General features: G+C 40.5%; 2 protein-coding genes across 2 annotated transcripts; one reads left to right on the plus strand and one right to left on the minus strand.

Annotated features, from left to right (window-relative positions):
• Nucleotides 1-20,301: 20,301 nt before the first annotated feature.
• LOC147614834 (uncharacterized) lies at nt 20,302-27,798 on the plus strand. The gene is made up of 5 exons (XM_086779984.1): nt 20,302-20,456; nt 20,549-20,697; nt 20,929-21,020; nt 21,124-21,227; nt 26,829-27,798. The coding sequence occupies exons 1-5, from the start codon at nt 20,302-20,304 to the stop codon at nt 27,796-27,798; spliced, it is 1,470 nt and encodes a 489-aa protein (XP_086636110.1).
• An 8,083-nt stretch (nt 27,799-35,881) lies between these two features.
• LOC147614835 (uncharacterized) lies at nt 35,882-38,099 on the minus strand. The gene is made up of 2 exons (XM_086779985.1): nt 37,312-38,099; nt 35,882-35,936 (listed from the first exon to the last, which is right to left on the minus strand). Exons 1-2 carry the CDS (start codon nt 38,097-38,099, stop codon nt 35,882-35,884), a joined length of 843 nt encoding a protein of 280 aa, XP_086636111.1.
• Between the last annotated feature and the right edge of the window lie 33,990 nt (nt 38,100-72,089).

Below are 72,089 nucleotides of genomic sequence, written 5' to 3' on the forward strand. Positions count from 1 at the left end.
CCGGCTAGGGGGCTTGGGAACTCTTTTCCCTGGTACCGGGGACAACCTAACCAAATTCTTAATTGGATCCCATCACTACAGTGTCTAACCCATGGGACTAGATGGGGTTAGGCTAGACTGATGGACCCCTAAATTGAGACTCAATTCTATTCTGATTCGATAGATGAAGTAAATCTCGGACAAAAATTGTTCTATGGAAAAGAATCAACAGCTGTGCCTCTCAATGAGGAAAAAGCGTTGGTCTCTATGATCCAAGTATAATCTTTTCCTTGATCTGACTATGGGATTTACGGGTTCGGTCAGATCAGTTCAATTAGCTAAGGCTTTTGACTACGTTAGAGAAAAGTTATCCTGGAGGAATCGCCCATGCTTTCCGGGGGCAAGGGAAGTTTTTTCGGGTTCGGTTTTGGAAGAACAGATGGATTAGTCTCTTGTTCGGATATCCATGGGCAAGGCCCCGAGTGTGGGACCCTGCCCCACGCAAGAAGTTCTACTTCCGCTGCTAGCACCCCTGAATTCATTGCGCGGTGGGGATAGGGCCCTCACAGCTGGTATCAGAGTGAATTGGCTAATGAGGATCAACCGAGAAGCCAAAAATGTCAAAAATTTATGAAGAAACAGTAAAAGGTTGTAATTGTGTGATAAAATTCATACAAATTGATACTCAAACTGAAATTCGTAAATTGGTATTTAGGTCTTCACGTGGAAGTACCGCAATTGTATGGAATCCCTGACTTGCTTGAGGCCTAGACATGATGGTATTTACCTTATAGTTCCAAGGACCGTGACTACCCGTATATACTGAGGGTATAATTGCAGCTCTTTACTGGCAGTATATACGAGTAAATCTAAGACTTGAAATTATAAGCATTAATACTATCCAGATGATGAATTCAAATGTGGTTGATATGATTTTAAATTGTAACATACCCATCTTCACTAATAAAGAAATGTTCATGTAATAGATAAATTTATGAGTTTTTATGGTATAAAAATCAATGATTTTATTATTTGAGTCATTTCTACTTAGAATCTTTAAATTCTAAGCCTAAATTTGGAATTTGCGCACGATTTTACCCTAGTAAAGGATTTTACAGCATCCAAAACGGACACCGGATCAAGCTTATACGCAAATTTCAGTCATTTTAGTTAAAAAGCGGTGACCTTTAAACCTTAATAAATGGACGACCGAGCATCCGATTGATGAACGGTCTGAACCCCAACGACCAGGAGAACCTCTCGGACAAAAAAAAAATTTTTCACCCCCCGGGGTGGTCCGGCACGCAAATCAAGGCGAGCGCCCCAAATTTAGGGACTGCACCCCAAAATTTGGGCCGTACACACTCACTAGGGCACTCGTACGATGGCCGCACAAGAACCAAAGGACGGCCACCCACCACTGTGTGGTCCACACGTACCCCTACGTGGACACCCATGCTACCCCAGACCAGATAAGGTACATGCGTACCATTCCTTTCCCTGACAACTGACACCATACCTTTGCCCTAGACCCATGTAGGCCACTGATCCATAGCCTTTGATGGTACACCATCCTTTCGTCCTTGCTTTGCGCAGTGCCCGTACCCGTACCCCTCAGCTATATAAACCCCCGACCGGGGTGCTCCATAGGCTACACGCATTCCTGCGCAGCGTATGCGCTGTCCGTACCGCCGTCCATCCCTGTGTAGTGTACTTGCTGCAGTACAGCCGCCCCTCTCAAACCCCCTCATTTGTCTCTTTTCAGATAAGCCAATTTTCCTCCATCCCCCTCTTGCTAGGAGGCAGTGTCCTTAACTCTTCTCCCCCCCGTGTGAATAGACTTACAGCAGCCCTCAACCCTTCTCCCCCTTTAGCAAAACGTTTTTGTCTTAAGGACATCTCACAATTCCCCCCCCCCATTTGTGTAGACTTTAATAAGAGGTTTTAAAGGGTTCGTGCGCTATAGTCTTTTGCTTATACGGTGAGCAAACGATCTCCGAATTGAGATCTGACTGAAGCATTTTGATCGCGGCGGCAGCGAGCTTTACAAGTCGACGTCCAAGATGGCCCCATCTCAAAAACGTCAGAATATTACCCCGAGAGGAGCACGCAACAAGGAGATTAGGGAAGATGCCCCCGATGCGCCAACCCTCCCTTTTCAATCTCCTCAAGGAAATGGTGGCCAGGTTAGCTCGGTTATAATTTAAAAAAGAGTTCTTTTCTAAATTATAGGAAGAGGAAGATGCCTACTCGAAGTTTCTAGTTTTCCAATGCATCTTCGAGACTGCTAGTCACTCCTGAAATTTTGAGTTCCGTGACACCATGTTGCAGATACTAGAGAAGATGTCCCTCCCTCATTTCTCTCGTATTGAAAGAGGATGGGGTAGAGATTTCTGGAGTCATGGGCTGAGATATTTCTTCATCCGAGCAGATCGAATTGGGAACCTCACCACCGACCTAAAGCGGATTCGTTGGATTGAAAAGTTTAAGATGATCCACTTATTTTGGTTCTTAGGGATACCGCCTTACTTTGGTGGCGACGACGACATGTTGGATAAACAGTTACAATGTGGGAGAAATTTGAGCTTGTGATCTGTAAGCAGTTTATACCTGCTAATGCAGACTTTTAAGCACGATCTTGACTACGTCATTTGACTGAAATTGGATCATTGGGCTCTTATATCTCATGGTTCACTAATGTGATACTGGAGGTAGATTCTTTGTCCCTAGCGGCGGCGGCAGACAAGCTTTATGCCTTCATTGAAGGTTTAAACCCCATTTTTCGTACCGATGTGCAAAAGTATAACCTTGTCGACCTTGCTACCGCTATTCATTATACGGAGCGTATTCAAGATCTGTATCTGAATTCATGGTTCACGTATGGCTCGTGAAGGTTATCAACAATCCTCATAAGTTAACTTTCAATTGTGACCCAACTTCCCTTGGCAACATTCGCAACAACCTCGCTACCCTCCACTTCCCAATGCGCTTTACACTGATACCCAGGAGAAGAAGCTCCTGTTCAAGCAAATGCAACCTCCCTCCTTTAAAGGAGAAGGTTCAAAGGTTGAGAAGGATGCCGAAGTCTGGATTGAGGCGATGGACAATTATTTCTCTGCTGCCGGTACTGGAGTAGCAAATCAGTCTATGCTTGCACGGTTTCGCCTCATTGGAGATGCTAAACTCTGGTGGAAACAGTGGTGCCGTGACAAGTCACCGAACATTCTCAAACGTGGGAAGACATCAAGCAAGCAATGAAGGAAAGATATCTTCCCCCATCCCATGAATCCATAAAGATGAATGAGTTTTTTAGTCTTAGGCAGTGCAGCTTAACTCTTGAGGACTACTATTCCAAATTTATCACTCTTCGGAAGTATGCCCCAGCTATGACTACTTCCTAGCAAGTGGCTCGTTTCTGGCAAGGGTTAAATGAACCCTTAGACTCCCGCCTTGAAGCAATGAGCCCAAGCACATTACAGGATGCTCTCATATGAGCAAAGCCCCTTGTGAAAGAAATGAAGACTGACAAACCTAAGCATCAAAAGAGATCTTACCGTGAGGTAAATCCTAAAGATCAACCCTACAAGAAACCCCAAGAGAATTTTCCCTACTACAATAGAGGGCAATAAGGCAACTCTTTTGTCCCCTGCTCGTATGCTACTTCTTCCAGAGAAGGCCCTCTGCGTTTTGAGTGCAATGAGCCAGGACACTTTAGAGCCAACTGTCCCAAGATGGCAACATTATTTCCCCAAGGTAGCAGAGGAAATCAAGGCTGTGGAACCCCTATCAACCAAGGTGCAAGAGGCGGTGGGCGTAGCAGAGGCCGCGGAGGAGTAGTTGCTAGGACCGCCTGTATTATAAGTGAAGAGCCGACCTTGGAAATGGCTGAAGAAGAGCGTGCCACCGTCCATGCGGCAGTAGAACACCAAGGTCCGAATAAACAATTTGGTGTAATCCAAACCCCAGCCACTCACCATGGTAAGCCATTTCAGCTTTTGATTGATTGTGGCAGTACCCATTCATTTCTTTCTCCTAGGTGTTTGCAAAAATTAAAATTGAGTCAAAAAACAGCTAGGAGAATGACTGTAGAGTTAGCCAGTGGAAAAGTAGTATCTCGCCACTCTATAGGAAACCTTGATTTTGAGCTGGGTAATGAGCAAACTCATGGCTACTTTAGAGTCTTGCCATTAGGAATTTATGATGGAATCCTTGGGATGGATTGGTTAATTGCAAACAAAGCTAGCATTCATTGTAACCAGGGGAGTATCACTTTTGAAAATGAGCATGGCCAAGTAATATCTATTCAGGGGATAACAGGAAAACCTAAATCTAGGGTAGTCAAGGCAAAACATCTTCTCAAGGGAACACGTAAGGGTCAGCAAGTTTTCTTAGTCAAGCTCAACAAAGCCATTGAACCTAGTATGGAGATAGAACTCTCTTGGCTGCAAGAATTCTCTGACATCTTCCCTGACGAGCTTATAGGGCTACCGCCTCCTCGAGAAGTCGATCATGAAATCGAGGTGATCCCTGGAGCTCAACCCGTCTCAAAAATTCCCTATAAAATGTCCCTTCCTGAAGCCATTGAACTTAAAGAGCAACTTTCCCAACTCATTGAGCAAGGATTCGTACACCCCAGTAGCTCTCCTTGGGGGGCACCTGTTCTTTTCCAAAAAAAGAAGGACGGAACTCTCCGCCTCTGCATAGATTATCGAGGACTAAATCAAGTCACTGTCAAGAGAATAAGTATCCTATCCCTCGCATCGACGAACTTCTTGACAAGCTTCATGGGGCCAAAGTCTTCTCAAAAATAGATTTGACTGGTTACTATCAGATCAAAGTCAAGGAAGCAGATATACCCAAGACAGCCTTCAATACTCATTATGGCCACTATGAGTTTGCTGTAGTGTCATTCGGGTTAACCAATGCTCCTGAAACCTTCAACCGCCTAATGCAAGATATATTCCATCCTTACTTGGATGAATTTGTGCTTGTTTTCTTTGATGATATCTTAATCTACTCCAAATCAATGGAAGAGCATGAGGAGCATGTGCGTAGAGTTCTGCAATTGTTGCGCAAACACAAACTCTATGCCAAGAAGAGCAAATGTACCTTCTTTACTCATCAAATTGAGTATCTTGGAGTTATCATCTCCAAAGATGGCATTTCAATAGACCCCGCCAAAGTCAAGGATATTCTGGAGTGGCCACCCCCTAAATCAATTCGTGAAGTTCGTGGGTTTTTGGGAATCATGGGATGGTATAGGATTTTTATCAAAGATTATGCCTTGGTAGCTGCACCTTTGACGGATCTTCATAAGAAGGATTGCAAAATAGTGTGGCTACCAATCCATCAAAACAGTTTTGATCAGCTCAAGGTCGTTATTACTTCTGTCCCAATCAAACTTCCTGATTTTGCCAAGGAATTTGAAGTGGTTTTACTGATGCTAGCAGTCTAGCACTTGGTGGTGTCTTAGGCCAAGAAGGAAGACCAGTCGCTTATACTTCCCGCAAGCTGAAGCAATATTATGAAGCAAATTATGCCAGCTCTTAGCAGTTGTTCATTGCCTCAAATTATGGAGACATTATCTCTTGGGGGGCAAATTCCAGCTTGTAACTGACCACAAAAGTCTAAAGTGGCCAGCCTAACCTCAACATGCGACAAAGGAGATGGATTGAAATTCTACAAGAATATGACATCGACATCAAATTCTGCCCTGGGAAAGATAATGTGGTAGCAGATGCACTTAGCCGCAAATCTTTCTTGAGTGCAATTTTAATGCCAAATAATCCCATACTGGTCAAGGTGGAAGAAGTCTCATCTCATGATCCAGATTATCAAAGGGGATGAGGAAGTTAGTAGAAGAAGGGAGAAATTCAGAGAAAGAGAAGAATCTAATCAAGGGATACTCCACTCATGAAGGATCCTCTACTTCAATCACACAGGCTATGTATCCCTATGTATCCCTAAGGATCTTGATTTAAAGAAACTAATCATCCACCATGAAGCTCATGATAGTAGGACACCTAGGCTATGCAAAAATATTAAATGCCATAAGAAGGAGCTTTCATTGGGCAGGCTTGAAAAATGATGTCCTTTGGTACTTGAAGCAATGTCTCTCATGCCAAAGGATCAAAGCTGAAAGGGTCAAGATGCCTGGAAAAATTCAACCCTTAGATATTCCCCAAATGAAGTGGGAGTGCATTAGTATGGATTTTGTCACAAGTCTTCCCACTATTCAAGGAGGATATGACTCCATCCTGGTAGTAGTGGACTTACTTTACCAAAGTAGCTCACCTTATACCAGTGAAGAAAACCTTCAAAGCTTCTGATGTTGCTCGAATATTCACCATCAAGGAAGTCCTCAAACTTCATGGTCTCCCAAAAAGGATAGTAAGTGATCGGGATTCTGAATTCACTTCAAAGTTTTGGCAGTCCTTATTTCAAGCCCTGGGAACTCAACTTTGCTTTAGCATAGCTTATCATCCAGAGACCGATGGCCAGACTGAGTGAGTCAATCAAGTAATTGAAGACATTCTCAGAGACCGATGGCCAGACTGAGTGAGTCAATCAAGTAATTGAAGACATTCTCAGAGCATATTGTGGACGGGAACTAAGAAGGTGGATTCAATACCTTCTTCTGGTAGAATTTGCCTACAATGCATCTTATCATCAGAGCATAGGAATGTCACCATTCAAAGCACTCTATGGGCAAGAATGCTTGTCTCCTCTAAATTTCTCTGATCCGACCATAAGAGTTAAGGCATCCAGGAAAATGCTCGAAGAGATGGAGGAACAAACCAAGGTAATCCAAAAGGATATTAAAGCTGCCCAAGATCGACAAAAGCATTATGCTGACACCAAGAGGTCTGAAAGGATCTTCAAGGAAGGAGACAGAGTTCTTCTATGAGTGCGACCCAAATGAAGTTCTCTATGGTCTTCTTACTGGCGTGTTTTCTTCCTCATCGGAAGATATGCCTTTACCCCATTTTTGGCTTGCCTCTCAGAGGTCCTTTTGTTAGATCACCTCATACCATTGAGATAGGTGCGGCAATAACCAACAGAATTATTCCCATAGATGAGTTACCTTATACGTGCGCAGCTTGTGAGTGCTGCTTTTGTGATCATATGATGGACGGGCTTATGGAAGTGTAAAGAGTTCTTCTATCTTTACTGTATATGTTCCAAGAATGAATAAAGTTTAAATCTTGTTCTTGTCTTGACCCTTACTCTCTTTGAGACTTTTTTAATTGGTGATTAATCTTAATTAAAAATTTTCTCTCAGTCTCATACTTCTGCATCTTGCGGATACCCCCAGTTTGCGAGATGAGGGCATCTCGCATTTTTCAAGTAGCAGAGAATGTAAGATTCCTCCCCAGCCTCTCAAAATGTCCAGCATCTTCCCCTGTAATCAATCCCTCTTCAGAAATATAAAAGACTTGTTTCTAACTGTTTTAACCTAGAGAGAGAAAATATTCTAGAGAGAGAATATTCAGATTTTTAATATTTTTGGATAGAAAATTATCTCATCTTATTAAAATAAGTTTCCCTGAAACAGAAATTCAAAAAGAACTTTCCAATGTGCAATTGGAATTAATTGGAAATGGGTATAAAGGACCTTAGCCTAAGGGTCTAGATTTTTAGAAATTTTTGGATTATGGTCCAATTAAGGTTCCTATGGGCCAATAGCATCAATCCATGTGTAGGGAGGAGATAATTCCAATTTGTAAAAGAAGATACCCAAAAATGAGTAAATGCTCACATAAGATGAAGAGTTGAAAATGTACAAAGTTTATTAGTAAAAAACTATGAGCAATATTAAAAATATGAGATATTTTGGGTATCCAAAAATGAGTAAATACTCACATAAGATGAAGAGTTAAAAATGTACAAGGTTTATTAGTAAAAAACTATGAGCAATATTAAAAATATGAGATATTTTGGGTATCCAAAAATGAGTAAATGCTCACATAAGATGAAGAGTTGAAAATGTACAAGGTTTATTAGTAAAAAACTATGAGCAATATTAAAAATATGAGATATTTTGGGTATAATGATTCCATTTTGACACATATGTAAGGAAGGGGAGTTCTTTAAAGGAGGTGCATATTTCACATAAGATGAAGAGTTGAAAATGTACAAGGTTTATTAGTAAAAAACTATGAGCAATATTAAAAATATGAGATATTTTGGGTATAATGATTCCATTTTGACACATATGTAAGGAAGGGGAGTTCTTTAAAGGAGGTGCATATGTCACATGCTTGAATGAGTTTTAAACTCATAAAAATTGAGATATTTCATCTCTCCTCTCTCCTCATTCAAGTCTAGTTCTAAAAAGTTAGCTTAACTGACCTAAAAATGGTCAAATATTGACCAAACTGATTTAGAAAATTCTAGAATCAGTTTGTTTGGTTAGGAGCTCAATTTTTCCTATAAATAGAAGCCTCCCCCTTGTTGAAAAATATATAGTGTTTATGCATCGTTACTCTACTCCATCTAAGCCAAGAACTGTGAATTCATTATAATTCACTAGTTTTTGGAGCTTCCCTCTTTCTTCAATCCCCATTGGTGGCTCCATCAACATACTTAACCAATTGATTGGTTGGGGGCCTCTACCCGTGAACAAAGAATCAAGCAATTTGTAAGGTAATTAGTGAATTTTGATCATTTTCTATAATTTCTCAACGTTTCTCTCTTCTCAACCCCTCTCAAGCTTGAGAAGCTTAATTGGAATGGTTTTTGAATGCTATTGAAGTTAATTGATGAATGGTAGTGAAGATTTACATAATTTGATGAATGCTATTGAAGTTAATTGATTAATGATAGTTAAGAATTACATAATTTGATGAATGCTATTGAAGTTAATTGATTAATGATAGTTAAGAATTACATAAATTTTTATTTATGCTTAATTCTAATGGTTTTTATGTAATTTCTCTCTCTCACTCAAGAAATGGTCATACTCATAACCCATTCTCAATCCAAATGAAGCTTTTCATAAAGCTTTTCCTTAATCCAAGATTAATCTATGCTATTAATGGCTTTTTTCTATGCTTTTAGTTTATGTATTTCATGAATATTGATGATTCAACCCATTATTGGGTTAATGATCCAATTAGGGATCATTCTAATCATTTCTTTAATGATAAGCTTTATCCTTCAAAATAAATTGAGATTTATCAGTCATAGTAGCGGAGCTATGGCAAAATTTCTATAAAAATTACACATAAAATAATTTTATTCAAAGCATGAAAACAGAACTTCTTACCATATTCTAGGAATTATCATCCTAGATTAATTGAAAGAATTTTATTGTAATCATAGAGAAATTAATTTTTATGTTATGCATAATTGATGATTATTTTATTGTAAAAGTGTTACTTTTATCATATTTGGATTTCATGCATAGAGGTATGCATAAAAGAATTATTATTTTAATATAAAAGTGTTTCTTTTATCATATTTAGATTTCATACATAGAGGTATACATAAAAGAATTATTATTTTAATATAAAAGTGTTTCTTTTATCATATTTGAATTTCATGCATAGAGGTATGCATAAAAGTTGATTATTTTATTATAAAAGTGTGACTTTTATCATATTTGGATTTCATGCATAGAGGTATGCATAAAAGTTGATTATTTTATTATAAAAGTGTGACTTTTATCATATTTGGATTTCATGCATAGAGGTATGCATAAAAGTTGATTATTTTATTGTAAAAGTGTTACTTTTATCATATTGGATTTCATGTATAGAGGTATGCATAAAAGATATTCTAAAAGTGTAATTCCTACCAAATTGAATTTATGCATAAGAAGATGCATAAAAGATTGATTTTTAAATTCAAAGTGTCATTCTCATAAATTGAATTTATGCATAGGAAGATGCATAAAAGAATGGAATTTCAATTCAAAAGTGTTATTCTCATCCAAATTGAATTTATGCATAGGAAGATGCATAAAAGATGGATTTTTAATTAAAAAGTGTCAATTCTCATCTAAATTGAGTTTATGCATAGGAAGATGCATAAGAGATGGAATTTTAATTCAAAAGTGTTGTTTTTATTTAAAATGAATTTATGCATAGGAAGATGCATAAAAGATTGATTTTTAAATGAGATGTGATAATATGTGATAGATGCGTATAGGAAGTGATAGGATGTGAGAAGAGGTATATGAGATGTGATAAGATGTGATAAGATGCGTATGGGAAGTGATAGGATGTGATAAGAGGTGTATGAGATGTGAAAAGATGTGTATGAGATGTGATAGGATATGATAAGAGGTGTATGAGATGTGATAGAATGTGTTAAGATGAGTTAGGACGTGTTAGGATGCGTATGGGACGAGGTAGAGAGTGTATCTGATGGGATAAGATGTATATGGGATGTGTTAGCGCGAGAATGGATGTAGTATGGATGTATGGATGTAGATACGGATGTATGTATGTATGTGGATGTGGATGTATGAATGAGGATGTGAAAATGGATGTATGTATGTAGATGTGGATGTATGGATGTGAATGTGAATGAAGATGTGGATGTGGATGTATGGATGTAGATACAGATGTATGTATGTATGTGGATGTGGATGTATGAATGAGGATGTGAAAATGGATGTATGTATGTAGATGTGGATGTATGGATATGAATGTGAATGAAGATGTGGATGTGGATGTATGGATGTAGATACGGATGTATGTATGTATGTGGATGTGGATGTATGAATGAGGATGTGAAAATAGATGTATACATGTAGATGCGTATGTATGAATGTGAAATTGGATGTATGTATAATGTGGATGTATGAATGAGGATGTGAAAATAGATGTATGCATGTAGATGCGTATGTATGAATGTGAAATTGGATGTATGATGTGGACGTATGAACATGGATATGTATGTAGAATAATGAATGTGAATGTGTATGTGAAATAATGTGTAGCCTATATGAGTGAATGGATGAGAATGAGTACACATTGAATGTAATAGGGAATAAGTAATGTGGTCCGAGAGTGGATAATGTGGAAAGACGAGAGTTCGTTATAGAAACTGTATTCTGTGACTGTTTGTAAATGACTGTTTTATGTCAAGAATGCTGGGGAAGCATTTTGACCGTCTTGAGGATTAAGGTGAAGACCGAACTGATAAAGTTGCAACTGCTGATGGAGAGTCAATGGAGGACATCTCGCGTAGCAAGGTCGGCCGAGGTCTTGACCAGCCTCGGTTCGATTTAAATGGTGAGCTTCCGGTACGGTGGATTAGGGACCAAGGAAGCGGCCTATGAGTGAAGCGCTAGGTCACCTACGAAGGATCCTAGAGGGTGCTGACCATACAGTGCTGGGGCTCTGGGTCGCCGAAGATACCCACACGTGCGTCGTGGAAGATATTGGAATAAGGAGTAAGAGTTGTTTTCTGAAACCGGGCATGGATCTAGTTGATTGACCTTGCTGGTCCTCAACGGATGAGTCCATGGCTCTTTTATATGGATCTGTGGGTTGATCTTGCTGATCTTCCACGGAGATTCCATTCTATTATATGAATATATTGCCGGTTACTATGAGCTAGGAACTATGGAAAAGGCCCCTGAGTGAACAGGTGGTGAGCGTTCTGGTTGCCAATGATGCCATAAGTACACCGATGAATGAATGACGGGAAATAAGGATTGAGGGTGGCCACGGAACGAGCCCATTGCAGCGAGCCAATTTGCAAATTATTTTCAAATCAATACGAGATGCGAGCAGTTTCTTGTCATGTATCCATTGAAAGTGAGCAAGAATGACACATGACATACCAAAAAAAAAAGCAGGCTTACTACATGACATGCCATACCACCTTCAAGACATACCACCTTCAAGACAATGTATTCAAGACACAAAATAAAAGCAGGCTTACTACATCCACCAAAAATGCTACATCCAAACTGTCTTTAAATAAAAGTTCAAATATCACGCTACATCCACCAAAAATGCTAATATATAAAATGTCTTCTGTATCCACCAAAAATGCTACATCGAAACTGTCTTTAAATGTCTTTAAAAAAAAGTTCAAATATCACGCTACATCCACCAAAAATGCTAATATCCAAAATGTCTTCTGTCTTCACAAAAAATGCTAAGATCCAAAATGTCTTTAGTCTTCTTCAAACTGCAAAAAAGTAAGAAATTAATGAACATTGCATTTATAGAGGATTATGGGGTATTAACAGTGCCTTGTCTTATTAATTTGGGAATTACCTTTGTAGAATATGGCTCCAATAGCTTATTATATATGCGATGGTCCTTTTCAAAGATAATAACATTACGTTCCATGACCGCTGCAATAAGTCCAAGAGTTCCAGTCCCAGCAAACAAGTCAACAATAGTATCCCCTGTCTTTGAAAAGAGAGATACTATGTACTTGCATAGCCTCTGCCCTCTTTGGCAACCACCTCTCCAAGGCTTTCCCTTTCGTTTTACCATATCCTCTTCAGGAACACTACATAAACACAGAGATGAGAGACCCAAAAACCTAAACCCTAAATACATAGACATTGTTTTTAATCACAGATCCAGAGTCGATCCCTTACATATCTTGAATGAGGTCTTGTTCAAGATCTAATTCACTCCCAAGATTTTGCTCTTCCACCTTATCTCCATACATCCGTAAATACTGCCTTGGTGTACTTGAGCGTACAAAAACAGATAGAATAAGACATGCAACCTGTAATGAAATCCATTCAAATAGTAGTGAATTCCTTAGGCTATAAGTTGAAATAGACATAGACATAAGAATTTTTGTTCTAGAAGAGAAGTGTGCAGCTACCTTTGTTACAAGTTGTCCCATCTTCTTTCCCACTGGTGGAGTGCATTTGACCACTTGTCGATGAAAGACCACAAATCCTCTAGATGTTGCCTCATGCTCTATCTTCACTCCTTCTTCCATTGTATAAAGGCATGTTATGAAGCCATGATCATTAAGACAAAAGTCTACAAATTGAAAAGTTGCCTCATATAGACTTTCGCTAACCACATTCCAAGGTGGCACTCTGTGTCCCAAACAACCCTCAACAACGAGGTTTGAGGGGAAGTCTACAAACACCATCTCCACACAATAGTCAGTCCTTTTCCCATGGACTTTTCCTTTATTACAAAGCACATTCATGGCTTCCAAAACATGTTTGAATAGAGGGGATGGCCCTTCTATGTTCTTACAGTCCCTTGCAAGGTCCTCGATGGAGGTATTGAATGCATATACCATGCCTGCGAATTCCCACAATGCAAGAAGAAACACAGAAGAAGATTGATTGGTAAGAGAAAAATATTTATCACCCCAATAAACATACACTACTGTTAACGGCATGATATCACCTTTCAAAGGTGCTCGTTGGATCATAGACGAGGCTACATGTACATTGCCCGAAGTACTTGTTGTTTGATGTACTTCTCTTTGTCTCCTATTTGCATCCAATGCTTGACTCACTATATCCCTCCCTAGGTTAACTGGTAGAGGGTGCATTCTAGATGTAGAGGCTATAGATGTGGCATGAGAGCTCGTAGAGCAGCCACGTACTGCAGTCAATGGTATACTCTGCACAAAGACAACTTATGGTTATAAATTACCTCATCAAAAAACTTTATCATCGTGCAAAAATCAGAGACAACTTATGGTTACCTCATCAGAACCCTCCACTATGGTCATCTTAGCCAATATAGCTAAGTGTTGATCATGTAATTGAATTTCTTCATCTGGCACAACAAACCTCTCCATGTCTAGCCACCAGGGGCATCTTGTCTTTTCAACACGATAGAGGCTAACCATGCATTTCAAAAATAGATAACATACGTTTTATCATCATACATACATTTTATCATCATGACCATGATTACAGAAAACACTTACTCTCCCAAGGTGCAGATCCGCATATATATATCGTGGAGTATCCTCGCAAATCCATAACAACACAAGAGGTGGTATGGCCTGTACTAGACCACTATCCACCTCTTTCAGCAGCCATCTAAATTCCAAATGGAAAGGAAAACTAAAGTCAATAGGCTATATAAGAAGCATAAGGAGAAGAAATAAAATTGACCAAGTTTTTTTTTTACCTATAAACAACTCGATGTGTTGCAGAGCGTAGCCCTTTTTGTGTGTCCATATCATTGCTAAATTTTATATCCCCCTGATGAACTCTGAAAGCTTTTTTGAAATACTTTCGTCGATGAAAGATGACATAGTTTATAAAGGAATTAATGGAAGGTAAGGAGATTCTATCACAATTTTCAATCTCCTCCAGAAGCTTGGAGCCATAAGAACTTATTTGTAGCCAGAACACAAATGAATGTAGCCACTCTCTAGCTTTTGCTTTGTCTTTAGGCAAGTACTCTATCTCTCGAATGCTAGCTTGTGAATTATCCAACATTCGAACTAAGAATGCCTTATCTTCATCCCTAACTTGTGCAGCCCCAATCATGTTCAGTTTCTCTTCTGTCGCAATATGGGTCCCTGCTGCATGCCAAGGAAGTGACAAAACAGCACGCCAAAAGTATTCTCCATTGGCAGGGTCTGCTATGCGGGCAAACTTTCCCACCCTATTCTTATACAGAATTTCTACCTCTCTTATCACCTTAGCCCTTCCTTCTACATCCATGCCCTTAGCCTTGTCCTCGATTTTCATCTCCATATCGTCCTACAGAGTCCATTTAATTACAAAATTACTCTTGCATACATTAAACATATTTCGCATAATTAAGTAGATCTTGCACACCTTTAATATCTTGCATACCTTAAACACAAGCCATGCCAATATATTTATTAGAACAGAAAACCAGCTTTTTTTGCCACGAGTGGGGCACTTTTTCATTTCATTCTCCATCCAAGCCTTGTCCTCATCATCGAGCTCTGCAAGGAGGGTAGTCTTATCGGACTCACCAATTCTCCTTATTTGGAAGAGCCTATCCCCAAAAGTTGTTGGTACAAAGGCATAGTCATGCATCCTAGTACAACCAATGCAGAGAGTTGAAGCAACATCATGCAATCAATGCCAAGAGCAAAAAAGAGAAAAATAATAAAACATATACTTATTCAATCTGGAAAGAGAAAACATCAGCTCTCCAACGTTAGCCTTCTCGAATTGTAGAAAGTCACAGGCCACCAGACAATGCTTAGAGATGTCATTTGGAAATTCTGAGTAAAAGGAAAGAAGATGATAAAATTATATTAGATGCATACATAAAATTGTATAAATAGATAAAAACATTTCAAATCACCCTCACCTTGAGCAATCAAATCCATCCAAGATTTATAGCGGTTGTTTCCATCCAGTACATGTATCATTTTACCCTGGATGAACGGTCCCCATTCTGGCATATTTCTGAGAGACTCTTCAAAAGTTCCATTCACATCCATCCATGTTGAACTCCATGACAATGTTGTTTCTTCAGTCAGAGGAGTCTCCTCTCCATCCAAATCAAACATGGACACCGTGAACGCCCCCTTGCTTTCAAGATACCCACCAAGGTTCTTGAATGCTCGACCAAGGTTCTTATCAGTACTAGGGCATAGTCTCCTTATGGCCTCTGTTGGAAGAAGCCTACACAAGGGGATCTTGGGGGGGGGTGCTGAATCTAACTCTAATTCGATCGATGAATGCAGTTGGAGTAGAGGTTTTAAGGATCTTTCCGAAAATTTCTGCTTTGATGCTCTCTGTTTTTCTTGTCTCAGTTGTCAATGTGTCTCCACCTTCTTCTTCTTCATTATCATCCTCTCTATCATTCCCATCGTCTTGTCTATCATCACCCTCTCTCTCATCCTCCTGTCTATCATCCTCTCTATCATCATGCTCTCTCTCATCCTCCTCTCTATCATCCTCTCTATCATCCTCTCTGTCATCATCCTCTCTCTCATCCTCCTGTCTATCTTCCTCTCTATCATCATCCTCTCTCTCATCCTCTTGTCTCTCATCCTCTCTATCATTCTGTCTCTCATCCTCTTCTTGTCTGTCATCCCTGTCTCTCTCATTCTCATGTCTATCATTCTCCATCAACACTTGGCCTTGACTCTGAACTTCCTCATCAAACAATCCTCGAGACACCCTCTCGGTTGTTCTTGCCTGTAATTTTTTGGAGCGTTTAGAAGGAGGTAGTAAGGAATCCATACCAGCAAAACAACAATCTTTTTGAGAACAAGAAGATCTAGTCACATAACGTTGGGAGTTGGTGTCCATTTTCAAAGATATAACTCTTCCCACAAAAAGTAAAGTAAACTACACGAATTATTCTAGGTAGTATAATCATGGGTTGGCATGGGTTGGCACAAAGTATACGGATTATTTAAGGTTGTATAATCATGGGTTGGCAGGGTTGGCGCAAAATATACAGATTATTCAAGGTTGAAAATAATCTCGGGTTGGCACAAAGTATACGGATTATTCAAGGCTGTAAATTCCTAATCATTAATAACAAAGTGCTCGAAAAAACCTTTTCCCAAAAAGGATTTCATTCCTCTGCAACGGCTGAAAGGAAAGGTACACTCGTGCAACTATCTTCTACAACCATTTTCTACGACTATCCTCTGCAGCTATCGTCTTCTACAACTATCTTCTACAACTATCTTCTACTCTATTCTCTGCAGCAGCTGTCGTCTACAACTATCCTCTTCTACAATTATCACCTGCAAATATCCTCTGCGTGTTTGCAAGCATGTAAGTCCCCCTCTCTCTATCTCTCTGTGCTTGCAATAATGTACTGCTATTGATTACAATCTAGATTTTTTTATTTAATGGCCAATGTAAAAACTCCTTCTCTACAATGACTATGATGGCATAGTCATGGCTCTGCAGATGAAGTCTCGAGATAGCTCTGTAGTGGCCATGTTTAGCTCTACAGTGGCCATATTGAGGATCAAAACATGTCTATGTAGGGCCTCCAGGATCAAGTGCGCTGAGCGCACTTGATCCTGGAAGCTCTACAATGACAAGGATGGCATAGTCATGGCTCTGCACATGCAAGTCTCGAGATAGCTTTGCAGTGGCCATGTTTAGCTCTTTGCTTGTAATAATGTACTGCTATTGATTACAATCTGGATTTTAATGGCCAATGTAAAAACTCATTCTCTACAATGACTATGATGGCATAGTCATGGCTCTGCAGATGAAGTCTCGAGATAGCTCTGTAGTGGCCATGTTTAGCTCTACAGTGGCCATATTGAGGATCAAAACATGTCTATGTAGGGCCTCCAGGATCAAGTGCGCTGAGCGCACTTGATCTTGGAAGCTCTACAATGACTATGATGGCATAGTCATGGCTCTGCACATGCAAGTCTCGAGATAGCTTTGCAGTGGCCATGTTTAGCTCTACAGTGGCCATATTGAGGTGTAAATTTTCTGCTGGATCAAGACATGTTTATGTAGGTCCATGTTGACATGTTTATGTAGGTCCATGTTTATGTAGGTCTGTCTATGTAAGGCCTCTAGGATCAAGTGCGCTGAGCGCACTTGATCCTGGAAGCTCTACAATGGCTCTGCAGATGAAGCCTCCAGATAGCTTTGCAGTGGCCATGTTTAGCTCTACAGTAAGTAGCCATGTTGAGGTGTCTATGTAAGGTGTAAATTTTTTTACTGGATCAAGACATGTCTATGTAGGGCCTCCAGGATCAAGTGCGCTGAGCGCACTTGATCCAGGAAGCTATACAATAACCATGTTAGCTCTGCAGATAAAGCATAAGCCAATGTTTAGCTCTACAGTGGCCATGTTGAGGTCTAAATTTTTTGATGGGCATGTTGAGCACTTATTTTTAATAAAAACATAGACATCTTTTGCTAATGTGGATGCCTCCATGGATAGACAAGACATGCCTGTGTAGGGCCTCCAGGATCAAGTGCGCTGAGCGCACTTGATCCAGGAAGCTCTACAATAACCATGTTAGCTCTGCAGATAAAGCATAAGCCAATGTTTAGCTCTACAGTGGCCATGTTGAGGTCTAAATTTTTTGATGGGCATGTTGAGCCCTTATTTTTAATAAAAACATAGACATCTTTTGCTAATGTGGATGCCTCCATGGATAGACAAGACATGCCTGTGTAGGGGCCTCCTAGATCAAGTGCGCTCAGCGCACTTCGCACTTGATCCTTAAAGCTCTACAATGACCATCTTGTGCCAGTACGTGGCCATCTTTAGCTATACAATGAAGAGGAGGAGCCAGTAGACATTCATGGTCTTGGCCCCACACACAAAATACAAACGCAAGGAAAAAACGCACATTTAAAAAACGTAAAAGAACATACTCTCTTTCGGGCAGGTGATGCTCGGGCAGGTGATGCCCTTTGTCGTGAGGGTGAGAGTTGCAACATGAGTGCAGCAGACATCTTCATCTTCAACGTTGTTGAGAAAACTAGAGATAGTAATATATAAATAGAAAGACAGAGCAGCTCCATTGTATCTTAAGAGGAGGGTGGTCTGAGAGCAGCTTGAGGGTGAACTAATAAGAAGCAATGGCAACCTAATAAGAAGCAATGGCAAAACAGTGCATGAGAAATAACATATAAAGAGAAGAAGGAGTTTTACCACGAGTTGATTGATTGCAACATCTATATTTTTTTTTGTGATGGGTTGATAGTCTAGAAATAGTCTGTTTTAGTAGTCTTTCAAACTAGTGAGTAAATATACTAAAAAATAGCTTTTCCAGCTTGTCCTTTCATTAGACTTTCATTCCAAAGGAAGCCTATGCCTTTTTCTCACGTAGTCGTTTTATTAGCTTTAGTGTAATGTATATAGTATTACTTTGTTTTGAATATTAATGGATATGTGTGCTCACATTATACTTTCTTTTGGAATGTATTCCTGAAATGTAGGGATTCTGAGTCAGATGTTCAGATTTTTCTACACAAAGTTGGAGGCCCTCTTTTTAGACTGTCATTTTCACATGGGAAATGTTTATTATCAGCCGAATTAATGAAAGAAAAACTAGGTGCAGAACATGAAATTTTTATTGATTCAGGTCTATTGCAAACTGATGATGGTTTTGAGAGCATAGGGACAATTCCCTTGTACCATGGGATTGGTGAACATGGGTATTATATCTTAGATAATACCTTGTCATCATTTTATGTTGCAAAAGTAGCCATTACATCAACACCACTCCCTACCCCTGGGGATATTCCTTCTGGATCTGGCAGCAAGACCTCACCTATGTGAGTGACATTTCAACTTTTGAAACATGGTAAAATATAGTGAGGTTATCTTTCTTGTTTCAATTGTTGACTTTGGATTGTTGATTTTTTTCCTAGTGACTTGGATGAAGAGGACATGGAAAAGGTGGTGCATGCAGATAATTTAATTGACATTGAGGAAGGTGATCCTGCATTTGACACTACAGTATCTGCCTTCCAAATTGTTCGTACTTTGCCGCCCAATGACATATTCCATAATATTATAAATGAATGCACATTCAAAGGAAAAGTCAAGGAGCTCCCTAAGAAGTATGAAGAAAATTGCATTTATGAGCTTTTAGATGGGAAGGGCATGGAGGGTATGGAGCACAAATATGAAGGAAATGCATGGACAAAACCCCAGACACAAACAAGAACTAATAAATCTTTTATTTTGAGAAAGAGTTTTTGTGGGGGTACCTTCCAGTGTATGAATGAAAGATGCACTTATCGATTTAGAAACAAATCATCGAATAGGCTCCATTGGAATGGCCAATTATTGAAATCCCCAAATGAAGGATGTTTGGCTTTGGGAAGTTATGGAAACTTAGAGTGTTTCTTTTGTAAGCATGTTCCAATGTGCATAAAAACATGTTCAGTGTCTGCCTACTATTTTATGCCTAAAGATCACTCCCATAGTAGATTGTTCCTTCACTATGGGAAACATACACACACAATTGCTAGAGGCATGTGTCGAGCATCTATGCGAAACATTAAAGCCTTAGTAGCTCGTGTTGTTCAGATGGACCATAATGCGGGTCCACGAAAGGTACAAATGATTGTTGCCAGGGAGTTGGTTTTGAAGGCTAAAGTGATTGGAGAGTTTATGATCAGAGAGGGAACTCCAGGAGATGTCTCAAGAGCTAATATCTTTAATAAATCTCAAAAAAAAAGTTCTTCTCTATTGAATATATATATATATATATATATATATATATATATATATATATATGTGTAATTTCTTAACCAACTTGGTAAAGATGGTAATGCAAAGTCGAAAGACAAGTCGAGCACTAGGTGATGGATTTGAGGCTATCCTAGAGTTAAAAAGAAAATGCCACTTTCAGTTCTTCCACGGATCAAGGTTTCCCTTGCAAGCAACCAAAAGTGATGAGAGGTGCTATCTTTTCAAGATGTCCACAACTGGCCCTGGCTCTGGCGTTGATATTGTCAATAGAATGGATGCTGCGGGGGATCGAGACCTTCGACATTCATGGGTTTGTTTTGATCATGTACACCGAGTGGAGAACGATTGGCACACAATGGGTGCACATGTGTATGATCACACGTATGTTTTAATTTTTATTCTCTTTTCAAAATGAAATGACTGTTCGACTGAGTTGTTACAATACAATAATCTTCCAAATACTCTTCTTGCAGGATTGGAGAGCTACTCACAATTGCAACTTGTGAGTTTAGAGAGGAGGATGAGACAGCACAGATAATGTTTTGGGAAAATTTGAATGCAGTTATGATCGATCATACTGGGAAATCAGCAAACTTTTTTGGCTTCATGGCCGACGAAGCAGGTGCAAATTGGAATGCTATTAGGTCAGTATATAACAATGGAGATGAGATGGTAGGAAAGGAGAGATCTTGCCTTTTTCATTGGAAGGACAATCTTCGAGTGCATACACAAAAGTATATATATGCTCAACATATGGAAAAACACAATGAAATGTGTGAGAGGTGGAGGACTGCACCAACCAAAGAGGATGCTTTAGTGCAATTCCGTAAGATACGTGCATGGTGGGCAACAGGAAAGGCAGCAGACAGAAACATTCCCAAGCTAGATAGTTGGCTTAGTTGGTGGCACTATAGAGCAAGTCGTTGGGGTCATTTTATTATTAAGGTATGTTATGTATGTTTTTTTTCTATGAACTTAATTCAATAGCAGTAATTAAAAAACCTACTGGTTTGGGTTTATCTTTGTGCAATGGGTTTTCAATGAACAGGATGGCGAGCCTATTGTAAATGCTCTGGTACCACGGACGAACCTCTCTGAAGCCAAGCATGCTAGTTGGCTAGCAGGAGAAGGATACAAACATAAAATTAGTTTGTACGATGCATGTGTTTCAGATCTCATCAATGCTTACTTCCAGTGTGCTCGTCAAATGGCTTTTATGGAAGGAAAATATATAGGTGGAGGGCCTGACCTAGAGATATTAATTGAGAGCAGGGATTTCATTAACGTCTTCACAATTTCGTGATCACGTTAACAAAACCTATTGTTAACATATTAAAACTTGTGATCACATTGTATATTCACGGGCATTTTTTATGACCTGCAAAAACCTTCTCTGCCAGTAATCCCGCCGGGCTTTTTGTTTTCTCGGCGGGCCCGCCGGGAAAACCCATTTTCCCGGCGGGAAATATAAAAAAATAAAAAAAATAAAAAAATAAAAAAAATAAAAAAATAAAAAAATAAAAAAAATAAAAATATCATGTTCACAGTCATTCTTACCATTTTTGGGCCTTCTGGACTCATTTATGATGTCAAAAGTTCAAAATTCTTGGCACAAAAAAAGTTTTGTATAATTTGTTGGCCTTAAGTTCAATTGACACACCAATTAAATCTAACTATACTTACATCAATTGACTCAATTGTCCATGACATCATTGTACTCAATTGAGCCCAATTGGACTCAATTACACTTGATTTACACTCAATTGATATTAATTGGGTGTGAATTGATGTCAATTGTGCCTAATTCGACGCAATTGAGCCCAATTTACACCCAATTTGCATAAATTGGGTGTAAACTAAGTATCAATTGAGTCGAATTGGACTCAATTGACAATAATTGGATGTTAATTGATATTAATTAAGCCTAATTGACTTCAATTGGATGTTAATTTATTACAATTAATGTCAATTAAGCTCAATTGAGCTCAGTTGACATCAATTGGGTGTCAATGGATATCAATTGAGCTCAATTGGGCTCAATTGCGGCTCAATTGCACTCAATTGTGTGATCGATTGTGTGTCAATTGATGTCAATTTAGCCTAATATGATACAATTGAGCTCAATTCACACCCAATTGGATGTAAATTGAGCGTCAATTGAGCCGAATTAGACTCAATTGACAGTAATTGGGTGTTAATTGATATCAATTAATATCCAATTAATATAATTGAAGTCAATTAAGTCTAATTGACTTCAATTGGATAATTTGGGTGTCAATTGAGCTTAATTAGACGTAAATGATATCAATTGGGTGTCAATTAACATCAATTGAACCTTATTGACATCAATTGGGTGCCAATTAACATCAATTGGACTCAATTGACATCAGTTGGGTTTCAATTGAGCCAAATTGGATGCATCATGCAACTAACATCAATTGGGTGTCAATTGATTATAACTGAGCTGAATTGGGCTCAATTGCACTCAATTGATATTAATTGGGTGTCAATTAAACCTAATTCCATGCAATTGAGCTCAATTGACATCAATTCACATCAATTACACTCAATTGATATTAATTGGGTGTCAATTGATGTCAATTGAGCCTAATTCGATGTAATTGAGCTCAATTCACATCAGTTCACATCAATTGGGTGTCAATTGAGTAAAATTGAGTCTAATTGGGTGTCAATTGAGTCAAACTGAGTCTAATTGGGTGTCAATTGATATCAATTGAGTCAAATTGAGTCTAATTGGGTGTTAATTGACACCCAATTGACGTTAATTGAGATAAATTAGGCTTAATTGACATCAATTGCACTCAATTAGTACCCAATTGATGTCAATTGAGACTCAATTAACATCAATTAACATCCAATTGAGTTCAATTGACATCAATTAATACCCAATTGAGTCAAATTGATATTAATTAAGTCTAATTGGATATCAATTGATCAATTGGGCTCAATTGATATCAATTGATATCCAAGTGGACTCAATTAACATCAATTGGGTGCCAATTGAGTCCAATTGACACCAAATTGATATCAATTACATCCAAGTGGGGTCAATTGACATCAATTCGCACCTAATTCATGTTAATTGAGTCCAATTAGGTTCAATTTACACCCAATTGATGTGAATTGGGCTCAATTGACACCCAATTGATATCAATTTGGCTTTATTGACACTTAATTGATATTAATTAGACTCGATTGACATTAATTAACACCCAATTGATGTCAATTGAGCTCAATTGACATCAATTGTAGTCAATTGATACCCAATTGATGTCAATTAAGCTAAATTGGACTTAATGGATATCAATTACACTCAATTAGCACCTAATTGATGTCAATTGAGTCTAATTGAGCTCAATTAATATCAATTAGCACCCAATTGAGTCCAATTGATATCAATTAATATCTAATTGAGTCAAATTGATATCAATTAAGTCTAATTAGGTATCAATTGATCAATTGGGCTCAATTGATATCAATTGACATCCAAGTGGACTCAATTGACATCAATTGGGTGCCAATTGAGTCCAATTGACACCAAATTGATATCAATTGCATCCAAGTGGGGTCAATTGACATCAATTCGCACCTAATTCATGTTAATTGAGTCCAATTAGGTTCAATTTACACCCAATTGATGTGAATTGGGCTCAATTGACACCCAATTGATATCAATTTGGCTTTATTGACACCTAATTGATATTAATTAGACTCGATTGACATTAATTAACACCCAATTGATGTCAATTGAGCTCAATTGACATCAATTGTAGTCAATTGATACCCAATTGATGTCAATTAAGCTAAATTAGGCTTAATGGATATCAATTACACTCAATTAGCACCTAATTGATGTCAATTGAGTTTAATTGAGCTTAATTAACATCAATTAGTACCCAATTGAGTCCAATTGATATCAATTAATACCTAATTGAGTCAAATTGATATCAATTAAGTCTAATTGGGTGTCAATTGATCAATTGGGCTCAATTGATATCAATTGACATCCACTTGGACTCAATTGACATCAATTGGGTGCCAATTGAGTCTAATTGACACCCAAGTGATATCAATTGCATCAAATTGGGCTCAATTGACATCAATTCACACCTAATTGATATCAATTGAGCCCAATTGATATTAATTGAGTCTAATTCACACCCAATTGAGTCCAATTGCATCTAATTGGACTCGATTGACATCAATAAACACCCAATTGATGTCAATTAAACTCAATTAACATCAATAAACACCCAATTGATATCAATTGACTCCAATTGGGTTTAATTGACACCCAATTGATGTCAATTAAGTCTAAATAGATACAATTAGGCTCAATTGATACCTAACTGATGTCAATTGAGTCCAATTGGATTCAATTGAGTCTAATTGGGTTAAATTGGATGCAATTAGGCTTAATTGATGTCAATTGAGTCCAATTGGATTCAATTGGATTCAATTGAGTCCAATTGGGTTAAATTGGATGCAATTAGGCTTAATTGATGTCAATTGAATTCAATTGGATGTAATTTGCTCAATTGATGTCAATTGAGTTCAATTGGATGCAATTAGGCTCAATTGATACCTAATTGATGTCAATTGAGTTCAATTCATACTCAATTATTATTAATTGTGTCCAATTGAGCTCAATTAACACCCAATTGATGTCAATTGGGCTCAATTAACATCAGTTAACACCCTATTGAGTCCAATTGATGTCAATTGAGTCCAATTGGGTGTCAATTGATATCAATTGAGCCCAATTGATAAATTAATACCCAATTAGACTTAATTGATGTCAATTGGACTCAATTGATATCAATTGGGTACATTCAATTTAGCATCAATTATAATCAATTGACATCTAATTGATATCAATTGACATCAATTAGGTATTAATTGATGTCAATTGAGCCCATGTGACATCGATTATGTGTCAATTGAATCCAATTGATGTCAATTGAGCCCAATTGACATCAATTGATACACAATTAGCTTCAATTGGGCTCAATTGACATCAATTGACACCCAATTGATGTCAATAAGGCTCCATTGACACCCAATTAGACTCAATTTGGCTCAATTGACATCAATTGACACCCAATTAGACTCAATTTAGCTTAATTAAGTCTAACTGGGCTCAATTAGACTCAATTTGGCTCAATTGATATCAATTGACACCCAATTAGACTCAATTTGACTCAATTGACACCCAATTAGACTCAATTTTACTCAATTGACATCAATTGACACCCAATTGATGTGAACTGATGTGAATTGAGCTCAATTGCATCGAATTAGGCTCAATTGACATCAATTGACACCCAATTAATATCAATTGAGTGTAATTGATGTGAATTGATGTCAATTGAGCTCAATTGCATGGAATTAGGTTTAATTGACACCCAATTAATATCAATTGAGTGCAATTGAGTCCAATTCAGCTCAGTTGTAATCAATTGACACCCAATTGTTGTTAGTTGCATCCAATTTGGCTCAATTGAAACCCAACTGATGTCAATTGAGTCCAATTGATACCCAATTGATGTCAATAAGGTTCAATTGATGTTAATTGACACCCAATTGATGTTAATTGACACCCAATTGATGTCATTTACGTCTAATTGAGCTCAATTGACACCTAAATTATCCAATTGAAGTCAATTAGACTTAATTGACTTCAATTGTATTAATTGGATATTAATTGATATCAATTAACACCCAATTGCTGTCAATTGAGTCTAATTCGGCTCAATTGGCGCTCTCAATTTACATCCAATTGGGTGTGAATTGAGCTCAATTGTATCATATTAGGCTCAATTGACATCAATTGACACACAATCGATCACACAATTGAGTGCAATTGAGTCGCAATTGAGCCCAATTGAGCCCAATTGATATCCATTGACACCCAATTGATGTCAACTGAGCTCAATTGAGCTTAATTGACATTAATTGTAATAAATTAACACCCAATTGAAGTCAATTGGGCTTAATTAATATCAATTAACATCCAATTATTGTCAATTGAGTTCAATTCGACTCAATTGATACTTAGTTTACACCCAATTTATGCAAATTGGGTGTAAATTGGGCTCAATTGCGTCGAATTAGGCACAATTGACATCAATTCACACCCAATTAATATCAATTGAGTATAAATCAAGTGTAATTGAGTCCAATTGGGCTCAATTGAGTGCAATGATGTCATGGACAATTGAGTCAATTGATGTAAGTATAGTTAGATTTAATTGGTGTGTCAATTAAACTTAAGGCCAACAAATTATACAAAACTTTTTTTGTGCCAAGAATTTTGAACTTTTGACATCATAAACAAGTCCAGAAGGCCCAAAAATGGTAAGAATGACTGTGAACATGATATTTTTATTTTTTTTATTTTTTTATTTTTTATTTTTTTATTTTTTTTATTTTTTTTATTTTTCCCGCCGGGAAAATGGTTTTCCCGGCGGGCCTGCCGGGAAAACAAAAAGCCCGGCGGGCTTCGGCAGGTTACCAGGTCACTGGTGACCTTCTATTTTGAGAACATGAAAACATGTGAACATGTGAATAACATGTTCACAAGTGTTATTAACAAAAAAAATCTTGTGATCACGTGAATATAAAATCCCTGATTGAGAGAGCTCTTTCCAAACAAACTTCAAGCCCTTCTCCAGCTGCTACTTCAAGGGCAATTGATGATGCAGTGATGGGCACTCTAATGTTTACAAACAGGATAAATTTCAAGGGTGAGAAAAAGACTATTCGAGCTAAACGTCCACTTCATGAGGTCCATGAGGGGAATGTAGGGAGCTCTAGCCACCGACCAGAGTTTGTTTATGTGACAGTGGATAAGCATGAAAAAGGGCAAGCATCAATAAATCCAGAAGAAGGTGACGTAGCACTTCAATCATTAGAGCAAGATATTCATCAGACAAAGTGGGCATTGCGCAGGATTCCGATCTTCAATAGAGTAGAATGTAACCATTGGGTAGGAGGAAAAAAATGTAGCAGAAAGCTACGAGGCGGAGAAGTGGCACCATGCTTTTGGAGTGATTGTCAATTATCTTCTTGGAGGAAAGAAAAGTACTGCTATTTCTGTAATAATGATGTTCGACACACTTGGAAGCCTACAAAGACAATCTTACATCCACCTGCAAGTGTTCCTAATGTTTGGCCAATAGCAACAGGTACACACTTGAAAGTCAGGGAAGCTCATGATTTAGTAAAAGCTGGATTTGAGATTGGTGTACAGATTCCAAATAGTTTGCTTCAAGAGAGTGAACAAAACAAGCAAAAAATTCTTGAGGAAGATAAGCAAAAATACCCCTATCGAAAAGGTATATCGAAAGCTGCATATGCACAGATCAGTGCTGCGTTAGATATGAATGTAGAAATTATGGGAGGACATGTTCAAATGGAAGGGCAGAAGGAAATATTTAAAGTGAGGGAAATCCAGAACAAAGAAGCCCTACCCATTGAAGTAACCATTCAGAACCACCCAATATGTTCGTGTGCAGAATTCAATGATAGGTTGGTCAAAAGAAAACCATATCTTGCCTGCAAACATATCTACTTTGTTTTCCTGATGATTCTTGGACAGGATGTGAACAATAATATGCATATCCATCAGCCAAAGATTCCTAATTATATTTTGAAAGAGATGCTCACAAGATCTCAGAGGAGCCACCCACAACAATTATAGGATATACTTATAATGTTTTGAGAATATTTTGAGAATATCAATTAAACTTTTTGTACTCTATGCGCTATATAAATAACACACTTATATTGATTGATTTAATTAAGTTCAGTGTTATGTCAATGTTTTCAGTCATTTAATAATTAAGTTCAGTGTTATGTCAATGTTTTCAGTCATTTAATAATTAAGTTCAGTGTTATGTCAATGTTTTAGAGAGCAGCACAAGCACAAATCTGCTCGCTTGAAGGGGATAATCTATTTTTGTATTCTGTGTGATTTTTGCTCTTATTTTTGTATTCTGTGTGATTTTTGCTCTCGGCTCACTGCTCTCGGCTCGCTTTATTGACGCACTCATAAGGATTCAACCAGAGACTTTGAGGATTGTCATCAGTGACATAATGGTTTCATTGAGAAGGATTGTTTGAAAGTTAATTGATGCTGAGAAAAAGGGCAATTTCATATTGGGTGTGTAAGTGGTGTGACTAGTTTTATGTTTGTATGAACTTCCGGCTAGGGGGCCTAGGAACTCTTTTCCCTGGTACCCGGGACAAAACCTAACCAAATTCCTAATTGGATCCCATCACTACAGTGGTTGGGAGGTTGGCTAACCCATGGGACTTAGGCTGGACTGATGGATCCGTAAATCAAGACTCAATTTCTGTTATTACGATAGATGAAGTAAATCCCGGATAGTAATTGCTCTATGGATAGGAATCAACGGCTGTGCCTCTTGATGGGGAAAAAAGCGTTGATCCCAATGATCCAAGTGCAAGTTTCGTCCTTGACCAAGTACCTTTAAAGGTGCAGTCGGATCAGTTTGATCAATAATGGTCTTGACTACATTAGAGTAAAAAGTTATCCTGGTGGAATCGCCCATGCTTTCCGGATAAAGGAAGTTTTTCCGGGTTCGGTTTTGGAAAAACCGACAGATTAGTCTTTTGTCCGGATATTCGTGGACGAGGCCCCGAGTGTGGGACCCTGGCCCACGCAAGAAAGGCTACTTCCGCTGCTAGCACCCCGAATCCGTTGCGCGGTGGAAACAGGGATCTCACATTCATCATGAAGAGGAGTATGTACTTCTTACACGTTTTGCAAGGAAGGCTTTAAAGGTCTCGAAAAGAAAAGCTGTTGTCAAAAGAGCAATGAGGTATGTCTTGATTGGTGATTGTCTTTATCTCACAAGGGGATTGATGGCATTTTGCATAGAGTTTTGTGTCATGATGAAATTTAGGAATGCTTGAACACTTTCGATGAGGAGGGATGTGGAGGTCATTATGGAGTTGAAATTACAAAGTGAAAAATTTTGGCGGCCGAGCTTATATGTGGCCGAGCATGAATAGGGATATTATTCATTGGTGCAGGAGCTGTCATGAGTGCCAAGCGTTTCAAACGAAGGTGTTACTTTCGGAACCTATGCATCATATTTTAAGCTATGGAGCTTTTGAAAAGTGGGGTGTGCATGTGATACGCCCTCTTCCAGGTACAAGAAATCAGAAAGATTATATTATCACTGCAGTAGACTATTTGACTAGATGGCCAAAAGCAAGAGCAACAAGCAGTGCTACAGCAAAACAGGTATGTAAATTCATATATAAAATAATTTGTTGTCGTTTTGGGGTTCCTTTGGAGCTGATTTCTGATAAAGGGAAGGAGTTTAGAACTGATTTGATGAAGAACCTCACAGAGATGTTGAGCATAAAGCATAGGTTTACAACTCCCCACCATCTGGGCTCGTTGAAAGTTTTAATGGTGTGTTGCAAAAACTTCTATTCAAGCTTGTAGAGGAGCATCCAAAAGATTGGGACATGTATTTGGATAGAGCATTATGGGCATATAGGGTGTCAGAGAAGAATGCTATAAGATTCACCCCCTATCATTTAGTGTATGGTGAAGAATGTGTGCTGCCTATAAATATTATGCTTCCATCACTTGATTTTATTTTGCAGCATGATTTGGTACAAGAAGAGCAAGAGAAGAAAAGATGGACTAGCCTTCACTCTCTTCTTTTGGATAGGGATGAAGCCATCAAATGGTATGAGAAGATGAGCAACAAGAGGATTGAAGCATTTAATGAAAAGGTGAGCAATAAGGAGTTGAAGAAAGGTATGCTTGTGCTAAGGTACAATAGTGCTCTTGACATCACTTTTCAGACAAATTTTAGGGTAAGATGGGAAGGTCCATATGTTATTCATGAAGCTTTCTCTAATGGAAGCTACCAGTTGAAGGATCTTGATGGTAGGATGCATCCAAGCCAAGTCAATGGACTAAGGTTGAGGCCATATCATACCAGAATTATGTAAATCAAAGAAGATGGAGTGAAGTGTTAATGGGGTTGGGGCAAATATGTGAGGAGTTTTTTGTGCCTCATGATATGGGGTTTTGGACAAAACTCCATGCAAGAAAAATAGTTTTAGTTGTTTGAGGAACGGATAACACACTCTACAGTGATGGCAATTGTTGTGGTCATGTGTGTTTTGTTCTAGAAAGAATAATAGACATCAAGGGTGATGTATTTAGAGGTCTTTACTTATGGAAATAATATGGTTTTCATATTTGAAAAGCAAGTAGTTTACTATTTAGCAGGTTTTTAAGGCAATTTTGAGTGGTTTTTATAGCATGCAGAGTAAAAGAGTGGAGAGAAAGTAAAGCAAAAACCTTGTGGGGCTAAAATCAAGGAAAAAATCTCAAAGAAAGGGAGAAGAAGTTGTGGAAGTGAATGAGAGGGCGCCGCTACTGCATGAAATCACAGAAAAACATAGTTTTGCTCTTAGACTTCTCATCCGGTGTCAGAATCAGGTGAACCAAAAGTTAATATTAGGGTTTTGGCACGCTCCGGACACGATGGAGTAGTCAATTTTTTTAGTTCAAGTCTGGTTTTTTTCCTGCAGCAAGCACGAATCTCTTTCTACATAGAAGATGGCAGATTTACAGAGATAGCTTTGGCCAGATTGTGTTGGTTTGCAAAAGAATAGGTTTGAGTGGATTTGTGGAAAAGGAAAGAGTCTTTGCATCAGGCTTTTGTTTGGTGATTTGATCCATTACAGTATTGTTGTTGGAACTTGAGGAGTGGAGAACCCTCTAATGTAGTTTCCACCAGAGGTGGAGCTTTCTTCAGAGCAATGATGTAATTTCTAGAGTTTTTTGGTTTGTGGAGGATCAATTGTTGGTTAGCTGATCTAGGCTCTCTTTCTTTCTACCCTCTCTCACAATATTATTTCTTATAGACATCTATCTGCAGTTGTTTGATGTATTATTCTTCCCTATGAAGCTTTGTATCTAGTCTCTCAATAATACTTGCTTCTATCTTATATTCATCCATCTATAGCTTCTCTTAAAGGATTTGATTGAAGTTCTTGTGAACATTGCTTCTTGGTTCTTCTTCTAGTCAAGTTGTGGGAGAGGTGTTATGTAGGCCATCTCTTAGAACCGTGACACTTTTTGGTGCCCCCACGGAGGAGTAGAGAGTTCTCATATAGGACTTTGACCAATAGATTGGAATCCATCTAAAGATTAGCTCAAGACTCATGGCAGGTATTGGATACGAGCCATTCAAAGGGGGAGAAAGGTGAAGATATAGACCAGTTTTTGATAAGAGTCAAGTTGATGTAACAGGGATGAGGATGCTTATAGAAAGTTTGAATGGTGGTCTGTTATTGGAAGGAAGAGACAAAGAGTGGTTTGAAGATGTTGCTACGAATGAAGAAATAGAGAATTAGGAATTGTTGAGGAGCATTGAGAACAAGGTATGGAAAGGTTGATAATCCAGAGCACATTTGGAGAGAGATAAGCAGATTGTATCAAGGTGAGGAGGTCCTATTGGGCGAAGGGCAACCTCCTTATAGCCTTTTGAATGATGTGAAGCATAAGAAGGCTGATATCACTTATGCTCAACTTTTACACGCAGCTGAGTTCTAGCATGAGGAGACAATGGCATAAGCTTGCTAGTGTCAGAAGAGACAAATTCAAATTGCCTCACGTTAATGTTGTTCAATTGAATAAGGTGTCTGATATATTACTTATTGTTGGCTGATGTTTGGATTCATGGCATGAAGGTGAGCAAGGTCTATATTGATAGGGGAGCTCAAGTTTGCATCATAATTGAAGAGGCTATGCATGAGCTTGGATTGAAGATCATGGGGAAGTCAATTTTCAGTGTGAAGATGGCTAATAGCTCAAAGGTGAAGTGTCTTGGTGTGATGAAGGATTTGGAGTTGAATGTTCTTGGTCAAAAGGTGGTGATTGACATGCATGTGATGCCAGAAGGGGTTGGGGCATACCCTATCATTTTAGGAAGGCCTTGATTGATTGCTATGAGGTCAAGACAGGATTGGTGCAAGGGTTGTATTGACTTGTTTGTTGATAAGTCCAAAAAGAACATGATAAGTTTTGATTTGAAGAGTGGGAGGATTTTAGACATGGGAGAAAAGGCAGAAATGGACACACAAGTTGATTCGAGCTCTTTTGATCATTATGATTCTACAGGGTCTTCACATGTCACTGATGATGACATGGAATTTGACCAAAGCTTATTGGAGCTTGATGTGGACATGAGTGCAGTGCAAATAACTGGAGTTAAAGATGGTGATGTGGCTGGTCATGTGGCTGAAAATTCTCATTTTCATGGTGATGTGGCTGAAAATTCTCATTTTCATGGTGGTGTGGAGCCAAATGTACCGAAAGCTGAGTTGATGCAGATGCTAGCTAGTGATCTCAGTGTGATGAGGAGAAAGAACAATATGGAGCTTTGTTTCACAGCAGGTACCCAAAGCTTTTTGCTAAAGATTACACTCAAATGAGAGGAACATCAAGCGTGGCTCATGAGATAAAGCTGAAGGAAGGGGCAAAATCGGTGGCTCAAAAACTACGAAGACTCAGAGACAAGTTTTGGAGGTAGAAATCACCAAGTTATTACAGGCTGGTTTTATATATCATGTTGATGATGCAGAGTGGGTTTCTTTTGTGGTAATTGTGCCTAAGAAGGGTAATAAGTGGAGGGTTTGTGTGGATTACAAACCTCTTAATGCAGCTACAAAAAGACATCACTATCCTCTCCCTTTTTAGGATGACATACTAGACCAAGTTGCAGGACATGAGAGGTATTCGGTATGTGATGGTTTTAGTGGGTGGTTATTTTCAGATCAAAATAGCCCCAGAGGATCAAAACAAGACCAGCTTTATCACTCCTTGGGGGGTGTTTTGTTACAGGGTTATGCCTTTTGGGCTTCTTAATGCATATGCTAGTTTTCAAAGGTGAGTTGACGAGGTTCTTGGCCCTTATCTTGGGTCTTTTGTTAGAATATTCATGGATGATTTTTGTGTTTATAGTGATAGGTGGATACATATAGAAAGGTTGGACATGGTATTCAAGAAGCTTGATGATGGTGAAGCTCAACTTAATCCAGCCAAATGCAAACTAGCAAGAGCCAGGGTAATACTCTTGGGACATGAGATTAGTGAGAATGGCATAGCTCGAGATCCTACAAAGGTGGAGAGTTTATTGCTGATGGATAGCCCAAAATCAACAAAGGAGCTCATGAGTTTTGTTCAAAAGCTCAAGTATTTATCAAGGTCTTTTTGTATGCTAGCATAGCATGTTTATCCTTTACAAAAAGCTAGTCAACAAGATCCATTCATGTGGAGTCAAGTGGAAGAGGATGCTTTTAAGAACATCAAGAATATGCTTTCCACTCTTCCTATCATCATTCCCTCAGATTGGAACTAGGTATTCTACTTAAGTCTTAGCGTTGAGAAGCATGCACTAGGAGCGGTGCTTATGCAGAAGGGGAGGAAACAGTCATACATGAGGCCTGTCTACTACATTAGCAAAACGATGGGTGAAGTGGAGAGGTCATGGCATGAGATTGAGTTGTTGATATTTGGACTCTTGTTTATGCTAAGAGGCTTAAATCGTATTTGATTTATAGACCTTTTGTGGTACTTACCTCTTGTAGCTTGTTGCCTCGTGTGTTGAGATTTCCAGGTGACAATCCAAAGGTGCAAAAATGGGTTATGTCTCTTCAAGAATTTGATATGAGCTTCATCAAAAGGAGGATAGTGTGAGGGCACATATGGCTTATATTCTCACCTATAAGGAGATACAGATAAAATCCAAGCCTATAAAGGATGTTGAGAAGCATATTGTTCCCAATTCTACAATGCATGAAGAGTTACAAGACATAGATGGTATTTTGTTTCTTGATGGAGCTTTCAAGAGGAGTATTGGAAAAGGAGGAGCTGGTTTTGTTTTTATGGATAAGCAGGGAAAAGAGCTTTGGTATGGATGCCAAGAGATAGTGGTGAAGAGCAATAATGAGGCTGAATATTTCAGCCTATGGTTGGGTCTTGAAGAATGTAAAAGAAGAGGAGTTCGGAGGCTGATTGTAAAGGGTGATGCTATGCTCGTTATAAGGCAAAGGTCAACAAGGATGAGATGAACGGCTGGTTCTTCAAGGTAAGGAGGCTTCTTAATAGTTTTTAAGCTTTCCAAATATGGCATGTATTGAGGTATAAAAACAAGAGAGCACATGAGTTGGCAAAACAAGTATTCATCAAAGATGTGCATGCTGTGAAGATTCAAGAGCCTTTGTATCAAGGTAGAGAGTCTCTTCACATGAAGAGGAGTATGTACTTCCTGTAGGTTTTGCAAGGAAGACTTTAAAGGTCTCGGAAAGAAAAGCTGTTGTCAAAAGAGCAATGAGGTATGTCTTGATTGGTGATTGTCTTTATCACAAGGGGATTGATGGCATTTTGCATAGACTTTTGTGTCATATGATGAAATTGAGGAATGCTTGAACACTTTCCATGAGAAGGGATGCGGAGGTCATTATGGAGTTGAAATTACAAAGAGAAAAAATTTGGTGGGGCTGAGCTTATATGTGGCCAAGCATGAATAGGGATATTATTCATTGGTGCAGGAGCTATCATGAGTGCCAAGCTTTTCAAAAGAAGGTGTTACTTTCGGAACCTATGCATCATATTTTAAGCTATGGAGCTTTTGAAAAGTGGGGTGTGGATGTGATAGGGCCTCTTCCAGGTACAAGAAATCAGAAACATTATATCATCACTACAGTAGACTATTTGACTAGATGGCCAGAAGCAAGAGCAACAAGCAGTGCTACAGCAAAATAGGTATGTAAGTTCATATATGAAATAATTTGTTGTCGTTTTGGGGTTCCTTTGGAGCTGGTTTCCGATAAAGGAAAGAAGTTTAGAGCTGATTTGATGAAGAACCTCACAGAGATGTTGAACATAAAGCATAGGTACAGAATTGGGAATTGTTGAGAGGAGCATTGAGAGAACAAGGTATGGAAAGGCTGATAATCCAGAGGATCTTTGGGGAGAGATAAGCAGATTGTATCAAGGTGAGGAGGATGAAATTCCAACCTTTGTCAATAGGTTTGAAGGGATTTGGAGAAGAATTATAAGGGTTTTGGGAGAAAATCAAGTACCACCTGATTGTTTAAAGAAAGACAAGTTTGTGGGATTTCTCCATGGTAGCATCAGAAAAAAAGTGGTCAAGGACGAGGTCAACCTTGAATTCCATAAGGTAATGTGGGTATGATTGAGGCAGTTGTAGAAGATGAGGAAGTGGCTGATATACTTGCACAAAAAAGGACAAGGGTTCAAAGGTCAGATGTTGAGGATGCAGGTAGAGAGACTAGGGCCACAAAGAGACAAGAAAAAGGAAAGCACACTATGGAAGAGGGGGAATCTAGCAAGCAACCAAAGGACCAAGGCCAGGAGAAGGAAGATTGGTATGGATGACTTCCTATTGGGTGAAGGGCAACCTCCTTATAGCCTTTTGAATGACTTCCTATTGGGCGAAGGGAACATCCTTATAGCCTTTTGAATGATGTGAAGCATAAGAAGGCTGATATCACTTATGCTCATCCTATTGGGCAAAGGGAAACCTCCTTACAGCCTTTTGAATGATGTGAAGCATAAGAAGGCTGATATCACTTATGCTCATCTTTTACAGCTGAGTTCAAGCATGAGGAGACAGTGGCATAAGCTTGCTAGTGTCAGGAGAGTCAAATTCAATTTGCCTCATGCTAATGTTGTTCAATTGAATAAGGTGTCTGATATATTACTTATTGTTGATGTTTGGATTCATGGCAGGAAGGTGAGTCACATATAACTCTCTGTGGCATAGCATTCCTCTGCTTAGGATGCTTCCACAGGTACCCATTCTTTAGAAAATACCCATATGCCTTTCTGCGGATCCTCTTGAATTCTAAGTCAGACCAATTTTCCTGCCTTGTCAAGGAACTCAAATATTGGCCAATAAGCAACCAATCTCCTTCATACATTTCCTCAGTAAAAGACTCAAGTGCATTTGATAAGCAAGCATGGTCCCTTTTTGCATGTGCAGTAGTATAGAACTTTGTGCCTACATCATCAATGTCACTAATCATCCCTTCTTCATCTTCATACCTGGCTCTTGATAGCATATCTGCAACTGGGTTATCCTTCCCTGCAATATGCTTAAACTCAAGATTTAGTGACTTGATATAGGCAATCCACCTGAGCATAGCGATATCTGGAGTGGTGCAGCTTGCAATCATCCCAAGGAGTGGCAAGCAGTCAGTTTCCACAAGCACGGATGCTCCAATAAGATATTCTTTTTCACATTTTAGAGCAGTGACTATTCCCCATAACTCTCTCTTGATCTGTGGATAATTTCGCTGTCAGTACCTTTGCTCCAAACCTGATTACATACCTATGATCATCCTCATCATCTTGCCCTACTGCCCATCCTATCCCAGTAGGACTAGTATCAACTGTTACAATCACAAGCCTGCCACACTCATAATCTACCTTCCTTAGAGTAGGTGATGATTGGAGCAGACATTTCAGCTTCCGCATAGCTTTAATATGTGCAGCATTCCATAAAAATCTCTGATTTTTCCTCAAAAGTTGGTAGAGAGGATCTGCTACATGTGCATAATGTGGGATCCATATAACATAAAAGACACATGCACCAAGAAATCTCCTCACCTCTGTAACATTAATGCATATCTCTTTCATTCTTTGTATCGCATCTATCTTGGCTGGACATGGTCTGCGCCCATTAGTACTACAAAGATGCCCCACGATTAGTACTTCACCAACCCCAAACACTGATTTCAATCCAGACAAAGTAGGATTCACCTCTTCAAGCTTGGATAGAATTTTCTCACAATCCTTTATATGATTTACCACAAACTTGCGGCACCTTTTGAATCCAAATCCCCATCTTTATCTTTTTCATCACAGCCTTTTATGGGCACATCATCCAGAAAAGGCATAGTTATTTGTGTGGTATGAAGTCTCGCAAGACTTTATTCATTCCATTCATCATATGCGCCACTGAGTTGGTGGCTCCCTGTGGTAAGGTCCACATCCTTACCAAACCCAAAGGAGTTTTCATTGTGGTCATGTCCCTGCTTTGTATATCCAGCTGGAACTGATCATATCCCGAATACAGATCACCCATAGAGTATATAGCTTTCCCTGTAAACTCGTCCACAATCGGACCTGCTCCCACATTCCTGATTGATTGTGACCTTGTTTACAGGTTGCATGTCTTGAATGAAGCGCAATGCTCCATTTTTCTTTGGCACGGTAAACCATCTGTTGGAATATGGAGCGCATGATGGCTCCAAAATTCCCATCCTGATCTTTTCTTTTAGTAATTCCATCAGCTTTGGCAAGAGAGCTTTTGGTACTGGAATCGGCTGCAGGTTCCAGGGCACATGTGGAACAGTGAAGATCACCATTGGCGCTATTACGCTTGGATCAACATAGCCTATCTCATGCGGCTGAAAAGCAAAGGCCTTCCCATGTTTTACAAGCATCTCCTCAAAGCATTCCTTTTCAACTGGTAACAGGAAATCCTTGTCACCGATCTTTAGCTCTTTTAGGGTTTCTTGTGTAAACTTATGCCCAATTTTCTTCGGATCTCTGAGATTCGGTTGCATAGAGGCTTCATCTATCTTCTCCTTGCTTTTTGGTGGTAGGGGCAAGGCAACTGGTTTCACCTTCTTTGCAACTGTTTTATACTTTGTATCAACTCGAGCATCTGTCCCACAATACATACCTTTGCATTCCACTTCTTCAAATTCCTTGATTACATCATACATACCCAGAGACGATACTTTCACCATCTCATTCCCACCCTGCAAGCATGTACTTTCCATGGCACAAAGCTCACCCATAGTATCCACAAATGACACCTCATCAAGGACACCTAATATAAACTCATCCTTCTCCAAAAGACCACGCTGTTCAAAACTTTTTTGTACATTCTGTACATATTGACGCATACCACGCTTCAAATCCTTGCTTTTTACATATGCTACTGACCCATGGCTGGAAAATCCCTGAAAGTTTGCTAAAAAGTTATTTACATTGATTGAGGCCTGCGAGAACTCATTGCCCCTTGTACCATTGCAATCCCGCTTTACAATGGCACCTGGCCAAAATCCCTCATCTCCCTGTAGTTCATGAATTCTCTGTTTATCTTTGGGAGTGACTGTTCTCGAAGAGACTCGCGGTTCCTTTCATGGTTAATGCAAACTGTCAAGAACTGAACAGCTTTCTTGCCATCTTTGCTCCTTATTCTTGCATATGCTGAGCCATCATCTAAGACTTTTGTCTCCATCCTCACAGCTGTAATATAGGGTTGCCCAAGGATAAGGGGATACGATGACATCTCCTGGACGAAGAAGTTCTGATCATCTTTCACATCCCCTATAGTTACCCTTACATTTGGACAGGCTGCATAGAGCTCTCCAGATGAGTTATTAGCCGCCTTAATCATCCACCCATGATCTACATCCATTGGCCACTTACATTTGTTGTAGAGGTTTTTAGCCATAAGATTTATTTCAGACCCATGATCGATTAAGGCAACATACGGCTCTTCTAATCTCCTATCTTGACAAGGGTTTCAGTGGTGGCCCTTGCCCAATGGTTCCTGGAGTAATGACTTTTTGCAAGAACTTCTTTTTCATCACCCTCATCCACAAAGCGCACTTGTCGTATCCCTCCAGCAGAGTGACTGCATTCCACCACATTCTCTCTCTCTTCCTTTTGCTGTACCTGTATTCCATGAGTCTTGGAAGTGCTTGTCTCCCCCTGTGATGGAATAGATTCAATTATGGTCTGCCTTTTCCTTCGTATAATATCAATTATCTCATCATGGAATTCTTTCTTTGCAATTCCAAAGACTTCCCCTAGTGTAAATTCCACCTTACTGTTTAGAATCCTCTCTTCTAGCACCTTTTTGAGGTCCGTTGCGGCTTCAATATCGGATTGGAGCTTGTAGAGCGGACTTTTCCCTTTACCCTTCTCCTTCTCATGCTTCATCTTTGCTGGCGCTTCTTCCATTGATACTTCCTGTGGAGGCTGGTTATGTGGCGGAGGCACATGTGACGGCCCAGGGTCCTTCTTTCCACTACCACGAGTGACCCTTTTTGATGACCCTCCTTCCTCATTTTCCCTCTTACGCTTTTCTTCTACCTGTGCCTCATTATTCTGGCATTTTGCAATGTAGGCATGAACAGATAAAGAATCCACAGGTTCTTCCCAGCCAGTCTCAAGACGTATACAGTCTCCTGCCTCATGCAAAGCCTGCTTAGACACCTTCTTTGACGCAATTAGCTCCATTGTTGATGGCCAAAAATCTTCATTCTCATAGTCTTCATCCTTCTCAGATTCCTGCTTTGATTGACTGGCCTTTAACCCATAGGTTGCTGCCTCAACCATAGAGATGGCATGGCTAGCAGCCATATCCTCAACCAGCTTTTTCATCCCTCCTTTCCCAAAGTTTGTGCTTAACGGAAGACCAATCTCTGTAAGGTGGATTTTTCCATCTTTAAAAAATACAAGTTGGTTTCTAAGGGCTTCCTTGTAGCTGGCACAGTCTTTTTTCGCATGTTCTGGGTCATCACACCATAAACATCTGAATGTAAACCCTTCTTTGCTTTGAGGCCTTTGCATAGAAGCCTGCCCTAATGGTAGCCCTTTTTCCTCAATCCTGGACATCTTCAGTTTTAGGTCTCGCATGCCCTTAATAAGCTCATCCATCGGCCTTTCTACCCTTGGGATTGCAGCAGCAGGTTTTGGTAGATTCTCAGGGGTAACAGTTATAGGAGTTGCCGAGCTCATCACCATTTTATCCCTCCTTCGCTGCCGCTTTGCTAGCATGGTGACCGCATCCTCGACATCATTCCAATCACTCTTTAGTCCCTGCTCTGTATCCTTATCCTCAAGGAGAATTTCCAGTTTTTCTTGGAGATCTTTCCTAGCTGCTTGTAAGAAGAGCTCTGTTTTTTCCCTGTCTAAGGTTGTGCGCTCTATCCTTGACAGCTGGGCATAGCGCTTCTCAAACTCTCTTAGCAATTCTGTGGCAGAAATTCTAATTTTGGGTTTTGTAACCCACTCCAAGAAAGCTCGCTTGGTCACCCGCTCGGAATCCTCCATGAAATAATCATCCTTCAAAGCAAGCTTGAACTCCTCCCAATTTCTGCCACCATGTGCTGCCTGTAATCCTCTTATGCGCTCTCTTATTTCGGGAACACATACGAGCTTAAAGCTTCGAACCATATCCTCCTCAGTCACCCTATTTAGCTCCATTTCCTTTGTGTAATTGCACAGGTACTTTGTGATGTCTTTACCATCAAATTGATCCACCTTCTTCACGATTGACTACAGTGCTTTAGTCGTGGAAATTTGCCCCCTCTCAGCAGCTTGCTGCTGTTGCATATACATAGTAAACATCTGAAACATTTGCATAACCCCGGGGTCAAAATGAACCCCCTGTCCCTCAGGATTCTCAGCCATAGCTTGCACTGTGTATTTCACCACTAACTCTCACGTCGGGTTCACCAAAGCTGTCGTGACGTGAGCGGTATCGTTGGGAAAGTGCGAGACTTCTGGCTGTGAGAGTAGCTTCAAATCCCACCAAGGAAACAGAACATATAACTCTTCAAGGGGCATAAGACATCTCCATTTTGGATGACATGTACATGTGTCAATTCACTTCAAACATTCCCAATTACAGCTTGATGATTGCATACAAGTCACGAACCAAGAGCTTGATTAACTCAAATCATAGATCACCTGTCCCTTTATCCAAGTGCCTCATACATAACACATGTAGGCATAGCATAATCTTCAAAAGATTTCCGTATACATGTGACCATTCACATCACATGTTTCACATAATGTCAAATCATAGATCACCTGTCCCTTTATCCAAGTGCCTCATACATAACACATGTAGGCATAGCATAATCTTCAAAAGATTTCCGTATACATGTGACCATTCACATCACATGTTTCACATAATGTCAACATAACCATTTCAAGATGACTCTTGATCTCATGAAAACCTGCTTTCAGATTCCAACAACTCACAAAGCAAAAGATGGCATATGTTATATATACATCATCACATGATTTCCAAAACCCAAGAAAACAAATAACATTATGACATTAAAACCTCAGCAAGCGTTTCTCTGCAGCAGCAGCCCACAAACTCGTGTTCTCTCTGTCGCTAGCAGTAGCTCGACAATCATCTCCTTGCACTGTCAACCCTTGCACTTCATCACTGCGCCACCCTCCTTGCAGAAGCAGCACAGCAGCCCACAAACTCGTGTTCTCTCTGTCGCCAGCAGTAGCTCGACAATCATCTCCTTGCACTGTCAACACTTCATCACTGCGCCACCCTCCTTGCTTAGCCTACCATGCAGCCACCTTGCACTCCTCGCGCACGTCTTTTCTCCTTCGCCTTTCTGGCCTTATGCCCAGCCCTCCGCTCTACTGCAATCGTCTGCCTTATGCTGCGCTTCTGTGCGCCTTATGCCCAGTCCCAGCAGCCTCAGCTCCCTCACGAACAGCAGCCTCTGCTTCCTCACAATTACCCAGACACCTCTCCAAGGCAGTCTCTGCAGAGCAAGCTCTCTTTTGTCCAGAGGCGGCCACCACTAGCATTCCACCATCTTTCTCAGGCTACGATAGCTTCTTCACGCCCCACGATCACACCAAAGCCTCAGCACAGACAATCACAAGTAGCACCAGCACCAACGCGCTCCGCATATTTCCCAGCTTTCAGAAACCTAGCGATCCGGCCCACAGGGAATTAAAGGCCAACCTTATTCGATCGGAACACAGACTTTGTGGAAGGCTTCTTGCCGCGACCTCCAGAACTCATGGTGAAAATTAGCAGAGATCCTAACGCTGAGACACGAAGAGCCCATCCATCCTTCTGCTCTCTTTTCTACTCCGAGCCCCCCCGAGCGACTTTCACGTGCCCAGCGGCCACTTCCTCAATGAGGCGGCTTCGCCAACCTTCCAAAGGTGGCAACTGGCAGCCAAAGTAAGCCTCCATGTGGCTACTCCTTAATTGGCCACATTGCATTATATTTGTTTATTTATTTTTCAAAGCTCAATAATGGCCACCAATGCCTCCTTATTACTTTGCTTCTCAAGTTCATGTGCAGCACCACGACCTTCCAAAATTATGCAACATCTACCCACAGCTCATCATCATCAGCACCTCTCCTCACCAAAATACGACCAATTCCATTGGTGCCATGCACTGCCGATGATCATCACACGCTTGCTAAAAATGGAGTGCCATCCTTGCATCCAGAACGAGCCCCAGATCAACCAACCATCATCACATTCGGAGTTCTCGGCACACTTTCACGTGCAGGCATCACCATCAGCTCGTTAAAAAAAAACCATAAAACCACCTACTCTGTACATTTGCCAGGGCATTCATGGCAAAATTTATCCGTAAACCACGCACACCATATGTACACAGGCACAGGGACTTCTGCTAGCCCTGGGAATGCGTAAAGGCATATACACATCATGTACACTGTGGCACTTAATCCCATGCATCTGGATTTGCATTTAATGGCCTCACATGCATGGTTTTACACCATAGACGTGCCATGGCACGACAACGTACATATATGTGTATATATGTATATATGTATATATATATATGTATATATATATATATATATATATATATATATATATACATATATGTATATATATATATACATATATACATATATACATATATACATATATATGTACGTACGTATATGTATATATATATACATATATACATATATACATATATATGTACGTACGTATATGTATATATATATATATACATATATATGTATATATATATATACATATACGTACGTACATATATATGTATATATGTATATATATATATATATATATATATATATGTACATACGTTGTCGGGACGTGGGTGGTATTGCTGGGAAAGTGCGAGACTTCTGGCTGTGAGAGTAGCTTCAAATCCCAGCAAGGAAACAAAACATATAACTCTTCAAGGGAAATCACTAGCAGAGGCTGGAACCATCATATTTACATACTAAATCTCAGCAAGACATATGAGTTATACCAAAAACCATCATAAGCATCATGCTTGAATAACAACTTTAATCCATCAATGCATCATAGATCCAACTCATTAATCCCCAACAAGTAATATCTTCAAGGATTGTCAATCTACTCCTTTTATACATTGATGTTATAAAGTTATGCACATCCGAAGATAGAACAAGTTTACTTTGTATCTGTATCCATGGATAAGGACGGTCTCCCAGCTAGCATGCATCAGCCTCTACAATATCCATAGCACCTGCACTTCTAAAGTAAATCTCCAAACCAATCTAGAATTTTCTGATGTGCCTCTCCCGCCCTTTTAACTGCCTTCTCATCATTCACATCATAACGAGTAGTCCATTCATTGACTGCACCTGGATATATATTCACAAAACTCTTTACCTCCTTTTTGGACTCTAAAATCTTTATAAATTGTTTTGCCCAAGCAGGCGGAATCCTTTGGTCTATTTCTGCCGCCTAAATTGCTAAAGGAGTCTTTACCTCTTTGATATCATCAACAGTGACAAAAGAAGGATGGCGAAAGACTGCAGCTTACAGACAATCATCCTTTGTCAACTCCACGACCATTTTAGCTCCTCTGGTTGATGCAAGCGACTCCTCAGCTACAGTCGACGCCAACAGCAGCTTATTATCATAAACGGCAGCCTCAGCTTCTACACAATTACCGAGGCATCTCTCCAAGGCTTCAGCCAGTCGTCCTTGCATGAATTCGGCAGCGCATCACTTCATTTTTTTGAATTTTTGAGGAAGCGTATCACTGGATGGAGCTTCAAATCCTCTCTAATTCTAACCCCTACAAGGCTTGAACAGAAGTAATCCTCACAAAATGAGATACTCTGCAAAATTTCCACTCTGGTTTTTTCTTCTCCCCCCCTTCCTATATGCGTTTCTGGTTTTTTCCCATTTCTTTTGCAAGAGAATCGGCTCCTTTCGCTTTTGCAGCTAAAATTTCAAATTTCCCCGTTTGAAAATACACTACGCCTCCTTTTTCATTGCCTAATATTCGGATATTTCCTTTCTTTAAAAAAAAAAACTCCTTCGTGTTTTTGCCACGCAAGCCACCACCTTGCGTTTGCCAGTTGCCCTCTGCTCAAGGCTCCAGTTGCCAAGCTAATTAGATCACCCTCTTGTCCACATACCCGGGTACCTTCCATAGCCTCTCTGCACAAAAACTCCATCAAGAAGCCATCCGTCCAAGGCGTGCAAAAGTTCTAGTTGCCAACCCCGTACTCAACACTTACAAAAAATCTAGCTCTTCCCTACACATCATGAAAGGTGCCCCAGTTGGTGTGTCCATATCTCACTGCTCACGCACCCGATCACCAATCCAACTTCATGGCCTTGAAATCCATATGACCACCTATGTCCAGACACCTGGGTCTCACCACATAGCATGCTCATCATGTGCACACAAAAGCCGCTTCAAACTAGCCATCTATCATCTGTAGCTATTCCGGATGAAAAGTACCCACCTTGGGTGCTAAAAAGATCTCAAACTGTAGCTCCTCTGCAAAAATTTCCTTCTAGGAAGTTGTTCATAACATGTCTCACCCAACTCTTCAGTTCATCACATACCCATCAGGCACTCCCAGCTCCTGTTATTTGCCCTCCAAAATGGCTCCTTATCAGCCTGTGCACTTCACAAAAACTCACACATTTCTCCACTGTTTGCCTGGCCGTCAAGCATGCATCTGCACAGCAAAAGACTTCCCTTTTCCTCCACTAAAAACATCACACTATCCAAGTGTTAAAACACCTGCTACACCCGTTATGTACACAGGCTTTGAGACCTGGCTCAGTCTCAACTCGTCTTATTGAACCTCATTTACAATATGAACATATGTACTTAGGCATCATATAATGACTCAAGTCATGGCACTTAATCCCATGCATCTGGATTTGCATCTAATGGCCTCATATGCATGGTTTCACACCATAGACGTGCTATGGCACGACATCCACCCCCTCTCCAAAGCTGTCGGGACGTGGGTGGTATCGCTGGGAAAGTGCGAGACTTCTGGCTGTGAGAGTAGCTTCAAATCCCAGCAAGGAAACAAAACATATAACTCTTCAAGGGAAATCACCAGCAGAGGCTGGAACCATCATATTTACATACTAAATCTCAGCAAGACATATGAGTTATACCAAAAACCATCATAAGCATCATGCTTAAATAACAACTTTAATCCATCAATGCATCATAGATTCAACTCATTAATCCCCAACAAGTAATATCTTCAAGGATTGTCAATCTACTCCTTTTATACATTGATGTTATAGGTTATGCACATCCGAAGATAGAACAAGTTTACTTTGTATTTGTATCCATGGATAAGGACGGTCTCCCAGCTAGCATGCATCAGCCTCTACAATATCCATAGCACTTGCACTTCTAAAGTAAATCTCCAAACCAATCTAGAATTTTCTGATGTGCCTCTCCCGCCCTTTTAACTGCCTTCTCATCATTCACATCATAACGAGTAGTCCATTCATTGACTGCACCTGGATATATATTCACAAAACTCTTTACCTCCTTTTTGGACTCTAAAATCTTTTGAAACTGTTTTGCCCAAGCAGGCGAAATCCTTTGGTCTATTTCTGCCGCCTAAATTGCTAAAGGAGTCTTTACCTCTTTGATATCATCAACAGTGACAAAAGAAGGATGGCGAAAGACTGCAGCTTACAGACAATCATCCTTTGTCAACTCCACGACCATTTTAGCTCCTCTGGTTGATGCAAGCGACTCCTCAGCTACAGTCGATGCCAGCAGCTTATTATCATAAACGGCAGCCTCAGCTTCTACACAATTACCCAGGCATCTCTCCAAGGCTTCAGCCAGTCGTCCTTGCATGAATTTGGCAGCGCATCATTTCATTTTTTTGAATTTTTCAGGAAGCCTATCACTGGATGGAGCTTCAATTCCTCTCTAATTCAAACCCCTACAAGGCTCGAACAGAAGTAATCCTCACAAAACGAGATACTCTGCAAAATTCCCACTCTGGTTTTTTCTTCTCCCCCCCGTTTCTCCCCCCCTTCCTATATGCGTTTCTGGTTTTTTCCCATTTCTTTCCCGGAAGAGAATCGGCTCCTTTTGCTTTTGCAGCTAAAATTTCAAATTTCCCCGTTTGAAAATACACTGCGCCTCCTTTTTCATTGCCTAATATTCGGATATTTCCTTCTTTAAAAAAAACTCCTTCGTGTTTTTGCCACGCAAGCCACCACCTTGCATCTGCCAGTTGCCCTTTGCTCATTCATCTGACTTGAGTGATGATATTTGTGTGAGTCAAGAGACAGCCCATGATGTGCTGCAGGATTTGTGTTGCAGGTTCTTTATGGATATTCCAGGTTCTTCATCCGATCCATTTGCGTACAGCAATTGGCTAATGGAGATGCTGAATCATTTTGGGCGCCATCCTGGTCCAGTTGAGCTTACAGAGTATATGTATGCCCATCCCCCTCCTTCCCTGCCTGGTGTCTATACCCCTAACGCGAGTATCCAGGGCACTCCAGTGCCGTCTATTCCTACGAGTCCGATGAGACGGCATGCAGCTTCTCCTCTTCCACGTCCACCGAGGAGACATACCTCGTCCCAGACACACTCACGCACACCCTCACAGCCACCATCACGTGCTCCCTCAGAGCCACCGTCACGTCAGGGCTCACAGCCACCGTCACGTAGACAATCGCCCAGTCGTGACTCCACCCGCAGCAGTAGGAAGAGTGGGAGTGGAGGATGCGGCGGGTGCTTTGGTGGGGGAGGTGGGGGGAGGTGGGGGAGGTGGGGGAGGTAGTAGGGCACGCGGTGAGAGAGGAGATAGAGGGAGAAGAGTTAGAGGAGACAGTTCGGAAGAGGAGGAGATGAGAGAGGTGGAGAGAGTGGTCTGCTATGATGTGATCCTCGATAGGGGTGGGATAGTGATGGATTCGAGGGGGAGGGAGGTAATGGAGTACATGCGTGGGGTAGTATCAAACTCATATAGAAATTGTTTTATTAAATTTAAAGATCAAAATAGCCGATTAGTTGGGGAGGTGATAGAGGCTGTACATAGTCGGTACCCCAATCCCCCACATGCTACATTCTCAGATGTATGGGGAAGGACGCGAATAAGGGATATCTTAAGTAATAAAAGATCTCACCTTAAAAAACTCGCGTACGATGTGACCGGCTAAATGTAGCTGCGGGTGGCTATCCTGCCGAGAAACCTGCCACTGCGCACAAACGCGAGTGGAAGGAGGCAAAGAAACGAGCAGAGGGTGGCGTGAAGAGTAGGCAGCATGTGGAGGCACGACGGATCCAGATGGAGACCATTGGATCTTCACATTTCGGATCTTGCGGCGTCGAGTCATGGGAGGCAGAGTTCGTAAGTATCTTGCCACTTTATTTGATTGTTTACTTAATTCATTGATTCTATGATTGTTTTAATCTTACAAATTGTGTTGATTATGATACAGCGACGGGTTACGGGGAGGAAGCCCACAACCCATGATACTGCATATGCTCGCCTGCATAGCAGACGTGACACGTGGGCCATCTTCAGAGCCGAGGGACGTATTACGGACGCGCAGTTTGAGATAGCCATGAGACCATACGGTCGACAGGTACTTGAAAATTCTAAACGAATGATTTTGGTTTATTGAATTACATATATATATACTTATATACTATATATTACTTGAACAGGCACAAGCTGCTGATGATCCACCCACCGCCACTGCAGAGGGTGGACGTGAGCACTACTCATCGGACATTCCGACCGATGTGAGCTCATCTGAGCATGGAGGGAGCACGGAGTCATCATCTGGGTCTGAGTAGTACTCAGACTTATAGTATCACATTCCATATTGAGGATGTGGTTGTATATATTTTTTTGTAAACTGAAGCCATGGGCTACTTCGAGATATGGACTCCCTTGTATACATGTATGAAATTTTGATAGTAATATTGAATCGTGAATCGATAGTATTACATTCATGTCTGTCTTGAATCGTGTATTGACAATGTATGCATTCATGTCGTTCTTGTCTTAATCTCCCTCGTGCATATGTTCTTCGTGGATGGTCTAATGCACACAAAAAAAAAATCCAGAGAGTGTTATTGGGTGCTAGAATGCTGGAACAGTATTCAGGCACCAAATAGCACTTTCTGGATTTTTTTTTTGGCTCTCTGTTTGCATGTATAAACGCGTCAAAACTGCTAAAACTCGCGTGTATACACGCGGATAATCTATAAAATACGCGTGTATTAATGCATCAAAACTGACAATTACGCGTGTATAAGCGCATCTAAATTAACCAAATGCCTATATAGACGCAGGTATCAACGCGTCTGAGCACATCTGACCTGAACAGAACGCGGCTATACAGCCGTGTATAAGCGCGTCTAAATTAAAGAAAGGCGTGTATAGCCGCATGTATCAATGCGTCTGTGAAAAAAACGTGGCTATACACCCGTGTATAAGCGCATCTGAGAGGTCCTATACACGCGCTTTTACACGCATGTCTGTGGCCGCGATGATACACGCGCTGGTACACGGGCCCACTACTTTTTTTCACAAGTCATTTTTAGCGGCTAGGAGCGCGGGTATGAGCCCGATCCCTTGTAGTGTTGCCAAGCTAATTAGATCACCCTCTTGTCCACATACCCGGGTACCTTCCATAGCCTCTGTGCACAAAAACTCCATCAAGAAGCCATCCGTCCAAGGCGTGCAAAAGTTCTAGTTGCCAACCCCGTACTCAACACTTACAAAAAATCTAGCTCTTCCCTACACATCATGAAAGGTGCCCCAGTTGGTGTGTCCATATCTCACTGCTCACGCACCCGATCACCAATCCAACTTCATGGCCTTGAAATCCATATGACCACCTATGTCCAGACACCTGGGTCTCACCACATAGCATGCTCATCATGTGCACACAAAAGCCGCTTCAAACTAGCCATCTATCATCTGTAGCTATTCCGGATGAAAAGTACCCACCTTGGGTGCTAAAAAGATCTCAAACTGTAGCTCCTCTGCAAAAATTTCCTTCTAGGAAGTTGTTCATAACATGTCTCACCCAACTCTTCAGTTCATCACATACCCATCAGGCACTCCCAGCTCCTGTTATTTGCCCTCCAAAATGGCTCCTTATCAGCCTGTGCACTTCACAAAAACTCACACATTTCTCCACTGTTTGCCTGGCCGTCAAGCATGCATCTGCACAGCAAAAGACTTCCCTTTTCCTCCACTAAAAACATCACACTATCCAAGTGTTAAAACACCTGCTACACCCGTTATGTACACAGGCTTTGAGACCTGGCTCAGTCTCAACTCGTCTTATTGAACCTCATTTACAATATGAACATATGTACTTAGGCATCATATAATGACTCAAGTCATGGCACTTAATCCCATGCATCTGGATTTGCATCTAATGGCCTCATATGCATGGTTTCACACCATAGACGTGCCATGGCACGACATCCACCCCCTCTAAACCTGCACATCCTCTGGTATGTGCCAAATCATCATCAAGATCCACATATATCTGGATGTCATCTTCATCCTCTACATTACCAGGAAGATCATCTTCTTCCTCTTCAACCATATCCATGCTATCACTGTCAAGCCTCTCATCCTGAGTCTTCTGTGAATCAAAAGGATCACTGTCATGCCTTCTTTTAAACATCTTGATCCTTTTGCCTGCTACAAGATTCTTTATCTTTGTTCCATCAAGCTCACACAGGGTATACGTGGCATTTCCATGCACATGCTTGACAATGTAAGGGCCAAACCATCTTTTTGCAAACTTTCTTTGAACAGTAAACTGGTTGTCAAGACTACTATCATACATTAGAACCCAAACACCTTTTTCAATAGATTTTGGCCGGAGTCTGTGTCTTCTATCAAATCTTTCTTTATTTTTCAACCTTGCATCTTTCAAACGAGCTTTAGCAAGCTCTACATCTTCAAGCCTCCTCTCCAGCTGTCTTATTCGCAATGCAAGGAGGTCTTCCCTATTCAATTCTTCCACCCAGGGTAATACATTCCAAGTTGGAACTACTTCTTCAACTGGCATTACTGGCTTCTGACCATACATTAATTCTGCAGGCATGTATCCTGTCTCACTAAGCTATGAGTTGTACGGTCAGCCCACAAAGCATATGGTAGCAGCCTTGGCCACTCTCGCATTCTTCCTCTGCATGCCTTAGCCAAAGCTTTAATGATTGGAGGATGTCCTCGCTCACTTTTACCATTGCCCTCAGGGTTGTAGGCACATGTTAGTGCCAATTTGATGCCAATCCTAGAGAAGAATACCCTTGCTTCTTCAACATCTAGCTCACCCCTGTCAGTTGTTATTTTCCCAACACAACCATACCGGCAAATCACATCTTCCAAGAGAAATTTGCATACTGTTTCCGTACTCTTTGTTCTAAGAGCACGCCCTTCCACCTGATTTGTCAAATCTTCTCTTGCAAGTGCTATGTATTGTATCTGCCAAATTCCCAAAGGCATTGTAACTAGATCCACTACCCATTTGTAGTGCATGGCAGGTGGGTAGGTTGGTTGCAAGCCATCACGATGTCGCACATTTGAGTACATTTGACATACCATGCATGTTTCCACATATTGGGAAATATCCTTGTACATTCCTTTCCACCAATATCTTTCCTTTTTTTTGGTAAAGGTGGCCCACACACTTTGATGTCCAGCCCAGAGACTCTCATGGAATTCTTTTATGAGCTTCCCTTGAATCTCTTTATCACATATGACTCTCTGTGGCATAGCATTCCTTTGCTTAGGATGCTTCCACAGGTACCCATCCTTTAGAAAATACCCATATGCTTTTCTGCGGATCCTCTTAAATTCTGAATCAAACCAATTTTCCTGGTTTGTCAGAGTACTCAAGTATTGACCAATAAGCAACCAATCTCCTTCATACATTTCCTCAGTAAAAGACTCAAGTGCATTTGATAGGCAAGTATGGTCCCCTTTTGCATATGCAGTAGTATAGAACTTTGTACCTACATCATCAATGTCACTAATCATCCCTTATTCATCTTCATACCTGGCTCTTGATAGCATATCTGCAACAACTGGGTTATCTTTTCCTGCAATATGCTTAAACTCAGGATTTAGTGACTTGATATAGGCAATCCACCTAAGCATAGCGATATCTGGAGTGGTGCAGCTTGCAATCATCCCAAGGAGTGGCAAGCAATCAGTTTCCACAAGTACAGATGCCCCAATAAGATATTCTTTTTCACATTTTAGAGCAGTGACTATTCCCCATAACTCCCTCTTGATCTGCGGATAATCTGATTACATACCTATGATCATCCTCATCATCTTGTCCTACTGCCCATCCTATCCCAGTAGGACTAGTATCAACTGTAACAATCACAGGCCTGCCACACTCATAATCTACCTTCCTTAGAGTAGGTGATGAGATTGAAGCAGATATTTCAGCTTCCGCATAGCTTTAATATGTGCTGCACTCCACAAAAATTTTTGATTTTTCCTCAAAAGTTGATAAAGAGGATCTGCTACATGTGCATAATGCGGGATCCATATAACATAAAAGACACATGCACCAAGAAATCTCCTCAGCTCTGTAACATTAATGCATATCTCTTTCATTCTTTGTATTGCATCTATCTTGGTTGGACAAGGTCGGCGTCCATTAGTACTACAAAGATGTCCCACAATTAGCACTTCACCAACCCCAAACACTAATTTCAATCCAGACAAAGTAAGATTCACCTCTTCAAGCCTGGATAGAATCATATCACAATCTTTTATATGATTTGCCACAAACTTGCGGCACCCTTTTGAATCCAAATCCTCATCTTTATCTTTTTCATCACAGCCTTTTATTGGCACATCATCCAGAAAAGGCATAGTTATTTGTGGTATGAAGTCTCGCAAGACTTTATTCATTCCATTCATCATATGCGCCATTGAGTTGGTGGCTCCCTGTGGTAAGGTACACATCCTTACCAATCCCAAAGGAGTTTTCATTGTGGTCAAGTCCCTGCTTTGTATATCCAATTGGAACTGATCAGAGTCCCAAATACAGATCACCCATAGAGTATATAGCTTTCCCTGCAAATGCTTCTGCAAACTCGTCCACAATCGGACCTGCTCCCACATTCTTGATTGTGACCTTGTTTACAGGTTGCATGTCTTGAATGAAGCGCAATGTTCCATTTTTCTTTGGCACGGTAAACCATCTATTGGAGTATGGAGCGCATGATGGCTCCAAAATTCCCATCCTGATCTTTTCTTTTAGTAATTCCATCAGCTATGGCAAGAGAGCCTTTGGTACTGGAATCGGCCGCCGCAGGTTCTAGGGTACATGTGGAACAGTGAAGATCACCATCGGCGCTATTATGCTTGGATCAACACAGCCTATCTCATGTGGCTGAAAAGCAAAGGCTTTCCCATGTTTTACAAGCATCTCCTCAAAGCATTCCCTTTCAACTGGCAACAGAAAATCCTTTTCACCAATCTTCAGCTCTTTTAGGGTTTCTTGTGTAAACTTATGCCCAATTTTCTTTGGATCTCTGAGATTCGGTTGCATAGAGGCTTCATCTATTTTCTCCTTGCTTCCTGGTGGCAAGGGCAAGGCAACTGGTTTCACCTTTTTTGCAACCGTTTTATACTTTGTATCAACATGAGCATCCATCTCACAATTCATGTTTTTACATTCCATCCCCTCAAATTCCTCGATTATATCATACATCCCCACAGATGACACCTCTATCATCTCATTTCCACCCTGTAAGCATGCTCTTTCCATAGCAAAAAGCACACCCATAGTATCCACAAATGACACCTCATCAATCACCCCTGAAATAAACTCATTCTTCTCCAAAAGACCACACTGCTCAAGACTTTTTTGTTCATTTTGTACATGTCGACGCATGCCACGCTTCAAATCCTTGCTTTTTACAAAGACCAATGACCCATAGCTAGAAAATCCCTGAAAATTTGCTGAAAAGTTATTTACATTGATTGAGTCCTTTGAGAACTCATTTTCCCTTGTACCATTGGAATCCCGCTTTACAATGGCACCTGGCCAAAATCCCTCATCTCCCTGTAGTTCATGAATTCTCTGTTTATCTTTGGGAGTGACTGTGCTAGAAGAGACTCACGGTTCCTTTCATGGTTAATGCAAACTGTCAAAAACTGAACAGCTTTCTTGCCATCTTTACTCCTTATTCTTGCATATGCTGAGCCATCATCCAAAACTTTTGTTTCCATCCTCACAGCTGTACTGTAGGGTTGCCCAAGGATGAGAGGATACGATGACATCTCCTGAACAAAGAAGTTCTGATCATCTTTCACATCCCCTATAGTTACCCTTACATTTGGACAGGCTGCATAGAGCTCTCTAGATGAGTTATTAGCTGCTTTAATCATCCACCCATGATCTACATCCATTGGCCACTTACATTTGTTGTAGAGATTTTTAGCCATAAGATTTATCTCAGACCCATGATCGATTAGAGCGACATACGGCTCTTCCAAGTCACCTATCTTGACAAGGGTTTCAGTGGTGGCCCTTGCCCAGTAGCTCCTAGAGTAATGACTCTTTGTAAGAACTTCTTTTTCATCATCCTCATCCACAAAGCGCACTTGTCGTGCCCCTTCAGCAGAGTGATTACATTCCACCACATTCTCTCTCTCTTCCTTTTGTTGTACCTGTACTCATGAGTCTTGGAAGTGCTTGTCTCCCCTTGTGATGGAATAGATTCAATTATGGACTGCCTTTTCCTTCATATAATATCAATTATCTCATCATCTTTCTTTGCAATTCCCAAGACTTCCCCTAGTGTAAATTCCACCCTAGTGTTTAGAATCCTCTCTTCAAGCACCTTTTTGAGGTGTGTTACGGCTTCAATATCAGATTGAAGCTTGTAGAGTGGACTTTTCCCTTTACCCTTCTCCTTCTCATGCTTCATTTTTGCTGGCACTTCTTCCATTGATACTTCCTGCGGAGGCCTGCTATGCGGTGGAGGCATATGTGATGGCCCAGGATCCTTCTTTTCACTACCACGGGTAACCCTTTTTGATGGCCCTCCTTCCTCATTTTCCCTTTTACGCTTCTCCTCTACCTGTGCCTCATTATTCTGGCATTTTGCAATGTAGGCATGAACAGATAAAGAATCCACAGGCTCTTCCCAGCCAGTCTCAAGGCGTATACAGTCACCTGCCTCATGCAAAGCCTGTTTTGACACCTTCTTTGACACAATTAGCTCCATTGTTGATGGCCAAAAATCTTCATTCTCATAATCTTCATCATTCTCAGATTCTTGCTTTGATTGACCAACCTTTAACCCATAGGTCGCTGCCTCAACCATAGAGATGGCATGTCCAGCAACCATGTCTTCAACCAGCTTTTTCATCCCTCCTTTTCCAAAGTTTGTGCTTAATGGAAGACCAGTCTCTGTAAGGTGGATTTTCCCATCTTTGAAAAACACAAGTTGATTTCTGAGGGCTTCTTTATAGCTAGCACAGTCTTTCTTTGCATGTTCTGGGTCATCACACCATATACATCTGAATGTAAACCCTTCTTTGCTTTGAGGCCTTTGCATAGAAGCCTGCCCTAATGGTAGCCCTTTTTCCTCAATCCTGGATATCTTCAGTTTTAGGTCTCGCATGCTCTTAATAAGCTCATCCATCAGCCCTTCTACCTTTGGGATTGCAGCAGTTGGTTTTGGTAGATTCTCAGGGATAACAGCAATTATAGGAGTTGCCGAGCTCATCACCATTTTATCCCTCCTTCGCTGTCGCTTTGCTAGCATGGTGACCGCATCCTCGACATCATTCCAATCATTCTTTAGCCCCTGCTCTGTATCCTTATCCTCAAGGAGAATTTCCAGTTTTTCGTGGAGATCTTTCCCAGCTGCTTGTAAGAAGAGCTCTATTTTTTCCCTGTCCAAAGTTGTGCGCTCAATCCTTGACAGCTGGGCATAGCGCTTCTCAAACTCTCTTAGCAACTCTGTGGCAGAAATTCCCATTTTGGGTTTTGTAACCCACTCCAAGAAAGTTTGCTTGGTCACCCGCTCAGAATCCTCCATGAAATAATCATCCTTCAAAGCAATCTTGAACTCCTCCCAATTTCTGCCACCATGTGCTGCCTGTAATCCTCTTATGCGCTCTCTTATTTCAAGAACACATACCAGCTCAAAGCTTCGAACCATATCCTCCTCAGTCACCCTGTTTAGCTCCATTTCCTTTGTGTAATTGCGCAGGTACTTTGTGATGTCCTTACCATCAAATTGATCCACCTTTTTCACAATTGACTGCAGTGCTTTAGTCGTGGAAATTTATCCCCTCTCAGCAGCTTGCTGCTGTTGCATATACATAGTAAACATCTGAAACATTTGCATAACCCCGGGGTCAAAATGAACCCCCTGTCCCTCAGGATTCTCAGCCATAACTTGCACTGTATATTTCACAACTAACTCTCACCCCAGCAGTTTCATGTCGGGTTCACCAAAGCTGTCAGGACGTGGGTGGTATCGCTGGGAAAGTGCAAGACTTCTGGCTGTGAGAGTAGCTTCAAATCCCAGTAAGGAAACAAAACATATAACTCTTCAAGGGAAAACACCAGCAGAGGCTGGAACCATCATATTTACATACTAAATCTCAGCAAGACATATGAGTTATACCAAAAACCATCATAAGCATCATGCTTGAATAACAACTTTAATCCATCAATGCATCATAGATCCAACTCATTAATCCCCAACAAGTAATATCTTCAAGGATTGTCAATCTACTCCTTTTATACATTGATGTTATAGGTTATGCACATCCGAAGATAGAACAAGTTTACTTTGTATTTGTATCCATGGATAAGGACAGTCTCCCAGCTAGCATGCATCAGCCTCTACAATATCCATAGCACTTGCACTTCTAAAGTAAATCTCCAAACCAATCTAGAATTTTCTGATGTGCCTCTCCCGCCCTTTTAACTGCCTTCTCATCATTCACATCATAACGAGTAGTCCATTCATTGACTGCACCTGGATATATATTCACAAAACTCTTTACCTCCTTTTTGGACTCTAAAATCTTTTGAAACTGTTTTGCCCAAGCAGGCGAAATCCTTTGGTCTATTTCTGCCGCCTAAATTGCTAAAGGAGTCTTTACCTCTTTGATATCATCAACAGTGACAAAAGAAGGATGGCGAAAGACTGCAGCTTACAGACAATCATCCTTTGTCAACTCCACGACCATTTTAGCTCCTCTGGTTTGATGCAAGCGACTCCTCAGCTACAGTCGACGCCAACAGCAGCTTATTATCATAAACGGCAGCCTCAGCTTCTACACAATTACCCAGGCATCTCTCCAAGGCTTCAGCCAGTCGTCCTTGCATGAATTCGGCAGCGCATCACTTCATTTTTTTGAATTTTTCAGGAAGCGTATCACTGGATGGAGCTTCAATTCCTCTCTAATTCAAACCCCTACAAGGCTCGAACAGAAGTAATCCTCACAAAACGAGATACTCTGCAAAATTCCCACTCTAGTTTTTTCTTCTCCCCCCCGTTTCTCCCCCCTTCCTATATGCATTTTTGGTTTTTTCCCATTTCTTTCCGCAAGAGAATCGGCTCCTTTCGCTTTTGCAGCTAAAATTTCGAATTTCCCCGTTTGAAAATACACTGTGCCTCCTTTTTCATTGCCTAATATTCCGATATTTCCTTTTTTTAAAAAAAAAAACTCCTTCGTGTTTTTGCCACGCAAGCCACCACCTTGCGTCTGCCAGTTGCCCTCTGCTCTCAAGGCTCCAGTTGCCAAGCTAATTAGATCACCCTCTTGTCCACATACCCGGGTACCTTCCATAGCCTCTGTGCACAAAAACTCCATCAAGAAGCCATCCGTCCAAGGCGTGCAAAAGTTCTAGTTGCCATCCCCGTACTCAACACTTACAAAAAATCTAGCTCTTCCCTACACATCATGAAAAGTGCCCGAGTTGGTGTGTCCATATCTCACCGCTCACGCACCCGATCACCAATCCAACTTCATGGCCTTGAAATCCATATGACCACCTATGTCCAGACACCTGGGTCTCACCACAGCATGCTCATCATGTGCACACAAAAGCCGCTTCAAACTAGCCATCTATCATCTGTAGCTATTCCGGATGAAAAGTACCCACCTTGGGTGCTAAAAAGATCTCAAACTGTAGCTCCTCTGCAAAAATTTCCTTATAGGAAGTTGTTCATAACATGTCTGACCACAACTCTTCAGTTCATCACATACCCGTCAGGCACTCCCAGCTCCTGTTATTTGCCCTCCAAAATGGCTCCTTATCAGCCTATGCACTTCACAAAAACTCACACATTTCTCCACTGTTTGCCTGGCCTTCAAGCATGAAACTGCACAACAAAAGACTACCCTTTTCCTCCACTAAAAACATCACACTATCCAAGTGTTAAAACACCTGCTACACCCGTTATGTACACAGGCTTTGAGACCTGGCTCAGTCTCAGCTCGTCTTATTGAACCTCATATACAATATGAACATATGTACTTAGGCATCATATAATGACTCAAGTCATGGCACTTAATCCCATGCATCTGGATTTGCATTTAATGGCCTCATATGCATGGTTTCACACCATAGACATGCCATGGCATGACAACGTACAGGCCTCATATGCATGGTTTCACACCATAGACATGCCATGGCACGACAACGTACATACGTATGTATATATGTATATATATACATATATGTACGTATGTATGTATACATGTATATGTATATATATATATATATATATATATATATATATATATATATATATATATACATATAGGTACGTACATATATATGTCGTACATATATGTATGTATATATATACATATACATACATACATATATACATATATATATATATATATATATATATATATATATATGTATGTATGTATATGTATATGTATATACATATACATATACATATGTATATGTATATGTATATACATATACATATACATAGATATATACATATTTATATATATATACATATATATATATATATATATATATATATGTATATATATATATATACATACGTACGTACATATATGTACATATATACATATACACATATATATATATACATATATACAGATATACATATACACATATATACATATATATATATATATATATATATATATATATATATACACATATACATATACATATACATATACATATACATATATATATATATACATATACATGTATACATATACACACACACACACACACACACACATATATATATATATATATACATATACATATACATATATATATATATGTATATATATACATATATGTACATACGTATGTATACATATATGTACGTACATATATATACATATATGTACGTACGTACGTATGTATGTATGTATATATATATATACATATATACATATATATGTGCGTACGTATGTATTTATGTATGCATATATGTATATACACACACACACACACACACACACACACACACATGTATTTATTTACATATATGTGTATATATATATATATATATATATATATTATAAAGTTATATACACATTATACTCTTTATATAATATAATATACTCTAATATATATATATATATATATATATATGTATATTATTTGCATACATACATACATACATACATACATACATACATACATGCATATATATATATATATATATATATATGTGTGTTTGAACGTGTGTGCATATGTGAATGTATATGTGTGTGCAAGCATGTAAATTTTTTATGTGGACATTTTGTGTCTGTGTGTGCACGTGCACGTGCATATGTATGTGAGATTGTGTGTATGTACACGTGTAAATGTGTGTGTGCATGTCTTTTTTTTGTGTGCATGTGTGTGTGTGGTGCGTTGTGTGCATGTACATGCATGTGTTTATGTTGGCATACATATAGATCTATTTATATATACGTATATACATACCTATAAATAAATATATGTATGTGTGTGTGTGTGTGTGTGTTCTCTCTCCCACACACACGTGCACATAATATAATATTATTTGTGTGTGTGTGTGTGCATCTATGTGTGCTAGTGAAAACACATGAGCAAATGAGAAACTCTTTAATGTGTGTGTGTGTGTGTGTGTTTATATATATAAGAAACCCATTCAATGGTTGATGGTGACAACTAATTGTGAGCCCCAATGCATCTAGGCTTATGGAACAGAACCGTTCCTTTTAGAAAGCTAAAAAATGTGAAACTCTCCTCACGAGAGATGTATATGTATATATGTATATATGTATATGCATATATGTATATGTATATATGTATATGTACATGTATATGTATATGTATGTATGTAGTAGGGTAGTTGGAGGGTCATGTGCCTTTTGGATTCTCATGGCTTGATCCCTTCATCTAGTTCACGTGCATAGGATTTATAACCACCATCTATCTCTGTATTCGATACGTACAACTAACGAATGGAATGAATGAATATCTCTCTGTCTCTCATTTTGTTGATGGCAGTTTTACCTTCAACATTTGGAGATCGCGATCTTAGAGTTCTAGACTCTCTTACACATATGCTGATCTATGTGCAAACTGGTGGTGCAAACTGGTGAAGATTCCAGTCTCCTATTAGATTTGATGGTGTTATTCTCTAGTATGATGGTGCATCATTGTTTTTAATGGACAATGTACTAGATGCATAGTGTGTTGGTGGAAGCCAACACGCAAGTTGGGCCACTGTGTGTGCCGACCATTAGTAGGGTTGACCACAAGGGTCTTGACGAACGCACCTGACGAGATCAAGTACGTTGCTGAGAGCTAATTAAAGCAGACTAACGATGATAGAAATACAACCAACAACAAACACTTGTCGTGAGAGTGGAAGGTGGAATCCAAATGGGTGTTAGCAACCTTGTTGATCAGCAAAACTCAATCTGGGCCTAGGAAAAGTCAGCACTCGAGAACCCATCTTCGTGGAGAAGGGTAGTCACAATTGAATTGAAAGTCCATCTAGGCCTAGGCAAAGTCAGCGCTCGAGAATCCGTCTTCTAGGGGGAGACAGGTAGTCACAAACAAACTGGTGGTCAAAGGATACGCTATCCGATTGTCCATTCTCGGGTGCCTTTGCCAGTTGGAATCCTCTTATCTAATATTCTCTTGTCTAAGAGGATCCAATATTTCAATAGCACAATATCAAGCAATCCGACTCGCAGATGATCCGGTCGTGGACGTAGGAACATCCGAAGGCATATGTGTGTGTCTGGTGCATTGTGTGGATGCACATGCATGTGTTTATGTTGGCATACATATAGATTTATTTATATATACATACCTATAAATAAATATATATATGTATGTGTGTGTGTGTGTGTTTTCTCTCTTCCAAACACGTGCACATAATATAATATTATTTGTGTGTGTGTGTGTGTGTGTGTGTGTTTATGTATATAAGAAACTCATTCAATGATTGATGGTGACAATTGAGCCCCAATGCATCTAGGCTTGTGGAGAAGAACCGTTCCTTTTAAAAAGTTCAAAAATGTGAAACTCTCCTATACACACATACATACACACACACACACACACACACACACACACACACATATATATACTCATTCAATGAGAAAATGACTTGATGGTGACAACTAATTGTGACCCCCAATTCATTTAGGCATGTGTAAAAAATATGTATAAAAATTAAAAAAATCTCCTTTCTCCTTTATGTGAAAGATCTCTCCTCCTCTTGCCAAGTGGTGGCAGACTCCTTTGCTTGCCACATGGTAGGTTACAAGTAGTATATGTATAGACTAGTGGGCAACTCATGCTTTGTACGTCTTTTGAGACTAGATATATATATATATATATATATATATATATATATAGATATAGACTAGTGGGCAACTCGTGCTTCACACGTCTTTTGAGATTCCAAATTCAAATTCTACCGAAACCTCCTCAAACCTCCTCCTCCCCTTCCCGAACATCCAAATTCTTGCCACGTGGCAGCTTTGTGAAACTCTTCCTTAAGATAATATAGAAATGGGCAACCTGTGCTTCGTACGTCTTTTGAGACTCCAAATTCAAATTCTACCCAAACCTCCTTAAACCTCCTCCTCCCTTTCCCGAATCTCCAAATTCTTGCCACGTGACAGCTTTGTGAAACTCTTAAGATAATATAGAGAAGGTACAACTGTTAGATGGGTTTTTTCTTAGTCATGGAGGAGTTTGTGGAGGAGTTTGTAAAGGTACACTTGTGGAGGTGGGTTTTTTCTTAGTCTTTGAGGACTTTGTGGAGACTCGGGAGTCAAGCTTTTGGTTCACTCAATCCAACAGTTTTTTTCTTAGTGTTGGAGGACTTTGTGGGGACTCGGCAATCAAGCTTTTCGTTAAGTCAATCCAACCATTCAAAGAAAAAGAAATCATTGATTTTGTTGATATTGCTTGTATTATATATGGATCTTTACTTACGGTGTCTTAACTGAATTTTCGCTCCTTGCTCGTCCTTTACTTTGAAATAAATGGCTGAATTCTGAGCTTTTCAAAGTTGAGCAGCAATGGCCTCATTTCATCCCCAACAAGCGCCCCTCATTTCATTTCTTGCCACTCTTCTAACTTTGCATCTCACCATAACTTGTTTGGCCAGTCGTCGCAGCCACAACAGCAACGAATACCACTAGCTACAGGCTTTCACGTCTCCTTGGCTTCCCTTTTCAATAATAACAAAAATACATAAACCAATGACAAAAACAGATAAACCACTTTTGGGTTTCTCATGGTTTTGTAAAGTGGTCTTCTACCTTTCTTTGACTTGTGGGTAAAAGAAACATGGATTTTGGTTATCCAATAGACAAAAATACATAAACCACTTTTGGGTTTATGATGGTATTGAAAAGTGGTTTTCTACCTTTCTTTGACTTGTGGGTAAAGAAACATGGATTTTGCTCATCCAATAGAGACAAAAACAATCGTTCCTTTGAACCTTAGCCTTTTGTTGAAATTTATGAGTGGAAAACTTCTCTTAAATTTCAAAGCTTCTTTGTCTTTTGGTTATTCATCGCCTTCAAACTTTTCTATCAATCTTACCTCTGATACCAATGTTGGAGAGTGAAAATAATCCATTAGAATAATTGCAAAGTATTAATCACAAAGCATAAAATATAAATTGTACATAACACAAAATTGGGTCCAATTTGCTCCCACACAAAGCCCACACCTCCGCTTGGTGTATTTAAATTATATTGCTTGAAATAACTTCTGGAGCTCAAAATAGTGGCCACTTTTACAAATATATCGCCTTCTTCAAAAATAGCTTGCTTTATTGGACGTGCAAGGCAATCTACTTAAAAATAGGCAGAAACCTTCAACCTTATAAATATGTACATCTTTTGTAAAATCAAATATGTACATGGGAGGTTTCACATGTCCCAATAAATATATACATTGATAATAAATATAAATAATATCCAAATGAAATCATGACATCGTGCATTGTCACAAAATCAAATAATATTCAACACCCAAAATTGGGTGTCTCAAAATATTCTTGACCACACCACGAGCTCGGCTCCATTATTCAATCTAAGGATCTGCACTTACATCAGCTATGCCAATCAATTAATAAATTAATTGAATAAAAATACAAATAACCATACAAAAATCATAATATTAAGATGCAACTAATACTCCCATGCATTTATAGAGTCACCCGTGTACATGTAAAGTAAGCTATGATCACCCAAATTTAGAAAGGTGTCCCAATCTAAATCCATCTAGGTGAATTTATAAATAATGAAAAACATGGGAATATGTAATGAAGCAATTATATATGCACATGCACATGTATGGGTATGGGCCTAGGCACATGGAGCTTGGGTCCCTTGAGCATAGATTTGGGACATGGGCATATTGAATAGCCAATGTGAAATGATCGGGCACTATATAAGTGACCTTGGTCGATGCTATTGTACCCTTTTACCATCGTTTGATATGATAGAGATCTTGTCTTCTTGAAGCTTATGCCCAAGCTTTCATGGTTGATTCATGATAGTCTTTCCATAACTAGGTGCTACTCCCTAGGATGAGTGGAACATTTGTGTACTCCATGTTAATGAGTGTAAACCCCTAGGCCCCTTTATTGCATTAGTATCAAAACCATGGATTTTCTTTATTGCATTGATATCAGAGCCATGGATTCTCTTCATTGCATTGGTATTAGAGCCATGGATTTTCTTCATTGCAAAATATAAAATTCCATGAATTAACTCCTCATAACACTTACATGTTGGCCGACTTTTTGATGAAACTTCGGCATGTGACTAGACACTACTGGTGGGCCTATCCCATGGCCATTTGTCGAGTGTGCAAAAAGGAAGAACGTCAACCAACCAATGTCCTTAGAGTAAGTATTCTTTACTTTGAGTATAATGCCAATATTTCATCTTTAATGTAAATGTACATCTATGGTGGTAGGTGGGTTTTTTCTTGGTCTTGGAGGACTTTGTGGGGAGTCGAGCTTTTTGTTTAGTCAATCCAATGGGTTTTTTGTTTTTTTGAATAAATATGGGATCCTTGAATTTTGTGGGTATTGCTTTTACTATGGATCTTTAATGATGAATGTACACTTGTGGGGTGGGGGGTAAGTACAATACGGGAAAGTGTAGTTTTGTTGACATTTTCCCCCTCACACAATCCATTTCAAGCTTTGATTTATGTGGGTGGAAAATGAAAAGGTAATATTGTCCAAAGAAAAGACAAGAAAAGCTAAAAATAAAAATTGATCGAAGGTGCTTCTAAATTTTTGCTGCTCGTTCTTTACTTTGAAATAAATAACTAATTTGAGGTAAAAAGCACCTTGTAAAAATTTTTGCCTTTTAATATAATTTTCCCAACTTTTCAAAAAGAAAAAGAAGGAATAAATGGCTTCTGTGGTGATGGAGCTGAGCTTTACCATAACTAGACACTAGTGGTGGGCCTATCCCCCGCCGATCCGTGGAGTGTGTGAAAAAGAAGAACACCGAGACCAACCAATGCCAAATACCCTTACAGTAAGTATTGGAGTTCAATGGTGATATTCCCTCTGATGTAAAGGTACACTTGGGGTAGGTGGGTTATTTCTTAGTCTAGGAGGAGTTTGCTACCAAAACCTACTTGTGGAGGTGGGTTTTTTCTTAGTCAAGAGTCAAGCTTTTGGTTCAATAAATCCAACAGTTTTTTCGTAGTCTTGGAGGACTTTGTGATACTCCAAAGTCAAGCTTTTCGTTAAGTCAATCCAACCGTTTAAAAACAAATCATTGATTTTGTGGGTCTTTACTTATGGTGGCACTGTAGTTTTGTTGACATTTTTCAAACTTGGAAGGGGTCTTGTCTCAATTGAATTTTCGATGCTCATCTTTTACTTTGAAATTAATGCGTAAATTCATGGTAAAAAGCCTAGGCTTGTAAAATTTTAATGTTCGCAGCTTTTCAAAGCTGAGCAGCAATGGCCACTCATTTCATCCCCCCAAGCGCCCCTCATTCCATTTCTTGCCACTCTTCTTCTTCTGACTTTGCATCTTACCATAACTTGTTTGGCCTACCCACGCAGCACCGAATACTCCATGGCTTCCCTTTTCATCTCTCCTTGGCTTCCCTGGCTTCCCAACCCCCAACAACAATGGCCATTTTTTTCCATTCTTGCTCTCACAATCGTTTTCTAACGGCTCCAGAGGTTTTTCGTTTTGGGGATGTGCACCAATCCGCGCCTCGTTTAGCTTTGTGTCTGTCTAGGGATGCTGCCCACATACAATGCTAGAATAGCTACCATAGCATCTGTCAAGGGAAGAAACGACACAGCAGGCCATGTGGTCAACAGTGAAGAGGGCACCGCTATAATGGCACCGGTGTGGAGAGCCAATCTAGGGCACTCTCTTGCGTCCATCGAGGCATCACTCCCCGTAATAAGCAAGGCCAAGGTGCAGCTAGAGCTGCGGGATGCAGACGGCACCCTCGTGTGGAGCGTGGGCGCTGACAATATGGCCGCCATGGAGCTGCAAGATTCTAGCAATCTAGTAATCCTCGACTTCGCTAACCGCACCCTCTGGCAAAGCTTCCAATATCCCACCCACACCTTGGTGCTCTCGCAAAACTTGAACTTCGGCATGAGTCTCACTAGCAATAACGATTCCCTCTACTCTTTAGCCATGGAAACACGGGGCGTCCCGATGCTATCTGGACCCTTGGGCATGTTCTCCCTCGACTCGGTCTCAACGCCAGACCTAGCTGACCGGTACTGTACATGCCCAGCTGGATTCACACTAACAGATGAGCATGATACGTCCCAAGGCTATAAAACCTCCGTCCCCTTGATCCCAAATCAATGCGTCAGCGCTGACCTCCTCCAAATCAACAACACCGGCATCTCACTGGAGCGTTGTAAGCACATGTGCTTGTCTGCTTGCAATTGCAGCGGTGTAATCTTCAACCACAACCAATCCTTGTGCTTCCCTATCATCACAGATCATCGACTCCGCCAGCCAGCAGCTTCAAGGCGGCGCTAGGCATAGCCAAGGGCTTGGCCTATCTACATGAAGGTTGCTCATCACAGACCATCCTGCACCTCGACATCATCAAACCCAAGAACATCCTCCTAGAGTTGAGGACTTCGAGCCCAAGCTGGCAGATTTTGCCTTGGCCAAAGCTCATGGCTAGGGATGCTCTCACGTGGTGACTGCCCTAAGGGGAACTCCTGGCTACACAGCACCAGATATGTTCTGTGAAAAGATGCAGGGGGGAAGAGAGCTTGAGCTCTTGCAAGCACACACACACACTCACAAAACCCTAATAGAGAACACACAAGGTGAGAGGCTGAAAATCTTCTTCTTCTCTACTCAACACTCAACACACCATATACAAGATAAGAGTACACATAATATGAAAGGTACTCAACCAATACATACACGGGTTCTCTATAGTGTAAACCCGACTAAATGAGCTGGCGCTATAACTATGCCAGTCTCTAGAATGGCTGTCACACAGCCTGTCATCCCACTGGCCGCATATCTCCCATGATCTCAACAACCATGCCAGTGGTGTAAGTGTGGGGCCTATCCCCCAGGCGGGTCATCAGTGTTGTCCACCGCCTCACTAGATGAGCTCGATATCTCAACACTCCCCCTCGAGCTCAACTCCATCTCATGTACACCAAGCGAAGCCCTGAATCTGCGGAGCTTCTCTGTACCCAATGCTTTGGTGAAGATGTCAGCTACCTGATCCTCTGTGCTGACATAAACAAGGTCAAGGTCTCCTGCTAAGACCTTCTCTCTCACGAAGTGGTAGTGGACCTCTATGTGCTTCGTACGAGCATGAAAGACTGGGTTCTTGGCCAACTGTATACTGCTAATGTTGTCACAGAAAATGACAACTTGTCTATCCACTGATAGACCCAAATCTACAAGTAGCTTTCTCAACCAAGCTACCTCACATGCTGCCATAGCAGCTCCTCTGTACTCGGCCTCTGTACTCGATAGAGCAACCGTAGGCTGCTTCTTGCTGCTCCAAGTCACAGCAGCACTCCCCAAAGAAAACATGAATCCACTGGTAGATCTTCTATCTGAGATACTACCAGCCCAATCAGCATCTGTGTACCCATGTACACATATCTCTGTCCCAGTCTCATAGAATAGTCCACAATGCAAAGTAGACTTCACATACCTCAGTATGCGTCTCACTGCATCCAAATGCGGTTTCCGTGGAACCTGCATAAACTGACTCACCAACCCAACAGCGTAGCTCAAATCTGGTCTGGTGATCGTCATGTAGATCAAACTTCCTACTATGCGTCTGTACATAGTAGGATCCTCCAAGATCTCTCCTGAATCTGCACTCAACTTGCCATTCTGATCCAATGGCACGGAAATAGGCTTACAGCCTGTCATACCATACTTGGACAACATGTCCAAGCCATACTGTCTCTGCAGTAATCCAATACCATGTGGTGACCTAATCACCTCAATGCCCAAGAAATATCTGAGCTCCCCCAGATCCTTCATCTCGAACTTCTGTCTAAGCAAGATCTTTACATCAAAGATCTCTGCATCATGGTCCCCCGTAATGATCAAGTCATCTACATAGATGACAACAAGCACAACTCCTCTATCACCATGTCTCACATACAGCGAGAAATCTGCATTGCTACATGAAAGCCAATAGTGACAAGATATTCAGAAATCTTGTCAGACCATGCTCTTGGTGCTTGCTTTAAGCCATACAAGGCTTTCTTCAACCTGCAAACATGCTCAGGGTGACCCTCAACCTCATAACCAAGTGGCTGCAACATATACACCTCTTCTTGCAAATCCCCATGCAAGAATGCATTCTTTACATCCATATGATGTAAAGACCATTGCTTTGACGCAGCCACTGCTATCACAACTCTCACCGTTGCCATCTTGGCAACTCTCACCGTTGCCATCTTGGCAACTGGGGTGAAAGTTTCCTCATAATCAATCCCATATGTCTGCGCATATCCTTTTGCTACCAATCTAGCCTTGTACCTGTTTATGCTCCCATCACTGTTATGTTTAACTTTGTACACCCACTTGCATCCAATGGCTTTCTTGCCTTCAGGCAATTGCACTAAATCCCAAGTTTCATTTCCATATAGTGCATCCATCTCCTCATCCATGGCTTTCTCCCAATACACATTTCCAACAGCCTCATCAATGCATGTGGGCTCAACAACCTGCACAACCTTTGCCATATATGCATAGTGATGTGCCACATAACCATCATAGGTAAATCTCTGCATAGGATTTTTCACTCTCCCAGATCTTCGCAGCTTTTCATTCATGGCTTCCATAGCCTTCTTTACACTAGGTGTTCTCATAGAGCTGGGATCTCAAGCTCCTCATCAAGGCTCATATCTGAGCCACTAGACTCTCCATCAACATGAGAATGCCCTGCAGAAATGTCAGGCATACCAAGGGGCTCAACCACTTTCTCTTTTCCTTTACGTGATGTACTAATCACATTTGCAGGACTGGTATTATGACGTAGCCTGCCACTCCATGGTCTATCAACAGGCCCACTAGATGAGGACTCTCCTGGTCCACGCAAAGACTGTGATTGCTGACCTGCATTCTGTGCAACCACACTTCCACTCACATCAGCCCTAATAGCTTCTTTTTCAGCTGCATACCAGCTGCTCATCTCATCAAAGACAACATCCCTGCTTACCCTCAACTCACGTGTAGCAGGGTTATAACACATGTATCCCTTTTGCTCAAGGGAGTATCCAATAAACACACATTTTTTAGCTTTTGGATCCAGCTTAGTTCTCAGCTCATCTGGCACATGCACATATGCAATGCATCCAAAGACTTTCAGATGAGACAAATTTGGTTTTCTGCCAGTAAACCTCTCCTCTGGAGTTACATCATGCATGGCTGCAGTTGGAGTCCTCTTCATGATGTATACTGCTGTAGAAACAGCCTCAGCTCAATAGCAATGCGGCATATTTTTCTCTTCCATCAATGCTCACGCAATTTCAGCAATGTGCCTGTTTTTCCGCTCAGCAACTCCATTTTGCCGCGGAGTGTATCTGCATGTAAACTGTCTCCGAATACCATTCTTCTTCAAAAATTTAGAGAACTCATTGGAGAAGTACTCTCCCCCTCCATCTGACCTTAGGCACTTTACATATTTCCCTGTTTGCTTTTCAACCAAAACTCTGAAATTCTGAAAGTGAGTGAACACCTCACTCTTCTCCTTCATGAAATATACTCACACTTTCCTCGTGTGGTCATCAATGAAAGTCACATAATACCTGTAGCCTCCCATAGATATGGTCTTCGTAAGACCCCATACATCTGAATGCACAACATCTAGTGCATTTCTGCTCACATATCTGTTACGTGGAAACACATGCTTTGTTTGCTTCCCAAATTGGCATGCTTCACATATTTTCTGCATACCTTCCACTTTAAATTTTGGCAGCCCTGTCACAATTCCTTTTGTCTGCATAGACTTCAATCTCTGCACATTTACATGTCCAATCCTTTTATGCCATATGTCTGTGTCTGCAACAACTCCTGAACCATTTGCAAACATCGCAGCACTCGTTTCAGGCATGTCTACATTCAATGTAAACATTCTGCCCACTCTGTTGCCTTTTGCAACCAACCTGCACTTGTCTTTTACAACCAACCTGCACTTGTCTTTAAAATCTTCAACATAACACCCATCAGGGTTAAACTGAACCTGCAAACCCTGCTCAATCATCTGGCCAATTGAAACCAGATTCTTTGTTATGTTTGGTACATGAAGTACATCTGCAAGGTACTTCACTTTGCCATCCTGCATAGACAATGGCACATCTCCAACGTGGGCAATTGGATGAGCAGTGTCATCCCCTATTTCCACAAAACCTGGTCTTTTCGGGTTTTTCATCTCCTTGAACCACTCCCCATGACTCGTCATGTGGTTCGAAGCGCCTGAATCCACATACCATACATTATCTTTCTGTGCTGCATCAACATTTTCAGACATGGCATTCACGACATGCTGCATAACAAACAACCTTTCATTATCCTCATTATTTCTGCTTGAGGAGGATGCATAGTTGTTTTGCTGCACTTTTCCATTTTGCATGTCAGCCTGATTCTTATAACATTTTACCTGCACATGTCTAGGCTTACCACAATAATAGCATTCACGTGTATCATCATATTGCCTTTGCCAATTTCCACGGCCTCTTTGACTCCCCCTGCCTTCGAATTTGCCTCTTCCACCTGCGTGTTGTTGTTGTTGTTGATTCTGGGACTGTTGTTGTTGCTGCTGCTGCTGGCCATAATTCTGATTACCTGTTCGGCCACCTCCTTGACCGCGTCCCCACGGCCTCCTCTGCCTCGCTCGTCTTCTTCCTGAACTCGTGTAGAACGCCTGTTGCTCTGAACTGTTTTTACTTTGTGAAGACTGTTCCTCTTCACCCAAGTTCTTCTCTTCGATAATCAGCATAGACACCAAATCTGTAAAGTTGGGAATGTTTTCCCGAGTCTGAATGGACGTCTTAAACGCCTTGTATTGTGGCCCGAGACCACGTAGACAGACTTCCACCTTATCATCATCATCTACTGACACACCAATAGATGCAAGGGATTCCACAATACCCTTTATCTTCAACGCATAGTCATTCACAGACATGCTCTTTTTCTCCACAGTATGAAGTTCATTCTTCAACTGTATCTTACGTGCCTTGGTATTTGTTTCATAGAGCTTTACCAAGGTGTCCCACGCCTCCTTGGGGGACTTGGCATCCTGAATGTGCCCAATCATGGTGTCCTGTATACTAATGGATAGCCAATACATAACCTTCCTGGCTCCTTGGTTCCAGTCTTTAAACTCTTTCACATCTGCAGCAGTCGGCCGGTATCTCCGGTGCCTCTTCATGCTCACCTTCTATGTAGTCCCAATAGCCTTTTCCCATCAGGAAATTTGTCAACCTGAACCTCCAAGCATGGAAGTTATTCTTATCCAGCTTCTCAGCCACAATCTCTGTTATGCCATCATTAGACATCTTGCCAAACACACAATTTTACCAGAAACTGCACTTTGGTTTTTCCTGCACAAATGCTGTATTTTCTGCAGCGGTACTGTAGTACTCTCAAATGTCACAACCAGTGACTTCAATGTGCATACATACACCCAATGGCAACTGTAGACCTCTTTGCAGCACCCACAGTGTCTGCACAGTCAATCTGTCTTCCTGCAGTTCTTAAAACAGAGTTCTGTAGAGAATTGATGACGTACTCGCAGTGCTCGAAATCACCTGCTTTCTAAAACGCGAAGGTCCAGACGCGCCCGAAACGCGAAGGTCCAGACGCGCCCGAAACGCGTTTTCAGCCCAGAAAATTTTGTCCGATAGGACACTGTAGTTGCCCTATAGCTTTACTCTCGTGAAGAAAGCTCCTCAATCAGAGATCGTTGCCAGTGCCTCCCGTAGAGCTCCCGACAAGGGTGTAGTCACCAACACAAATAGGGAAGAGTAGTTGAAGCTCTTACCCTCGTACCGCTTCCTGTGGTTCTCTTGCTTGCAGCTCAACCCTTAGCACGAACCAGGCTCTGATAACATGAAAAGATGCAGGGGGGAAGAGAGCTTGAGCTCTTGCAAGCACACACACACACTCACAAAACCCTAATAGAGAGCTCTTGCAAGCACACACACACACTCACAAAACCCTAATAGAGAACACACAAGGTGAGGACACTTTTTATCCTACTCATGGAGGTTTTTTTCCTAGTCATGAGCTGGTCGGCTGCCTACTTTTAGACATATATATAGACCGGCATACCCTCACTCCTTATTCATTTCTTAGCATTTGCGATCCCTCACATACGAGGCCTTCTCCCCTCTTGCTCGGGACATGTATTCCATGTATTCTTGGTTGATGATATTAAGAGCAGGTCTATATACCTGTGTTTCCTCTCCATCTTTCTCTCTCTCTCTCTCTCCTATGTTTCCACTTTCCCTTCTTCTGCTATGCATTCTATCACGCTACCTAATCCTCCATCTTACCGCTTTTCCAATGCACTCACGATGGCAAGGTGGATTCAAGACATACTCCCCCAGTCTCTCCTCCAAATGCCAAGATACCCTCACACATCACTTGTTTACTAAGAATTAAAATGTGAATACAAGTGTGTGAGTTGTATAGCATGAACTTGAAAGTGTATATGAATTCACTTAACAATTGGCACTTATAGTTGCATGCCGTAATAACAAGAGTTTAATTCCGACGGTGAAGAGGCTCACAAGGTTTCACTCTAAGTGGTTAGTATTCAAGGAAAACAACCATAAGCTATGTCCT

This window comes from Cibotium barometz, chromosome 41 (genome assembly GCF_041138505.1).
Source record: "Cibotium barometz isolate CiBa-2024 chromosome 41, ASM4113850v1, whole genome shotgun sequence".
Taxonomy (NCBI): domain Eukaryota; kingdom Viridiplantae; phylum Streptophyta; class Polypodiopsida; order Cyatheales; family Cibotiaceae; genus Cibotium; species Cibotium barometz.

What these genes read in the sequence shown, in the direction of transcription:
- LOC147614834 (XM_086779984.1), top strand. Translation starts at nt 20,302, where the DNA reads ATGTCCACAACTGGCCCTGGCTCTGGCGTTGATATTGTCAATAGAATG. An exon ending in GGGGTCATTTTATTATTAAG is followed by an intron (nt 21,021 to 21,123) that starts GTATGTTATGTA and finishes TTCAATGAACAG; the next exon opens with GATGGCGAGCCTATTGTAAA. An exon ending in TACAAACATAAAATTAGTTT is followed by an intron (nt 21,228 to 26,828) that starts GTACGATGCATG and finishes GTTTACAAACAG; the next exon opens with GATAAATTTCAAGGGTGAGA.
- LOC147614835 (XM_086779985.1), bottom strand. Translation starts at nt 38,099, where the DNA reads ATGCGTCAATATGTACAGAATGTACAAAAAAGTTTTGAACAGCGTGGT. An exon ending in AATCAGGAATGTGGGAGCAG is followed by an intron (nt 35,937 to 37,311) that starts GTCCGATTGTGG and finishes GCTATGCCACAG; the next exon opens with AGAGTTATATGTGACTCACC.